This window comes from Pelobates fuscus, chromosome 3 (genome assembly GCF_036172605.1).
Source record: "Pelobates fuscus isolate aPelFus1 chromosome 3, aPelFus1.pri, whole genome shotgun sequence".
NCBI classification, from domain to species: Eukaryota; Metazoa; Chordata; class Amphibia; order Anura; family Pelobatidae; genus Pelobates; species Pelobates fuscus.
The window spans coordinates 132,891,821-132,963,909 of NC_086319.1; positions in this window are offsets into that span (position 1 = coordinate 132,891,821).

Genomic DNA, 72,089 nt, shown 5'->3' on the forward strand with positions numbered 1-72,089 from the left:
TTGTATAGTTTCGCCAAAAGGTGCAGTAATAGTTATTTAGTGACTGGTGTAACAGCTGTGTGTGTACAGGAATTCCCTGTATGTTTTGTTGTGTGCGTTTGGCCTAGTAACTGTACCACGTGGTGCTGTTGCCAAGGGAACGGGTGTGATCGTTGTAAGTGTGTTTGTTTGCTTCTATTGGAGACAACGCTCCGTTGTTAAGTATGGGTGCGTTGGATTCAAAGATTAAGGATCCCTTAGAATGTATGCTAAAAAACTTTAAGAAGGGATACAATGTGTATGATTTTGGGGTAAAGATGTCTCCAACACGCCTGACTTCTTTATGTAGTAGGGAATGGCCTGCTTTGGTGGCTGCATGGCCACCACGTGGTAGCTTTGATCCTAATCTGGTGCAGCGCGTACACGTGGCTGTATCGGGTAGGCCTGAACTTTACGGCCAGTTTCCGTATATTGATTGTTGGAAGCGGGCCGTAAATGACTTGCCAAAATGGATCCGGGTATGCCACTTGGATCAATGTCGCCTCATGGTGGCCAGAACTCATTTGTCCACTAAGGCCGTGACTACGCCCATTCTGGACATGCCCCCTGAGTCAGAGATCCCCATGCCGCCCCCTTACTCCTCCTCTAGAGGAAGAGGAGGTGCTGTTGGTAACACTACTCCTCTTGCCCCGTTGTCTCCACCTACCCCCTCCTCTAGCTCAGAGCCTAGCCCTCTTGTTTTAAATCCTCCCCTTCCGGTACCTACCCCTATTAACTCCACCTATACGGATTTGACGTAATTCCTAGTTCCTGGTCAGGCTCCTCCCAGCCCGGCCCGGAATATTCTACTTACTGAACTTCCCTTCAGTAAAGAGAAAGTGTCCCCTTCCCCTCGTCTTACTACCCCTCGACCGGAACCCCTAACTGACATTCCTCAACGAAGCCCCATACTAACCCGACAACTGACCGGTACCCTCCAACCCCGACATTATCAAATGCCACTCCGACTGACACCAGGCCCGACACATATTAACGGTGAAGGCCAGTTACAACACGCTGATCCCGTATTTGTTTATGTTCCCTTCACTACAACTGATCTATTTAACTGGAAGACCCATAATTCCTCCTACACTGATAAACCTCAAGCCATGACAGATTTAATTACCTCCATAATCCAGACACATAATCCCACTTGGGCTGATTGCCAGCAATTGCTTATGACATTGTTTAATAACGAGGAAAGAACACGGATAAATCAGGCGGCAATTAAAGCGCTGGAAGAAGTGGCCCGCACTCAGAATCAGGCCAACCCGGCAGCATGGGCCGCAGCCCACTACCCAAATACTGATCCGAATTGGAATGTCAATGGCGTAGACATGGCCCATTTAAAAGCTTACAGGGACGCTATTATTGCTGGCATGAAAGCCGGAGGGAAAAAGGCGATTAATATGTCGAAGACGGCTGAGGTATTACAGAAATGTGATGAGTCGCTCAGTGCCTTTTATGATCGATTATTGGAGGCATACTGGTTGTATACCCCCTTTAATCCAGAGGCTCCTGAGAATTCCCGGATGGTTAACTCTGCCTTTGTCAGCCAGGCCTACAGAGATATACAAAGAAAGTTGCAAAAGTTAGAAGGGTTTGTAGGGATGTCTATAACTCAATTAATGGAGATAGCGAATAAGGTATATATGAATAGGGAGACAGAGACGAAAAAGGAAGAAGAGCGAAAGATGAGAAGGAAAGCAGATATGCTAGCAGTAGCTATCGCAGGCGTAGATAGAAGGGAAAAGGAAGTGTACAGGGGAACCGAGAAAGGCGAGAATAAGTGGAATAGGGAGCCTTTAAGTAGGAACCAATGCGCGTATTGTAGGGAAGAAGGGCATTGGAGAAGTGAGTGTCCACAGAGGGAACAACATGAGAGAGAGAGAGAGATAGAACAAGGGCAGGGTATAGCAATAATTATAGAGGCAGAGCGAGAGGAAGAGGAGGCCCTGGAGGAAATGGTGAGAATAACAGAGGTAGCGTTAGTGGAGATAGGTACTACCCAGCAGCGCAGAGACCCAGAGAGAGAGAAGATAGGGACTTTGTGGGTTTGGCTGACACTGTCATGGAGGACTATTGATACCGACCGGGCTCCATCCCCCTTGGCCGAGCGGAGCCTATGGTCGATGTAGCAATAGGGGGAAAAAGGAGTTATTTCATGATCGACACTGGTGCTGAACATTCTGTGGTGACTGACCTAGTCACTCCTCCTTCAGGAAGAACTATCACCGTAATAGGAGAAACTGGAAGGAGTGCCGCTAAACCGGTTCTTAAAAGTCGACTCTGTACACTGGGAGGCCACGTAGTAAAACATCAGTTCCTTTACATGCCTGAATGTCCAGTCCAACTGCTAGGGCGAGATTTGTTGTCGAAATTACAAGCACAGATAACATTTCTGCCTAACGGAACGACGTCCTTGAAGTTTAATGGACCCTCAGGTATAATGACAATATCAGTACCAAAGGAAGAAGAGTGGCGACTTTATACAGTGTTGACCAGCCAAAACCCTAAGAGTGATGAATCCTTGTTTAATGTACCAGGAGTATGGGCAGAGAATAACCCACCAGGACTTGCTCGCAATATCCCACCTATTCGTATTGAACTAAAACTTGGGGTTTATACAGTGAGCTTAAGACAATATCATATTCCACAAAAGGCCAAGAAGAACATACAATCTTATTTGGATAAGTTCATAAGGTATGGTATCCTAAAATTCTGTACTTCCCCCTGGAACATCCCATTGTTGCCTGTTCAAAAGCCCGGGACAGATGAGTATCGCCCTGTGCAGGACTTGAGAGCAGTCAATGATGCGGTAGTAAGTATACATCCAGTTGTGCCCTATAACCTGCTTGCTTTAATTCCGGGCGGGGCTACTTACTTCACAGTTTTGGATCTCAAAAATGCCTTCTTTTGCCTTCGAATTGCTACAGAAAGCCAGTGTATCTTTGCATTCCAATGGGAACATGCTGTAACGGGCTCGAAACGCCAGATGACTTGGACAAGATTGCCCCAAGGGTTTAAGAATTCACCTACCCTATTTGGCTCAGCATTAAGTCAGGACTTACTAGATTTCAAGTCCATCCCAGGAGAATGTGTACTATTACAATACGTAGATGATTTGTTGATAGCGGCAGTTACAAGAGAGATATGTCAGCAAGCAACATATGATTTACTGCACATTCTTTGGAAGGCAGGATACAAGGTGTCTAGGAAGAAAGCCCAGTTGTGTCAGCCAACTGTCAAGTATCTGGGATTCCATATCTCTGAAGGTCAAAGGATAATGGGGCCAGAGCGAAAAGAAGCTGTATGCCAAATACCAACACCCAAGAATAGAAGACATGTGCGAGAGTTCTTGGGGGCAGCAGGCTTCTGTAGGATATGGATTCCCAGTTATGCGATATTGGCGAAACCCCTTTATGCAGCTATAAAAGGCACAGAACACGATCCCTTCCTGTGGACTATCGAACAGCAGAAAGCATTTGAGGATGTTAAGAAGGCATTGATGAGCGCCCCAGCATTAGGTCTACCTGATCATACACGTCCATTCTACTTATATGTACATGAGCAAAGAAAGATGGCTGTGGGAGTACTGACACAGTACTTAGGATCATGGCAACGACCTGTTGCATATATGTCCAAACAACTGGATGCAGTGGCCAGTGGCCTTCCACCTTGTCTAAGAGCCGTAACTGCCTCTGCCCTGCTGGTAGCTGAAGCTGATAAGCTCACTCTGGGTCAGGAACTCTATGTGCGAGTCCCGCACGCGGTACAGACGTTGCTAGACTATAAAGGCAATCACTGGTTTAGCAATGGCCGCATGACTAAGTATCAAGCTATGTTATGTGAGAACCCGAGAGTGCATCTTGAGACTGTCAATACTTTGAATCCAGCTACCCTTTTGCCACAACCTACTGAGAGTCAACATGATTGCCTGGAGGGGATGGATGAAGTGTTCTCAAGTAGACCGGACCTTCGTGATTTTCCCATCCAGAACCCCGATGTCCAGTACTATACGGACAGCAGTAGTTACGTGAAAGAAGGGATTCGCTACGCAGGATATGCAGTGACAACCATAGACAAGGTGATAGAAGCTCGGCCATTGTCAAAAGGAACATCGGTACAGAAGGCAGAATTAACTCACGCGAGCGTTACAATTGGCTGAAGGATTGAGGGTGAACATCTATACGGACTCAGAGTATGCGTTTTTAACCACTCATGCCCATGGAGCCTTGAATAAAGAAAGAGGACTACTGAATTCAGAGGGTAAAGAAATCAAGTACGCAGCTGAGATATTACAACTCTTAGAAGCCGTGTGGGAACCGAAAGAAGTTGGTATCATGCATTGTTGAGCACATTTGAAAGGTGATGGTGATGTGGTGAAAGGAAATCGGATGGCAGATAATGCAGCTAAACGTGCCGCTGAATCGGGACAACAGGAATATGTGGAGTGTATAGCTGCTCTCATACCGACCCCTCTGTCCCAATAGACTCCAATTTATACAGCTCAAGAAGAAGAGTGGTTAAAGACTGAAGCGGGAAAATACTTGGAGAATAAATGGTATCAGTTAGAAGATGGAAGGATAGTTATTCCAGCATCTCTAGCCATAGAAATTGTCCAGAATTATCACAATGGGACACATTCCGGGAGAGATAGTATGGAAGAATCTCTTAGGAAGCATTTCTACATACCAAGATTGTCCAATTTGACTCAAGCCATTGTACGAAGATGTGTGTTATGTGCCAAGAACAACGCAAGGCAAGGTCCAGTGAAACCACCGGGAGTCCAGTATATGGGAGGACTCCCTATGTCCGATCTCCAAATAGACTACACGGTAATGCCTAAATCCGGTGGACATCGTTACCTACTAGTAGTTGTGTGTACCTACTCAGGATGGGTAGAAGCATGTCCTACTCGTAAAGATAAAGCAGGAGAAGTTGTGCTATTTTTGTTGTGGGAAATAATACCCCGATATGGACTACCATGTTCTATAGGATCGGATAATGGTCCAGCCTTTGTTCACCAGTGCCTACAACAACTGACTCATATGCTCGGTATTAAGTGGAAACTTCATACGGCATATAGGCCGCAGAGTTCTGGGAAAGTGGAAAGGATGAACAGAACTATTAAGAACCAATTGGCAAAGATGTGTCAAGAAACTCAACTTAAATGGAATGTTCTTTTACCAATAGCTCTGTTGCTCATTCGTAGTACACCTACCAGAAGGATGGGTTTCTCACCTTTTGAAATTATGTATGGGCGTCCACCTCCCGTACTTGGTAACTTAAGGGGGATTTAAGTCAGTTGGGAGAAGGAATTACCCGGCAGCAGGTTGTAGAGTTGAGTAAAACTATGGAGGAGGTACAGAAATGGGTACAAGATAGGTTACCTGTGAATATTTATCCACCTGTCCATTCTTATCATCCAGGAGATCAAGTTTGGATAAAGGAGTGGAACAGTGTACCGTTGGGGCCAAAGTGGAGGGGTCCTTATGTTGTTCTTTTGTCTACCCCAACAGCTATAAAGGTGGCCGAAGGGACTCCGTGGATTCATCACTCCAGGGTTAAACCAGCAGCAGTAGATTCTTGGCAAGTTACACCAGATCCTGAGAATCCCTGCAAGATCCGGTTGAAGCGTGCAACTCAGTCGGAGTGACGAGGAACTATTGGGACTTCTAGAGCAATCATAGAGATCAGCAAGTAGGTGTTTTGACAGCCATAATAAAGCCTGACCACCTACCTACGTTACATAGTCAGAGTGTCCTGAAGGGATCTCTGTGAAGAAAAGTGAGGATCAGGAAGGACTCCATTCCCTGCAGCCCTCACATCCTGGAAGCTGAGGTGCCATCGCACGGTCGAAGAGTCAGGACAAATAGGTCAGGAGTGATGTGTTTGATAGTGTATATATGTGTGTTTTTAATTATTCAGGAAGGTAGAGGTACCGACACACCAGGCTGTGAGGTTTGCATTAAGACTACGAAAACAGGCAATCACATTTCCCAGACCCTTATTTGGCATTCACAATATGAGTGTAAGGGACATGTATCTAAGTGTAGATACTTGGGTATAGATTATAGTGTATGCCATCTAGGAGCAGGAGAACCTAAGTGTTTCAGTCCAGAGTATCAACCCCGTACAATTTGGTTGACTATTCGGAATGGAGACTCACAGGGGACCCTGATAAATAAGACCATACTAGAAACCGTACATTCTTCAGGTGTTCTGCTATTTGATGCATGTAAGGCGATATCAGGTGGTAGAAAACCGTGGAATGTATATGGTGATCTTAAATGGGAAAGAACGTATGGGTCTAATGATAAATATATTTGCCCCAGTAGTAAGAACATATATATGGATCCAAAGTGCCCAAATAAAGATTATAATTATTGTCCGTATTGGTCCTGTGTAGGGTGGGCAACCTGGGGAGAGACAGTAGATAAGGATATGATTGTTACTAAGTTGCCTACCAAACCATATTGTAAGTCTATGGAGTGCAACCCAGTCCATATACTTATCAATGACCCAGAACTATTTATAGAAAGGTTTGGGAACTTATTTGGGTTCCAGATATATGGAACAGGTTTGGATTCTGGGACAATATTATTTATAGGGATAGAGACCGATACTGTGGCAACCCAGACTTCCATTCCTTCTATGAGGAGATGAGTGTGGAAAATAAGATCCCCCATAATGCTAAGAACTTATTTATTGATTTAGCCGAGAGTATTGCTGGTAGTCTTAATGTAACCAACTGCTATGTGTGTGGAGGTACTAATATGGGAGACCAATGGCCTTGGGAAGCAAAGGAGGTAATGTATTCCGGCTCTGAGACAGTTGAACAGTTAATATCTTCTCAAACTGATTATCAAATGAGTGTTAGAGGTAAATCTGAGTGGCGATTAAAGACCTCCATTATAGGTTATGTTTGCATAGCAAGGAAAGGAATAATGTTTAATACATCTGTAGGAGAATTGACTTGTCTAGGGCAAAAAGCTTATGATGATGATACAAAAGATACAACTTGGTGGTCAGCTTCAAATGTCTCAGAACCACCTAATCCGTTTGCAATTTATACCAATTTAAAGGATGTGTGGTTTGACTTATCTGCTACATCTAGTTGGAAAGCTCCAGCAAATTTGTACTGGATCTGTGGTAAGAAAGCCTATTCGGAGTTACCACAGGACTGGGAAGGGGCATGTGTATTAGGTATGCTCAAACCATCCTTCTTCTTGTTGCCAATTGAAACAGGAGAGACTTTGGGAGTTAAAGTATATGATGTGAATCATAGAAAGAAAAGAGGACCCCTAGAGATAGGTACCTGGGAAGATAATGAATGGCCTCCCCAGCGTATTATAGATTATTATGGGCCAGCTACGTGGGCAGAAGATGGTACTTTTGGATATAGAACCCCAATATATATGCTCAACTGTATCATAAGGTTACAGGCGGTGGTTGAGATAATTACCAATGAAACATTGCAAGCGCTCAATCTCCTAGCAAAGCATAACACTAGGATGAGGACAGCCGTTTACCAAAATAGATTAGCTTTGGATTACCTATTGGCAGTAGAGGAAGGTGTATGTGGGAAGTTTAACCTAAGCAATTGTTGTCTTCAAATAGATGATGAAGGGCAAGCAATAGCTGAGCTTACTAGCCATATGGTTAAACTAGCACATGTGCCTACTCAAGTATGGAAAGGGTATAATCCGAGTAGTTGGTTTGGTAATTGGTATGAGCAGCTTGGAGGACTCAAGGCATTGGTAGGTGGAGTCATGCTAATCTTGATGCTGTGCCTTCTACTGCCATGTCTGATTCCTTTGGTAGTTAGGTCTGTGCAGAGCATTATAGAAAGTATAGCAGAGAGAAAGGCCGCTGCACAGATAATGGCTGTTTATAGGTATGAGGCTCTAAATCAAGGAGAACAGGTACAGGAAGAGGAATGCTGAGGGATTCGTATCTTTAGAGAGTCGCAAAGTCTAGTCGGGTTTATGGCAACTTGAGGTGTAAGCAAACTCTGATTAAGTGATGCATCTGGAATTATGAAATATCAGAAGCATCAAAGGGGGGAATGTGGTGGAATCTCGGTAAAAATAAATTTAGTAGGCCGCGATTGCCATGTGGTATGTGTACGTGCATATACTGATGTATCGGTCGGTTGGTTGCACGTGGCAACGATACAATCAGTAGTGTACGGAGCACGTGCAGGAATACAGGATATAGAGAATTCCCCTCCTCCATTGTGCTGGGCAAGCCATGTGGTCAAACAGGAAGTTAGTCTTTGTTCGGTTGATTGGGTAAGAGTATGTGTGGGTGGAGCTGATTATGGGAGGAGTTATATGCCTATATAAGGGACCTACAGTGTATGTTCGGGGCTCAGACTTTGCTGTTTTTTGGTGACATTAGTCCCTCTGAGTCCCTGTCGGTGAATCGAATAAAGATCTCTTCCTTCCTGAAGAAACATGTGTCCATCTCTCTGTGCTTGGCTTCCGTCAGTTTCTCCGGTATCACAATGAATGTCTTTGGCACTATTTTCTGAAGCTACAGTGCCATATTGGAGACCAGGCCATATCAGTTTTTACAGAACTTTGAATTTTGACGCTGGGCCTATGTGCAATTTCCAAGCATCTTCGCAGATTTTAAATTCAAACTACCCCACCAAGGCCTACCATTTCTTAAAGTAGACACCCCAGGGTATTTCAAAAGGCATATTTTGAACCTTAGCGTGGGATAATTTTTCCGCTAGCTTGTACCAGGTGTAGTGGTAATAAGCGTTTTTTCTGCCTTTTTGACACACAAAGTGAGTTTGCACAGTATATTTTGCAAACCTTATGTGTGCCACGACTGTATAATACTTCATATGTTGCTCAGCTATGTCAGCTGAGTACACTAATACCCCCGTATGTACCTTTGCCAGGTATATGTGGACATCGGAGGGGCACATTTGGGACATAGTCCTTCCAGTTTTTTTCAAACTTTAAATTTTTACGCTGTGCCCATGTCCCATTTTAGAGTATTTTACCAGGCTATATAATTCAAACTACCCCACAAAGGCATACCATTTCTTAAAGAAGACATCCCAGGGTATTTCAAAAGGCATATTTTGAACCTTAGCGTGGGATCATGTTTCCGCTAGTTTGTACCAGGTGTAGTGCTACTAAGCGTTTTTTCTGCCTTTTTGACACACAAAGTGAGTTTGCACAGTATATTTTGCAAACCTTATGTGTGCTACGACTGTATAATACTTCATATGTTGCTCAGCTATGTGGTCTGAGTACAGCAATACCCCCGTATGTACCTTTGCCGGGTATATGTGGATGTTGAAGGGGCACATTTGAGACGCAGCCATTCAGTTTTTTTCTAACTTTGAAGTTTTACGCTGTGTCCATGTTCCAATTTGGAGTAGTTTAGATGGTTGGTTATTGAAACTTCCCCACAAACACATACTATTTATTAAAGAATACACCCTGGGGTAATTCAAAAGGCATATTTTGAACCTTAGCGTGGGATAATTTTTTCTCTAGTTTGTTCTAGGTGTAGTGGTAATGAGCGTTTTTAAATGTATTTTTTAACTTTTTTAACTTTTTTAATTTTTACAACTATTTTTTAAACTTTTGTTTTGCTTATTAATTTTTTTAAACTTTTCTAAACTTTCTTAAAACTTTTTTTTTACAGATTTAAAATTTTTCTAAGCTTTTTGTTTACCGTTAACCCCTAACTAGCAGTAAGCAGCACTAACCGTAAATTCCCCATTTTCCCATAACTCTCACCCACCCCACCTAGAAAAAAATATTTAATTATACAATATTTAAATTAGTTAATTAAATAAATTGAACCCCTGAGGATTAAAAAATAAATAAAAGTTAATCGTCAGGGGATAAAAAAAAATTAGATCACAGTATAATACTGTGATCTGTGTTTTGATCACTGTAGGCAGTGATCGACTGGCAGGGAAGGGGCTAATTTTTATTTGGACTGGGTAAAGGGGGGTGTTTTTTTTTTACTTAAACGTTATTAAAACTTTTTTTAACTTAATTTTTAACTTTTTAAAGCTTATTTTAAAACTTTTTTTAACGTTAACCCCTAGTTAGCCTAACACCAAATCCCCCAATTCCTCACTAACTTACACCCTCCCCAGCTAGCTAAATATATAATTTTAAAATACTTAAATTAATTAATAAAATAAATGTAACCCCTGAGGGTTAAAAAAAAAAAATAACCCTCAGGGGTTAAAAAAAAATAATCAGATCATAGTAAAATATAATCCCTGCCAATTGATCACTGTAGTCAGTGATCAATTGGCAGGGAAGGGGTTCATTTTTTATTAAAATGGTAAAGGGGGGTGGGATTTTAAATAAACTTTATTTTTTTTTTCACCAGGGGGCAGGATCAGCACTGATCCGTCTCCCTGCACTTCACACTGAACCCGGAAGTGCAGGGAGGCGGAAGGCGAGTATACACAGCACATGTGCTCGCTCTGACATGCTGTCAGAGTGGGCACATGTGCGGGGACAGCCCGATCCGGTGCTCCCGGTCTGCCTCTAATACAGAGGCAGACCGGAGCACCAATAACCCCACGATCGCCGCGATTGCGGCGATCTGGGGTTAATTTTACCGCGTGACGGATGAGGTCCGTCACTCGGCGTTAAGGCAATCCCCTGAGTGACTTCGTCCGTCACTCGTCCTTAAGGGGTTAAACCATTTGTAGTTATGTAAATATACATGGCATTTACATGTGTCTTCTCTACTTTTCTACTTCTCTGAGGCAAACAAGCCATCATTGACCCGGGGTCATGTGAGCAACCTCTCCCTGGTTGCCAAAAAACGCAGAGGTGTCCACCCAGTGATAAACTTGAGACAGCTCAACGCTTATGTAACCTACCACCATTTCAAGATCTTCTCCAACCATCAGATTGGATGGAAAAGTTGGATCTACAGGATGCCTATAGCATGATTTCCAGTTTTGGCAAGGAAAGACATGGAGTAATAGAATCCAACGCAAGCTTACACGATTGGGGTGCTCACTGTGGAGATGTCCCGATTACAAGTCGACTCTCCATATCAACTGTCTGGTTCTTTCGCTATCCACAGTTTTTCCTCAACTAAAGCCCAGTGCTCTATCATCTTGAAGATGGACAATATATCAGCTGTCCGTTACATCAATCACCTAGGTATGAAATTGAAGGTCTTCGTGAACATGGCACAGGATTTTTGGCAGTTCTGCCTGGCACAGGGCATATCTGTTACCGTGGAATATATCCCCTGTCTCTCCAACACCACAGCGGATTGGTATTCCTGACACCTCAGTGATTTCAGCGATTGGACATCCAACATCACAGTTCTCACTGTGACATCCAGTTGTGGTCACCTAAGTAGTGCCCAACAGGGGATTTGAACTCTGGACTATTTCTGCCTTAGTCCTGCTGTCTTGCCTCTGGGTCATGCTTCAGTTTTTGTTTCTGCCTATGTTTATCCTCACCTTGTCTCTGGCACTGGGGGCTGGACTTTTCCTGTGGCTGCTCCTTTCTATCTAAGCCCACCTGAAGCAGATCATATTAGCTGGGTATATAAGCATTACCTCTCCCTGGGAACTTTGTCAGTTTGTTGTTTCCTGTTTCCTGTTCCTTATAGAATGACTTGGCTTGTGACCCCTGCTTCTGGATCTTCATTATTTGCGAATTGGAACACTTTTCATGCACAGCCCCATGCACAGATTGACAGTCCTGGTGGTCTCTAACCTTATCACCTTGGACTGTGTATATCTGCAAGGGTGAGCACAAATCTCTTCCTACCAGACTCCCAACTAAGGTAAGCCCTGACACCTTTTCGCTTCCCGCTTGAATACACAGCTTCCCAGGTTCTTCAGTTGCAGACCAGACCCAACAGCAATAGCAACGGATGCTTTCACCCAAGATTGGTCATCTGCAAGGAACTATGCATTTCCACTAGTGATGTACCGAACGGTTCACTGGCGAATAGTTCCTGGCGAACATAGCGTGTTCGCGTTCGCCACGGCGGGCGAACATATGCGCGGTTCGATCCGCCCCCTATTCGTCATCATTGAGTAAACTTTGACCCTGTGCCTCACAGTCAGCAGACACATTCCAGCCAATCAGCAGCAGACCCTCCCTTCCAGATCCTCCCACCTCCTGTACAGCATCCATTTTAGATTCATTCTGAAGCTGCATTCTTAGTGAGAGGAGGGAAAGTGTAGCTGCTGCTGATTTGATAGGGAAATGGATAGCTAGGCTAGTGTATTCAGTGTCCACTACAGTCCTGAAGGACTCATCTGATCTCTGCTGTAAGGACAGCACCCCAAAAAGCCATTTTTAGGGCTAGAACATCAGTCTGCTTTTTTTTCCTGTGTCATCTAATTGCAGTTGCCTGCCTGCCAGCTTCTGTGTCAGGCTCACAGTGGATACTGTGCCCACTTGCCCAGTGCCACCACTCATATCTGGTGTCACAATAGCTTGCATTTAAAAACTATTTTTTTTCACTGTTATAGATTGAATAGCAGTTAGTTGTCTGCAAGCGTCTGTGTGTCAGGCCTACGGCGTGTACTCTGCCAACCTCTGCCAGTGCACAGTGCCACTCATATCTGGTGTCACAATAGCTTGCATTTAAAAACAAAAAAATGTTTTCACTGTTATAGATTGAATAGCAGTTAGTTATCTTCAAGCGTGTGTGTCAGGCCTACAGCGTCTACTCTGCCAACCTCTGCCAGTGCACAGTGCCACTCATATCTGGTGTCACAATAGCGTGCATTTAAAAACAAAACATTTTTTTCACTGTAATAGATTGAATAGCAGTTAGTTGTCTGCAAGTGTCTGTGTGTCAGGCCTACAGTGTGTACTCTGCCAACTTCTGCCAGTGCACAGTGCCACTCATATCTGGTGTCACAATAGCTTGCATTTAAAAACAAAAAAGTTTTTTCACTGTTATAGATTGAATAGCAGTTAGTTGTCTTCAAGCGGGTGTGTCAGGCCTACAGCGTCTACTCTGCCAACCTCTGCCAGTGCACAGTGCCACTCATATATGGTGTCACAATAGTGTGCATTTAAAAACAAAAACATTTTTTCACTGTAATAGATAGAATAGCAGTTAGTTGTCTGCAAGTGTCTGTGTGTCAGGCCTACAGCGTGTACTCTGCCAACCTCTGCCAGTGCACAGTGCTACTCATATCTGGTGTCACAATAGCTTGCATTTAAAAACAAAAAAGTTTTTGACTATAATATAATAGCAGTCAGTGTCCTTCATAAGTGTGTGTCAGGCCTACAGCGTGTACTCTGCCAACCTCTGCCAGTGCACAGTGCCACTCATATCTGGTGTCACAACAGCGTACATTTAAAAACAAAAAACTTTTTTGACTGTAATCTAATTGCAGTCAGTGTCCTTCAAGCGGGTGTCAGGCCTACAGCGTGTACTCTGTCAACCTCTGCCAGTGCACAGTGCCACTCTTATCTGGTGTCGCAATAGATTGCATTTAAATACCCAAAAACGTTTTTCACTGTTATAGATTGAATAGCAGTTAGTTGTCTGCAAGCGGGTGTCAGTCCTACAGCGTGTACTCTGCCAACCTCTGCCAGTGCACAGTGCCACTCATATCTGGTGTCACAATAGCGTGCATTTAAAAACCCAAAAACTTTTTTCACTGTTATAGATTGAATAGCAGTTGTCTTCAAGCGGGTGTCAGGCCTACAGCGTGTACTCTGCCAACCTCTGCCACTGCACAGTGCCACTCATATCTGCTGTCACAATAGCTTGCATTTAAAAACAAAAAAAGTTTTTTCACTGTTATAGATTGAATAGCAGTTAGTTGTCTTCAAGCGTGTGTGTCAGGCCTACAGCGTCTACTCTGCCAACCTCTGCCAGTGCACAGTGCCACTCATATCTGGTGTCACAATAGCGTGCATTTAAAAACAAAAAAATGTTTTCACTGTAATAGATAGAATAGCAGTTAGTTGTCTGCAGGCGTCTGTGTGTCAGGCCTCCAGCGTGTACTCTGCCAACCTCTGCCAGTGCACAGTGCCACTCATATCTGGTGTCACAATAGCTTGCATTTAAAAACAAAAAACATTTTTTCACTGTTATAGATTGAATAGCAGTTAGTTGTCTTCAAGCGGGTGTGTCAGGCCTACAGCGTCTACTCTGCCAACCTCTGCCAGTGCACAGTGCCACTCATATCTGGTGTCACAATAGCGTGCATTTAAAAACATTTTTTTTTCACTGTCATAGATTGAATAGCAGTTAGTTGTCTGCAAGCGGGTGTGTCAGGCCTACAGTGTGTACTCTGCCAACCTCTGCCAGTGCACAGTGCCACTCATATCTGGTGTCACAATAGCTTGCATTTAAAAACAAAAAAGTTTTCGACTATAATATAATAGCAGTCAGTGTCCTTCATAAGTGTGTGTCAGGCCTACAGCGTGTACTCTGCCAACCTCTGCCAGTGCACAGTGCCACTCATATCTGGTGTCACAATAGCGTGCATTTAAAAACAAAAAAATGTTTTCACTGTAATAGGTTGAATAGCAGTTAGTTGTCTGCAGGCATCTGTGTGTCAGGCCTCCAGCGTGTACTCTGCCAACCTCTGCCAGTGCACAGTGCCACTCATATCTGGTGTCACAATAGCTTGCATTTAAAAACAAAAAACATTTTTTCACTGTTATAGATTGAATAGCAGTTAGTTGTCTTCAAGCGGGTGTGTCAGGCCTACAGCGTCTACTCTGCCAACCTCTGCCAGTGCACAGTGCCACTCATATCTGGTGTCACAATAGCGTGCATTTAAAAACATTTTTTTTTTCACTGTCATAGATTGAATAGCAGTTAGTTGTCTGCAAGTGTCTGCGTGTCAGGCCTACAGTGTGTACTCTGCCAACTTCTGCCAGTGCACAGTGCCACTCATATCTGGTGTCACAATAGCTTGCATTTAAAAACAAAAACGTTTTTTCACTGTTATAGATTGAATAGCAGTTAGTTGTCTTCAAGCGGGTGTGTCAGGCCTACAGCGTCTACTCTGCCAACCTCTGCCAGTGCACAGTGCCACTCATATATGGTGTCACAATAGTGTGCATTTAAAAACAAAAACATTTTTTCACTGTAATAGATAGAATAGCAGTTAGTTGTCTGCAAGTGTCTGTGTGTCAGGCCTACAGCGTGTACTCTGCCAACCTCTGCCAGTGCACAGTGCTACTCATATCTGGTGTCACAATAGCTTGCATTTAAAAACAAAAAAGTTTTTGACTATAATATAATAGCAGTCAGTGTCCTTCATAAGTGTGTGTCAGGCCTACAGCGTGTACTCTGCCAACCTCTGCCAGTGCACAGTGCCACTCATATCTGGTGTCACAACAGCGTGCATTTAGAAACAAAAAACGTTTTTGACTGTAATCTAATTGCAGTCAGTGTCCTTCAAGCGGGTGTCAGGCCTACAGCGTGTACTCTGTCAACCTCTGCCAGTGCACAGTGCCACTCTTATCTGGTGTCGCAATAGATTGCATTTAAATACCCAAAAACGTTTTTCACTGTTATAGATTGAATAGCAGTTAGTTGTCTGCAAGCGGGGGTCAGTCCTACAGCGTGTACTCTGCCAACCTCTGCCAGTGCACAGTGCCACTCATATCTGGTGTCACAATAGCGTGCATTTAAAAACCCAAAAACTTTTTTCACTGTTATAGATTGAATAGCAGTTGTCTTCAAGCGGGTGTCAGGCCTACAGCGTCTACTCTGCCAACCTCTGCCAGTGCACAGTGCCACTCATATCTGGTGTCACAATAGCGTGCATTTAAAAACAAAAAAATGTTTTCACTGTAATAGGTTGAATAGCAGTTAGTTGTCTGCAGGCGTCTGTGTGTCAGGCCTCCAGCGTGTACTCTGCCAACCTCTGCCAGTGCACAGTGCCACTCATATCTGGTGTCACAATAGCTTGCATTTAAAAACAAAAAACATTTTTTCACTGTTATAGATTGAATAGCAGTTAGTTGTCTTCAAGCGGGTGTGTCAGGCCTACAGCGTCTACTCTGCCAACCTCTGCCAGTGCACAGTGCCACTCATATCTGGTGTCACAATAGCGTGCATTTAAAAACAATTTTTTTTTCACTGTCATAGATTGAATAGCAGTTAGTTGTCTGCAAGCGGGTGTGTCAGGCCTACAGTGTGTACTCTGCCAACCTCTGCCAGTGCACAGTGCCACTCATATCTGGTGTCACAATAGCTTGCATTTAAAAACAAAAAAGTTTTCGACTATAATATAATAGCAGTCAGTGTCCTTCATAAGTGTGTGTCAGGCCTACAGCGTGTACTCTGCCAACCTCTGCCAGTGCACAGTGCCACTCATATCTGGTGTCACAATAGCTTGCATTTAAAAACAAAAAAGTTTTCGACTATAATATAATAGCAGTCAGTGTCCTTCATAAGTGTGTGTCAGGCCTACAGCGTGTACTCTGCCAACCTCTGCCAGTGCACAGTGCCACTCATATCTGGTGTCACAATAACGTGCATTTAAAAACAAAAAAGTTTTTGACTGTAATATAATAGCAGTCAGTGTCCTTCATAAATGTGTGTCAGGCCTACAGCGTGTACTCTGCCAACCTCTGCCAGTGCACAGTGCCACTCTTATCTGGTGTCGCAATAGATTGCATTTAAATACCCAAAAACGTTTTTCACTGTTATAGATTGAATAGCAGTTAGTTGTCTGCAAGCGGGGGTCAGTCCTACAGCGTGTACTCTGCCAACCTCTGCCAGTGCACAGTGCCACTCATATCTGGTGTCACAATAGCGTGCATTTAAAAACCCAAAAACTTTTTTCACTGTTATAGATTGAATAGCAGTTGTCTTCAAGCGGGTGTCAGGCCTACAGCGTCTACTCTGCCAACCTCTGCCAGTGCACAGTGCCACTCATATCTGGTGTCACAATAGCGTGCATTTAAAAACAAAAAAATGTTTTCACTGTAATAGGTTGAATAGCAGTTAGTTGTCTGCAGGCGTCTGTGTGTCAGGCCTCCAGCGTGTACTCTGCCAACCTCTGCCAGTGCACAGTGCCACTCATATCTGGTGTCACAATAGCTTGCATTTAAAAACAAAAAACATTTTTTCACTGTTATAGATTGAATAGCAGTTAGTTGTCTTCAAGCGGGTGTGTCAGGCCTACAGCGTCTACTCTGCCAACCTCTGCCAGTGCACAGTGCCACTCATATCTGGTGTCACAATAGCGTGCATTTAAAAACAATTTTTTTTTCACTGTCATAGATTGAATAGCAGTTAGTTGTCTGCAAGCGGGTGTGTCAGGCCTACAGTGTGTACTCTGCCAACCTCTGCCAGTGCACAGTGCCACTCATATCTGGTGTCACAATAGCTTGCATTTAAAAACAAAAAAGTTTTCGACTATAATATAATAGCAGTCAGTGTCCTTCATAAGTGTGTGTCAGGCCTACAGCGTGTACTCTGCCAACCTCTGCCAGTGCACAGTGGCACTCATATCTGGTGTCACAATAGCTTGCATTTAAAAACAAAAAAGTTTTCGACTATAATATAATAGCAGTCAGTGTCCTTCATAAGTGTGTGTCAGGCCTACAGCGTGTACTCTGCCAACCTCTGCCAGTGCACAGTGCCACTCATATCTGGTGTCACAATAACGTGCATTTAAAAACAAAAAAGTTTTTGACTGTAATATAATAGCAGTCAGTGTCCTTCATAAATGTGTGTCAGGCCTACAGCGTGTACTCTGCCAACCTCTGCCAGTGCACAGTTCCACTCATATCTGGTGTCACAATAGCGTGCATTTAAAAACAAAAAAAGTTTTTGACTATAATCTTATAGCAGTCAGTGTCCTTCATAAGTGTGTGTCAGGCCTACAGCGTGTACTCTGCCAACCTCTGCCAGTGCACAGTGCCACTCATATCTGGTGTCACAATAACGTGCATTTAAAAACAAAAAAGTTTTTGACTGTAATATAATAGCTGTCAGTGTCCTTCATAAGTGTGTGTCAGGCCTACAGCGTGTACTCTGCCAACCTCTGCCAGTGCACAATGCCACTCTTATCTGGTGTCGCAATAGATTGCATTTAAAAACCAAAAAACTTTTTTCACTTTTATAGATTGAATAGCAGTTGTCTTCAAGCGGGTGTGAGGCCTACAGCGTGTACTCTGCCAACCTCTGCCAGTGCACAGTGCCACTCATATCTAGTGTCACAATAGCGTGCATTTAAAAACAAAAAAATGTTTTCACTGTTATAGATTGAATAGCAGTTAGTTGTCTTCAAGCGTGTGTGTCAGGCCTACAGTGTGTACTCTGCCAACCTCTGCCAGTGCACAGTGCCACTCATATCTGGTCTCACAATAGCGTGCATTTAAAAACAAAAAAACTTTTTTCACTGTTATAGATTGAATAGCAGTTAGTGTCTTCAAGTGAGTGTGTCAGGCCTACAGCATCTACTCTGCCAACCTCTGCCAGTGCACATTGCCACTCATATCTGGTGTCACAATAGCGTGCATTTAAAAACAAAAAACTTTTTTCACTGTTATAGATTGAATAGCAGTTAGTTGTCTTCAAGCGGGTGTGTCAGGCCTACAGCGTGTACTCTGCCAACCTCTGCCACTGCACAGTGCCACTCATATCTGGTCTCACAGTAGCTTGGCATAGTACCACTAATCCAAAAACAAATGACAGGCAGAGGCACGCCACCCCGCAGGGGCCGTCGTGGTCGTGGTGCTGTGATTCCCTTTTGCCCTAGGGAAGCATTACACACATGGACGTACGGTGTGATGATGATGATGTTGTACCCGCTGCTGCTTCCTTTGCTGAGTTGTCAGATACAAGTGAAGCGGTTGATGATGACGATGCGTCCATGGATGTCACGTGGGCTCCTGCTCGGCAAGAAGAAGAACCGGGGCGAAAGTTCAGATGGGGAGACAGAGAAGAAGAGGAGGAGACGAGTTGGAAGCAGGGGGAGGTCGTCGCAAGGAGCTAGTGGCACAGTCAGACAGCATGCATCGACACCCGGGGTCAGCCCGACAGCACGCCAATCAACGCATGCTGTGTCCACCACCAGAATGCTGTCATTGCAGAGCTCAGCAGTGTGGACTTTTTTTTGTGTGTCTGCCTCTGACAACAGCGATGCCATTTGCAACCTGTGCCAAAAGAAACTGAGTCGTGGGAAGTCCAACACTCACCTAGGTACAGCTGCTTTGCATAGGCACATGATCGCACATCACAAACGCCTATGGGATCAACACATGAGTACAAGCAGCACACAAACTCAAAGCCGCCATCCTCCTCCTGGTCCAGCATCTTCAGCCACATCAACCACTGCTGTCCTCCTTGCCCCCTCTCAACCATCCGCCACTCCGTCTCTCGCCTTGAGCAGTTCCCGCTCATCTGCCCACAGTCAGGTGTCTGTCAAGGACATGTTTGAGCGTAAGAAGCCAATGTCAGAAAGTCACCCCCTTGCCTGGCGTCTGACAGCTGGCTTGTCTGAACTATTAGCCCTCCAGCTTTTACCATACAAGCTGGTGGAGTTTGAGGCGTTCAAAAAATTTGTAGCTATTGGGACACCGCAGTGGAAGGTACCCGGACGAAATTTATTTTCACAAAAGGCAATCCCCAACCTGTACTCGATTGTGCAAAAGGAAGTAATGGCATGACTGGCACACAGTGTTGGGGCAAGGGTCCATCTGACCACTGATACCTGGTCTGCAAAGCATGGTCAGGGCAGGTATATCATCTACACCTCGCATTGGGTAAACCTGCTGACGGCTGCCAAGCATGGAATGCGTGGCTCTGCAGAGGAGTTGGTGACACCGCCATGACTTGCAGGCAGGCCTGCTGCCACCTCCTCTACTCCTCCTACTCCATCCTCTTCCATAACCTCCTCGGCTGAGTCCTCTTCTGCTGCTGCGTCTTGCTCCACATCAACGGCCCTCCCCAGCTTCCCAGGTACTATTCCACATCCCGGATACAGCAGTGTCACGCCGTCTTGGGTTTGACTTGCTTGAAAGCATAGTCACACCGGACAAGCACTCCTGTCCGCCCTGAACGCACAGGTGGAAAAGTGGCTGACTCCGCAGCAACTGGAGATCGGCAAAGTGGTTTGTGACAACGGAACAAATTTGTTGGCGGCATTGAAGTTGGGCAAGTTGACACATGTGCCGTGCATGGCACATGTGTGTAATCTGATCGTACAACGCTTTGTGCACAGGCTTACAGGACATCCTGAAGCATGCCAGGAAGGTGTGTGGCCATTTCAGGCGTTCCTACACGGCCATGGCGCACTTTGCAGATATCCAGCGGCGAAACAACATGCCAGTGAGGCGCTTGATTTGCGACAGTCCGAATTCAACTGTCGCAAATCAACTGTCGTTGGAATTCAACACTCCTAATGTTCAACCGACTGCTCCAACAAGAAAAAGCCGTTGAATGAATATTTGTATGACCGGGGTGCTAGGACAGCCTCTGGGGAGCTGGGAATTTTTTGCTACATTACTGGACGCTCATGCGCAATGCCTGTAGGCACATGCGTCCTTTTGAGGAGGTGACAAACCTAATCAGGCGCACCGAAGGCACCATCAGCGACATCATACCATTTGTTTTCTTCCTTGAGCGTGCCCTGCGAGTGCTGGATCAGGCCGTAGATGAGTGTGAAGAGGAAGAGGAAGAGTTGTGGTCACCATCATCACCTTATCAGCATCGCTTGCTGGACCTGTGGCAACGCTGGAAGAGGATTGTGAGGAAGAGGAGTCAGATGAGGAATGAGGCTTTGAGGAGGAGGAGGAAGACCAACCACGACAGGCAACCCAGGGTGCTCGTTGTCACCTATCTGGTACCCGTGGTGTACGTGGCTGGGGGGAAGAACATACCTTCATTGAGATCACTGAGGAGGAGGAACGGGAAATGAGTAGCTCGGCATCCAACCTTGTGCAAATAGGGTCTTTCATGCTGTCGTGCCTGTTGTTAATCATCTTCCTGCAGTACTCATGGCTATCAGAGCTACACCCTCTAGCGCTACTAGATGTTCTCCATATGAGCTTATGACAGGGAGACAGATGGCATTAGGCCACACAGGTGAACCACAACTGTCAACTCCACTGAGAGAATCTGTGTCTAGAGACCAATACCTCTCCCAAATTCAGGAGCAATTAAACTCCTTACTACTTTTTGCTGCCTCAAATATGGCCCCAACCGAAGGTAAAATTTTATCTATACCTCAAACTCTGTTTGAGAAGCGGGGATTAGTAATGATTAAAAATTTTCGCAAAAATTCTCCATGGGATGCAAATTGGGAAGGGCCCTATGTAATCCTTGACACATTGGGCACAACTGTTTTAAAAGTGCAAAGCTCTAACCCCAAAAAGGCTAGAAGGCAGCCGGGATATAAGTGGGTACATGCAGACCAATGTAAAATATATAAAGGGGCTTGTTCCCCATATGCAGAGTTATCTGCTAAGAACTGATACGCCTTCTTGATCTCTTACAGATTTTTCCAAAAGTACCGAGACATGAATGTCACTCAACATGCTAACTCACCTGGAAATTGATGGAACAACTTGTCACAGGCCAAAGCAACAACAGCTGTATCTATTCAAATGCAGCTCTAGGACAGCAGTGACAATCTACACATTCCATATGTAGATGTGACATTTAATTTTGGGTGGGTGGTCAAGATTGTTTGGCTAAAGCAACGTGATTCTTTCAAGGGATTTTGGAAAAGACAATAAGGGAAATTAAGAACATTGGGAATGTATATTGACTGGTTGAGGAAAATGGGAATGTATATGGACTGGATGGGGAAAATGGGTTGTAGATCTGGAGGGAGGAAATATTCCTATCAAATTAAATGTTACTTACTATCAATGAAATTTTACTAACCCTATTTATAATGTTAACAGCAATCTTAGAGTATCATATAACACAAAATATACTGGATACATTAATCGTAAAGGGAATACATTGGGGAACAGTAGGACACAATAGGGGTGTGGAAGTGAAGGTCTTGTTGAATGTAGAGGAAGAGATAGAGCCTACAATCCTGACTCCTCCTTTCACCTATATTCATACAACTCCTTCTAATGGATAATGGGAGCAGACCTGAGTGTCAGGAGATTAGTGTGGTCTCTAGTGGTCATTTCCAAATATGTTCACTAAGACCTACCCCTATAGTCAGGAATGTTACTTTCTAATCAATTAGACTAACAGATTGGCTAGATTCATCCCACTTTCAGAACTGTTCTAGGGTCACATGCTCTATTAATAAGGCTTTAGTCAGATGGGTGACAAGAAGCAGGACTAGGAATATGAGGGTTGTCTTGGGTACGGTTCTGGGAGGTGTGGGCATTGGGTTGGGTTTTGTAAATGTAATTGAAATATATAGTATGACTGCAACACTCCAGTCTGAGGGTGTTAAATTCCAAAGGGATACAAACTCAGAGAACTATCAATACTTTAATGGAGGATTTGACACAGAAGGATCAACATAACCCTGGGTCCCCCATTAATAGAGCGTGGTATAACTGAGGATACCCTTTGGCAAGAATAGGTTGTTCATTAAAACTAGAAGAACATTTACAAACCTGTTCTGAATGTATTCATAATGAGTTCTTTCACCAACAACAAGAACTTTAACTAACTGAACATTTATTTACTGACATGGCTAGTACTACATGGTGGAAGAAATAAAAAAAATACAAAAACTCATTTCTGAACCAATAATCATGGGGTACTGCCGTGGAAAATGTATTAATTCACCTATTTCTTATTGTATTGTGTGTTTTCTGTAGTATGCATTGTTAATCAGGTTGGTATGTGTTGTTACTTGAAGTCATTGATTGCCAGAGTATATCATCTCCAATATGATATGTAAATGGAAAGAGCTCTATTGAGACAATGGGCTGTGCATTCACATAATTAGATACACTGCAGGATACATTCTCTCTCTCTCTCTCTCCCTCTCTCTCTCTCTCTCTCTCTCTCTCTGATGGGTTTTACAGAGTCTAAGTGTCTCATCCACTGCATTGCCAATATGAGGGATGTAATAAGTGGGGATGTGATTAACAGCCAAACTGCATGCCAATTAATTGTTATTGTGTTCTAATACAGGGATTCAAGACCCCATTCTACCCTTAGGCAATAATGGAGTCCTCTGTGAAGCACATGGCCTTTCACCAGGCAAAATCAGTTGGGTTGTTGATAAACTCCTCCTCCATTCCCTTCCAATGCAATCCCCCTTCCCCCAGGAGGCACTCTGGTTCTGTTACATCCTAAGGGATTGACTAAGGGAGGTGTGTCCAGCAGAAGGAGGGGCTAACCTGTTTAAAGCCCTGTGAATAGCACATTTTCTGTCTCTTTTGAATTACCTCTCTTTGAATTCACCCTCCTCACCTTCTCTCTCTCTCCCCTCTCCCCACTATACACACCCTCTCTCTTTTACTCTCAGCTGACGATCAATGGAGTGGTAACTGTATCATGTGTCTATGCCTGTTTTACTATGTTAATTTAGCCTACTTTCCATTCAGTCAATGATTAGTTTTAGTAGCAACATATACTAGCCTATTTCAAATGTATATGTATTGTTTATTTGTTTAATTAGCCTCTCTTAATAAATATTATTGAATTGCCGAAAGCAAGGAGTGCGGACTCTGACTTTACACTCAGTTTTTAAGTTATTATTTTTAGTTATTAATGTTATTATTAATTCCAAGTTTATACCAACTTGAGAGTTAAACGTTTATTACAAACTGAGAATCCATGCCTTAAGTACAATGTGAGAGAAAAATAACACAAAAAAATGACTACCCAAAAGTTTGACAAAGACTGGTGGTAGAATTAGTGCATGGCAAGTGTTAAAATACCACCATTTGAAATACCCTAGGGTGTCTACCTTTCAAAAATATATGGTTTGATGGGGGGAAATTACATTAGCCGGCTTCAAATATGCCTAAAATAGGACATGGGTGCACAATGACCTGCTGTGCAAATTCCAAGTTGGAAAACTGGAATGAACACCCTCCAAATAAGGTATTTTAGCCCCCAGAGAACCCGACACACCTATAAATTGGTGGTATCACTGTACTCAGGAGATGTTGACAGGGGCATACCTAGAGTACTTGGCACCCGGGGCGGGTCCTATTTTTGGCACCCTGCCCCCCTACTTTAAAATGTAAAAAACAATCACAAGTGTTTTCATGTATTTAGCACTGAGCAATGTTTGTGTGTTTGAATGTTAGCATGTTTTTGTAGGGGTGTGTTTGTATGTAGTGCTGACGTTTGAATGCAAGCATTCATTTGTGTGCAGTGTGGTTTTTGAATGCAGTGGTGTGGTTATATATAATGGTGGGGTTTTGTCAGGATTACAGTATGATCCAGCATGTAGAATTGTGTAACACAGAGGACTGATAGATAACGTATACCGGACCTTAGATTGGCTGGAATAACGTACCAAAGAATGGTCAGAAATAGCCGAGGTCAAGAGATACAGAAAGAGACACAACGATAAGGAAAAGCCAGGGGTCAGGGATATCAACGTGCTCTTGGAAAACCACAAGGGAAACCACGACAGGGCACAGAGCAAGAGGAGAACTATGCCTAAATACCCCGCCTGTGGATCTGATTGGTTGTAACCGGCCTTTGACCCCAAAGGCAGTTACCAGGTTCCTATTTGCATGATTGCTGCTCAGCACAAACCCTCCTATGGATTGATTGCTGCTCAGCACAAACCCTCCTGTGGATTGATTGCTGCTCGGCACAACTTTTCCTGTCAGGACCGTAAATGCCATTAATCACATTTTTATGTGCAGATGAATACGTGACGTGTTTGTATGTAGTTTTGACATTGAAATGCAGGGGTGTATTTGTGTGTAGTGTTGGCGGGATTCTGAGATGTATGTACATATACACACTGACACTCATGCAGATACATAGACACACAGATACACAGACACACATGCCGACACAGTGGCGACTCTAGGAACAATAAATGAGAGGGCCGGCTGGCACAAAAATACCACAGTCAAAACTGGTGGAGTACTAAAACTTTTCACTAGGGGATGGGGTAATATGCTTCCATTGGCTGTCTGATGCCAGCACTTTTGAAGGAGTCTGGGTGAAAGTCTAATGCAGAAGGGAAGGGAGTTCCACAGAAAAGGTGCAGCCCTGGAGAAGTCTTGGAGGTGAGCATCGGACATGGAATAGAGGATAGACGTAGGTCTTCGGCAGAGCACAGGGGCCTCGATGGGACATACTTGTGTATTAGGGAGGATAGGTAGGTTGGAGCAGCATTATGTAGGGACTTGTAAGCATGCACCAGAATCTTAAATTTAGCCCTGTATCTAACTGGAAGCCAATGTAGGGACTGACAGAGGGGGAGGCGTGGGAGGTGCGAGCGGACAGGAGCCTTGCCACCCCATTCATAATAGATTACATGTTAGACCACTGAGAAATGGATTGCAGTAGTCAAGATGAGAAAGAACAATGGCATGGACCAGCATCTTAGCCGCGTCTGGTGTTAAATAGGGGCAGATGCGAGCTATGTTTTTGAGATGGAAGTGGCAGGATTTGGCAATCGACTGGACATAGGGTGAAGGAGAGGTCGGCATCAAAGAGAACACCTAAGTAGCGAGCCTGCGAGGTAGAGGTGATGGTGGCGCCGTTGACTTGGAGGGAGACAGACACAGGAGTAGCAACACTTGAGGGAGGAAAGACCAGAAGTTCTCTTTTGGACAGGTTGAGTTGAAAGAAGTGAGCAGCCATCCAATTGGAAATCGTGGAGAGGCAGTCAGAGACACGAGTCAAGATGGGCGGAGAGAGATCAGGAGAGGACAGGTAAATTTGTGTGTCATCTGCATATAAATGATAATGGAAGCCAAAGGAGCTGATGAGTTTACCAAGGGAAGCAGTATAGATGGAGAACAGTAGGGGACCAAGGACTGAACCTTGGGTGACACCAACAGAGAGGGGTTGGGGAGAAGAGGCAGAGCCAGAGAAAGAAACACAGAAAAAGCGCTGGGAGAGGTAGCAGGAGCACCAGGAGAGAGCAGTATCTCGTAGATCAAGATGAGATACCAGGTACAAGTGCTGACGCCACACCTTCAGTAGCGAAAGATGTGGAACAGCAGACTGAATGCATGCGCAGTTGTTTGAATTTTGGAAAGGAACAAACTAGAGACAGGCCTTTACAAGAGTTGTAGAGGTTAATGGTGTACTTATAGAATGAAAGTCGAAAGATGTACTTCCTTATTTCATTTTACTGGATGATCTCTCATACAGAGTGATTAAAGAGGACGGGTATGAAATAGAACAGCTTGTGGTACGACACCCCTTTAGGAGACAGGTCTTGGATTTAGCCCACTCTCACCTGTTTGGGGAACATTTAGGAGTAGACTAAACCCTGGTAAGCATCTTGAGAAGTTTTTCTTGGCCCGGGGTTTATGGGGAAGTCAAAAGGTTCTGTGCTTCAGGCCCAGAATGTCAGTTGACCTCTCCTAAAACTCACTTAAAAGCTCCCCTTATACCCTTACCAGTAACTGAACACCTTTTGAGATAACAGCCAAATCAGTACATTCTGGTTGTAGTGGATTATGCCATACGCTATCCAGAGGTGATACCCCTCCGCAATACTGCTTCCAAAACAATAGCTAAAGAGATATTACAAATATTTTTTTTTTTTTTTTTTTTATTAATCACGTTTTATTCAAGTATGTTAATAGGCAAATTTGGGCTCGCAGGCCCGCATTAAGAGCAAAATATATAAAGAATAAAGTTTACGTAGTAGAAGCACAACATAATATAGTACATATCTTAGAATATAATCAGTGACTGTTGCAGTCTCAGGTAACAGAAGAGTGCTAGTGTCAAGTAATACTTTGTTCCTCCCTAGGAAGCGCATCACCATAACTCGTGTTAGTCACGTTTTTTAACAGGATCATTCAACCAGGGGCTAGGGCTGTGTGGGAAAATCAATAGGCATCAGAGCCTTGGGTTTGTGTGAGATTCAGTGGTTGGTGTCAAAGGTCCTCAGTGGGGGGTATGAGAGGACAGTGTGATGTAGTGTGTTAGTGTATGGCATGACCCGGGTGGGTCCGATGTTGTCGATGGTGTTAAAGAGGCATGGCACTGGGCGGTCATGGTAAATGTAGGAGATGGTGCGGATTTAGCGAGGTTGCACGATAGTGTAAAGGAATCCCTCCAGTGATATGAGCTTCCAATCAAGGCGTCTACGGACGCGCCCCGACTGCCCTCATGTGTCATGGGGGGTCCAGTTTGAGAGGGCCTCGTCTCCCCGCTTAGTCCCCAAGTATCCTACTGGTCTGTCTAACGGTCTTCTTAGGTCCCGTGTCGGGTTATGTATTGTCTGGTTGCGCATACCGCAGTTGGGATGCGATAGGAATAGTGTAGCAGGAGGTGTGTGAAGATGGGGGTGTGAGAACCAAGCTGTTGCGGGTTCCATGCGGTTGGGTTAAAGTCCTATTGTAGTGGCTTAAGAGTGTGGGGCTGTAAAATTCCCGTTTGTGGTCATCAGTGATTCTTGCGTCTCCCCTAATGTCAAGATGCGTGGTGTGTCCGATTAGGTCCCGTCCAGCCACTACTGTCTCGCATTGCGTAGTCTGACTGTCCATAAATATCAGATCAGTGTGTCAGGTTTCTAGTAACTGGTCGGGTGTGGAGGTCGTGTGGTGTCAGGTCTGTGCCAGGCCGCCCCTCCTTCCCCGTGGGGGCAGGGGGAGTTTGAGATCCGTCCCCCTTATCCCAGGGGGACTCGTGGTTCATGTTTTTATCACTTAATCCAAGTATGGGCAGCATGTGAGTGTGGACCCGCTAGATAGTCTTGTGCGTGTATATATGGTCCCTAGGGGCGTTCCTTTCGTTATGAGCTATTTGTGATAGTACTTTGTCCAGTCAGGAAGGCGTAGTCGGTCCGCAAGGTGTAGTGTCAACAGTGGCTAGCGGCATTGAGTCGCTGTAAGTCATAGGGTATAGTACTGGTATTTCACGAGGGCTGCGCCATCCCCCGGGACCAAGCCCCCCCCGCCGACACCCCCCTACGGTCGCGCTCGAAAGACGAACCACGACGCCCAGACATCCGCGTACTTTGCTTCCCTGCCCGTCAATTCCGCCTGGAGCAACTCCGCTGCCCTGATATCTTCAACCCTATGTATCCACTCTTCCCTGGTGGGGGTATCCGTTGTCCTCCAGTGTACTGGGATGAGTGACTTGGCCGCATTCAAAAGATGACGTAGGACAGACCTTTTGTAGACAGACAACGGTTGTGAGGAGATGTGCAGTAGGGCTAATTCTACCGTCCATTCAGTATCGTCTCCGAGAATTAGGTGAGTATCTGATTCAATTTGATCCCAAAATGGTGTGATGAGTCTGCATTCCCACCAGATGTGTGGTAGGGTCCTGTTGCCTTCCTGACATCTCCAGCACGTCGGTGGAGTAGAAGGGAAGATCCTATGAAGTAGTGCTGGTGTTCTATACGACATGGATATCAGTTTGTAATTTACCTCTTGATAACGAGAACTAGAGGAACTCTTGTGTTGCCATATCAGTGCTCTTTCCCATTGCGTCTGGGTGAAAGTCTTGTCCATGGCCCATTCCCACCGTCGTTGGAAGACATTGGTGTCCGATGTGGTTTCGGCCAGTAGATATTGATAGAGATTCGAGATAGTCTTCTCAAGTGACGCGCCACGGGTGCAGAGGTCCTCGTACCGCATCAGTTCCCTCCGTAGTTTATCCTTGTGGGGTAGAGAGTCAAAGTAATGCTTTAGCTGAATATACCGGAGAGTCACCATCGGGGATCGTTGTCGGCCTTCCAGCAGCGAGTCCAGTGTCCTTAGGGCACCGTCTCGGGTGACCTTATGTATCGGGATGTATTCCGTTTCCCCCAAGAATGTCCAAGCCTCCACAGTTAACCCCCCCCCTATACCGAGGTTGTGTGCAATAGGCATCAGGGGGCTCGGAGTCGGGGAGATCCCGGGTGTCTCTCTAAGGCTCTCCCACGTGAGTAATGTGTGTGCCACCGGGCCCTCGTCTCGTCTCCACTGCTGGTTCCATGCTGGTGCTTTCAGGGTCGCTGTACTGAGACATGCGTTGCCCTCAAATTGTAAAATCCAGAGCAGTGGTGTCTCCTGTAGCTGTCCTTCTGGCTGTAGGAACGATCCCGCCGCTTGCCACCAATTGTAACGGACCGTTTCAGCAGAAAAGGGGTAAAAATCCGTTTAGGCGATAATCCCCTTTTCACAGACAGGCACAGCTACTGTAAAAGCACCAAAACTCACGAATTGGATATAAGTGAATGCACCAAACTCCCTAACTGCATACAAGGGAATAAGTTAGCACTCCAAACTCCCGAACTGGAACCTCACGAATAGCTGCTAGCAGACGAACAGGAAAAGCAGACATCAGCTTACACTCCTAGCAATCAATCTCCAGCAGCATACAGTGAATCCCCCCAAGAACGAGACAAGGCTCCGTGTTGAGGGTCAAGCAGTGGTCTGTTTATTGAGGGCTACCTGCCCCTGTATTTATGCAGGTCTCCCACCTGGTGGACACTCCCCTAGGGGACCAAATGGAAGACTGTAACACAGACAGACATGTATCACATTACAGACTCACAGAAGTAAAACATCCCCACAATGCATCCTGGCTTCCTCCCTTCTGCCCTGGAGATAATTGGAGAAGTAATTCAATTATCTCCCAGCACAAAGGCAAAACTCCATTACACATGTGGGGACACAAATACAGTAATATGCTATAAAATATATAAAGTTACTTTTTATACATAAAACACAGACATGTAACATATCCCCAGATAGCTCAGGTCTGAGTGCACATTATTAGGTGAATGGCACGCAGACCACACAAATACAGTTTAATTGCCATGGAGCCAGAGTCTTTAATTACACTAATATGCTCCATGGCATGGCTATCTGGGTTAAAACATTCACATAAACCAAACTACCGAATTTCCCTGCATTCACCAAATCCATACGAATTAGAACCAGGGACTGGAGGTTCAGCGGTGCCTGCACGTACAAGTGTCCGATTTTGGTGCATGAAAGCCGGGCAGAAAAACGCTGGCTGCCCGGGGAGCTCCAGAACACCGCCACCTAGCGGCCGCTAAGTGTAACAGCGGCCACCCAGTAACAAGCAATTAAGCTGCGGTTAACCGCAGCTTCAGGGAGGTAAATTGGCAGCACACTCCAGCTTCTGGGTGGCCAATTAACAGCGCCGGACGGCTTCCCACGGCTCTGGGGAGGTTGTAAACAGGCTGTTTGTTCAGTAGATAGAATCTACCGAACGGCTGTGCAGAAAGGGAGAAATAAATCCTTCTGCACAGTAAAATGAACCCTTTAGCTGCCGGTCCATAATCCAAAGGCAGCAGGCCGGCAACCAGGCTCCTCCAATGCAATGTGGCGAGATTGGTCTCGTCACACCTGTCAAATGTATACTAGCATGTCTGGAAGTTAAGTACTTGGGGTATACTATAGGATGAGGCATTGTCAAACCTCAAATAAACCTCAATAAAATAGCTGCCATTGAAAAATGGCCCCATCTTTTGAGAAAAAAACAGGTTAGGGCTTTTATTGGTAATGTCGGATACTACAGGAGGTTTATACCCCATTTTGCCACCCTAGCTTCCCCCTTAACTGAGTTGACAAGAGCGAGGGGACCGGAAATCGAAGTCACAAAGCTGAAATGGGATTTACAAATTTGTGGACGGCCTTATGCTGTCATCCAGTCTTCATGGCCCCAAACTTTAATGAGCAATTCTTTCTACAGAGTGATGCTTCAGAGCTGGGTCTTGAAGGAGTATTGTCACAGTATGTAGGGGGTGAGGAGCATCCTGTGCTCTACCTTAGTCATAAACTGCTGCCTAGGGAACGGAATTACGCTGTGGTAGAGAAAGAATGCCTGGCCATCAAGTGGACTGTGGAGTCCTTGAAGTATTATTTGTTGGGTTGTTCATTTACTCTACTGACAGACCATGCTCCTTTACAATGGATGCAGAGGAACAAGGAAAAAAATGCAAGGGTCACCTGATGGTTCCTATTCCTTCAGTCCTATAAATTTGTAGTGAAACATAGAATTGGCCTCCTGCATGCTAATGCAGATGCATTGTCTAGAGTGCATAGTCTCTATGTCACGGCCGTTCCACCCTGTTGTGTTGCGTTGGGGGCTTGGGCAGGGGTGGACTGACTGGTCGGGCACTTCGGGGATGGTCCGAGGGCCCAGCCGGGAGGGGGGCCCGCCATCAGCACACTCTGAGGGGGCCGGCCGCGTTCAGGGCTGGCCCTTTAAATGCTGCAGCCACCTGAGCGCTCTGTTAAGAGTGCTCAGGCGGCTGCAGTTGCTTCTCACCTCCCCTGTAGCGTGGCCGAGCTGCTCTGCTGTCCGCGGTGCCCGGCCGGAGTGATAGGAAGGTGCACACTGAGTGTGCACTTCCTGTGAGTCCGGCCGGGTACAGGAAACAGAAACTCCTGTTCCGCACGGAGTTTCTGTTTCCTATACCCGGCCGGACTCACAGGAAGTGCACACTCAGTGTGCACCTTCCTATCACTCCGGCCGGGCACCGCGGACAGCAGAGCAGCTCGGCCACACTACAGTGGAGGGGGGAGTAAGAAGAGAGCGGGGGTAAGAAGAGAGGGAGGGGGGTAAGAAGAGAGGGGGGGTATGAAGAGAGGGAGGGGGGTAAGAAGAGAGGGGGGTTAGAAGATAGGGGGGTAAGAAGAGAGGGAGGGGGAGTAAGAAGAGAGGGAGGGGGGAGTAAGAAGAGGGTAAGAAGAGGGGGAGGGGGGAGTAAGAAGAGGGTAAGAAGAGGGGGAGGGGGAGTAAGAAGAGGGGGAGTGGGGAGTAAGAAGAGGGGGAGGGGGGAGTAAGAAGAGGGGGAGTGGGGAGTAAGAAGAGGGGGAGGGGGGAGTAAGAAGAGAGGAAGGGGGGAGTAAGAAGAGGGGGGAGTAAAAAGAGAGGGGGGAGTAAGAAGGGGGTAAGAAGAGAGGGGGGGGAGTAAGAAGAGAGGAAGGGGGAGTAAGAAGGGGGTAAGAAGAGGGGGAGAGGGGAGTAGGAAGAGGGGGGAGGGGGGTAAGAATAAGAGGGGGGAGTAAGAAGAGAGGGAGGGGGGAGTAAGAAGAGAGGGAGTAGGAAGGGGGTAAGAAGAAGGGGGAGTAAGAAGAGAGGGAGGGGGGAGTAAGAAGAGGGGGAGGGGGGTAAGAAGAAGAGGGAGGAGTAAGAAGAGAGGGAGGGGAGGACACCCTCAGGGAACTGTTTAACAAGATCCTGGGCCGCCCAGCGACCGCTGCCATCGAGTTTGTCAGAGCCCACGTGCACTGAGACTAAGGGGCCCACCGGAGGCTCCCCCAAGGGACACTATTTGTTGCCTGGCCAGCTTCCGACTAAAGGAAGATATCCTCCAGAAAGCCCGAAGCACGGAAAGGGTGATGCTGAACGGAGTGGAAATACAACTGTATCCTGATCTTTCACCAGCTACCCTGGCGTACCGACGGGCGATGAGGCCCCTCACGAGAATCCTTCAAACCAACAGGATCAGGTACCAGTGGACATTCTCGACCGGGCTACTGGCCATCACAACGAAGGGGCCTCTCACAGTCCGACACCTGGTCACGGAACTACAACTGCCACCCATTACCATGACATGGCCGGACCCCCTTGCCTTCTACACGACACCTCCGTTGAATCAGGGGATACCGCCACAGCAGCGCAGAAGGGACCCGAAATAACAAGCCACCCGGCCCTCGGGGACGGCGGCATAAAGGACTAATGCCAGCAGCTGCAGCACATAACCGCAAGTACCGACAACCAGGACTCACTCTCCTATAGGGGTACCAGACCCCTCATGGACATTTGGGAGGTAAAGACTGCTACCATATACTATAACAGGCTAAGAGAAGGGGAGGAGGGTGGGAACGGGAGGGGGTCCACCTGGCTACCACATTCATAGGGGAAACTGGGGAAGCACACAAGAAATAATGATAGGGGTAGATGTCATGGGAAGACGGCAGGGGAAACCAACTGCCCAGCCAAACAATACCATGAGGCACCTCAGTGTACTGATACTAGATAGAAATGAGCCTTCCCCAAAGGGGCTGCCGCATCTCCCTGAGCACGACAGTGAATCTATATACCTGTAAAATAGGAGGGACAAACACCGTAAAAATCAACAGGATAGCGACACAGAGGGGAAGGGGGCCTGATAGAACATGCCTTCACTCAGTGTTAAGACCTGCCTAACAGGGCGCAATCCCAGGAAGCACTCCACCCCTGGCACACATAACGCAACAGACACCGATGAGTGGAGGGTCCGAAGGGCATGGGAGGGGAGTGCACCGGCACATACTCAGGACTGGGCCCTGCTGCTGGGACCCTGGCTTCCCTGTGATGACCCAGCCGAGCAGGGAGTGGGCCCCACCGGCGGGACTCACTCACACACAGGAAACGAGTGGGAGGGGGAAGAGAAGAGGGAGACGCCCCAGAAGGGAGTCCAGGGCCACCGACCTGCTGGCCGGAGGTCCACCGGGTGAGATGGGGCCCCCCAGGCTTACTCGCACTCGGCCGCTGGAAGTGGAAGGTGTTGAGACCCCCTGAAGGGGAGGAGGGACCCATATTTCGGCTAGGGGGGGGGGGGGGGGAAGCAGGAATAATGGCTAGGCGCACATACACGAATATAACCGAGTTATGATGCATACAGCTGCACAATACGAGCAAGATTGCAGTTTAATGTTCAGAAAGATTTGTTTTGTTTTATCGCATAATTGATCTGTTATCCAATTCCTCTATACATATGCACATGACAGGCACACGAGACGTCAGCGTGACCTACGACCCGGAGCCCAACTATCACAAGCTCCACTGATGAGGATCTTAAAAATGACCCGAAACTAACAGACAGAGCCAACAGGGGAACTACTCGGACCAGACAGACTGAGACACGCAACACAGGTACACATCCACCACCGACACACACGTGGGCGCGGGAAGGGCTGGTTCCACCCGGAGTCCCTTGGCTTCCTTCTACAGCCCCAAAGGGCACAGCGACCTAAGCAAGGTGAGCGGAACCTGTGGACAACAGGTGGCCGCGGGTTTAATCGCTCCCCGTCGCTGGAACCTCACCGTCACTCCATAGTGACGAGGACACACAAACACACATCCCATAACCCACTACCCCACCACCCTACAACCCCCACACGACCTATAACGAACTGACCCATACAGCCATGAACCCCGGACCAGACTGTGACTTGAAGACTGAATGACGCGGCCACCCCCGCACATGGACACGAGGGCATTAGTACCGGACTGCCTCACTGTCCTCCTCATAAACGCCAGAGGCCTCAACAAACCGGAGAAGCGCTCAGGAGCGCTGAGAGACTTCCATGCCAAGCGAGCATCAATAGTCTTAATACAAGAGACACACTTTAAGGAAGGGTCCAGGCCCAAAATGACTAAACCATCACTACCCTATGGGATACTACAGTATACGCAGGGAGGTCAAGAGGCATGGCCATCCTAGTTAACAAAAAGATACCCTTTGTAGAAACGGGACAGATGACGGACAGGAAGGGTAGATTCCTTTTCCTCAAAGGCACAATAGCAGGACAGGTCTATACATTCGCGAACATCTACACCCGACAATACAGATTCCTGGCACACAGACTTAAGAAACTACAGCCCTTCACGGAGGGAATCCTCATTGTGGGGGGAGACCTTAACGTAGCACTCAATCCGCAGTGGGACACCTCCTCCGGACACTCGGGGATCCCGACACAAAACCTTAACTCAATCAAAACCCTTCTGACTTGCCACAAACTGATAGACTGCTGGAGGGCCTACCACCCGGACGAGAAGGACTACACCTTCTACTCACACAACACGTACACCAGACTAGACTACCTCTTTACCTCATACTATCATCTACCGATAACACGCGATGCAGAGCACGGGGTGGCGACATGGTCAGACCATGCGCCGGTACTCCTGACACTCTCGTGCCCCCTATACAAACCCCGGCTCAACAAATGGAGACTTCATCCGCCAGGGTACCATCCTTAAAAAGCAGACCGACAGTCGCCTGACAGAACTAGTGACGGAAATACAAAGGGTAGAAGCACTCAACAAGAACACACAACACGCGATGCACCAGGCGACACTACTACATCTAAGACGGGAGCTGACGAGCCTTCTACACAGGAAACACCATAGAGAAGCAATCAGGCATAAGGCCTTTTTTCAACTCCACAGCAACAAGAGTGGTAAACTGCTGGCCAGAATGCAGGTCAAACAAAGACAAAGGACATACATTGATAAAATGAGAGACACAAAGGGCACCCTACATCACTTACCCTCTAAAATCCTATACATAACACGGGATTACTACTCAAACCTGTATGCCATCCCCCGACCCCAACTAGAAAAGGCGAAAGAAGGCCTACGAGAGAAAATACAAACCTATCTAACAACCCACCCTTTCCCATCCATAGACGGGGAAACCGCAGACAGTCTAGACGAACCATATCTCAATCTCAATAAATTGACCAATCTCAATAGAGGAATTAGCTCAGGCCATTAAAGTGATGAAACAGGGTAAAAGCCCAGGCCCGGACGGGCTACCACTAAAGTACTACAAAACGTTTGCAGAACACTTTTACCCACCTCTCCTTGACTCACTGAACGCACTGAGGGAAGGGCATCACCTACCTAAACAATCACAAACAGCACACATCGCACTCATCCCGAAAGAAGGAAAGGACAGGGAACACTGTGGGAACTATAGGCCCATCTCGCTCATCAACTGCGATGTCAAACTGTTGGCAAAAATATTGTCCACCCGCCTCCTAACACACATTCCAGGTGGGATTCGTCATGGGACACGAGACTAGAGACAACACGATCAGAGCGCTGACACTCATGCACAGACATAATTGCGGGGACGAAGGCGTTCTGCTGCTGTCCACGGACACAGAGAAGGCCTTCGACAGAGTCGACTGGCAATACATGTTTCACACACTGACATACATTGGGCTGGGACTGCATTTCCGGAGCTGAGTAGAGGCACTGTACGACAGGCCCACCGCCCATGTCATTGTAAACGGCGCCCTGACAAGCGAATTCCTCATTAACAACGGCACGAGGCAGGGATGCCCCCTATCCCCCCTGCTTTTTGTGCTGACACTTGAGCCCTTTCTGACACATATACTACATGACGCAGCCATTAGGGGTATTGGAGAAGGAGACATGCAACACAAGGTCGCGGCATACGCCGACGACCTCCTTTTCTTCATCACCAATACGGAGATCTCACTCCCGAATATCCTGAAGGCCTTCAGGACCTTCGGGGAGATATCCAACTCAAAATCAACTTCACAAAATCCTATATCTTGAACGTTAGTATACCCAAACACAGAGCCACCCCCTTGAAGCGAAACACAATGGGCGCAACACAAGATACAGTACTTGAAGAGGGAAAATTACCTATTCTGAGACAATTTTATCACCCTACTAGACAGGTTCCGGAAAGACCTGTCGGCTTGGGCATACCCACACATATCATGGCTAGGCAGGATCCAGGTAATAAAAATGAACCTGCTCCCCTGCCCATAACCATCCCCAGATAATTTTTTTAGACCCTGAGACAGGCAACGGGGAAATACATATGGGACCACAAGAGACCGAGAGTTAAGATGACCGCACTGACGCTACCCAAAGACAGGGGAGGACTGGCCATACCAGACTTCACCCTGTACTATGAATCTTGCCACCTCCAACAAATTATGGAGTGGACAAAAGAGAGGGTGCTCAAGAGAGGAAACGGAAGCAAGGAAACTGCTGTCCACCCTCCCATGACAGGGGAACGGAGGGACCGAGGACAGGGCTCACCCTACACAACTGCAACATTGCAGGCGTGGGGGAGAGTTTCCCACCAGGAACGACAGTTTCCCACCGGGACTAGATCCCAACGCATTCAGAGACCTACTTTGACACAAGATACCTAGACTACACCACCTCTTGGACATAACAAATTGCAAAACACTCCTGACCCTATTAGAGGGATTAACCCCCACCCTCCTGCACCACCTAAAACACAGACAGCTACAGAGCTATGTCCATACTCTCCCAGGGGGCATAGCACGGAAACAGGACCCCACCACATTCGAAAGACTGTGTATGGACCCAGGCCCACAACCACACGGGATCTCACTCATTTACTCCATGCTTCAGAGGGAAACTCCAACGGAGAAACCCAAATTCATGGGGAGATGGGAACAAACACTGGGGAAAACGTTCACTGATGGAGACTGGGAGAAGATATGCTATTTAACACATCACTGCTCAGTCTTTAGCAGGACGCAGGAAATGGCGTTTAAACTGCTGACGAACTGGTACCACACCCCAATCATACTCCATGCCATAGACCCGGAACACACGGACCTCTGCTGGAGGTGCAACAAGGAGGCCGGCACCGCGCTCCACCTCTGGTTGGAGTGCGAGGCCATACAGCCCTTCTGGCGGGGCATTCACGGCTTTCTCAAAACCTTCTCAGACACGCCACACCCCTTCCTCGCTGAAAACATGCTCCTAAACCATACAAAGTCGCCTAGATCCCGATACAAACACTCACTAACCATTTGAATCTTAAATGTTGCCAAACAAGTGATCCCTCAATTCTGGAAGCAAACAATAACGCCCCCACTAACAACCTGGTTCACCCAAATGGAGGAACTCAGAGTCATAGAGGAACTCATCATGACAGGTATATGGAAATATGGACCCACTGGATACTTACTACTACAAAGGCAGAATTTACAAATAGACTCAAATACGACACGTAGATGATGAAGAGGCGAGGCCGCATAGACTGACAAACTGAGAGACGAACTGGACAGATGTGACCCAGAAAGAGACAGACGCACCTCCTCCCCCCCCCTTCCCAGACACCACAACCCTGATACCCCCCCTACACTACACACACGCTGACAAGAACAACGCATACGCCAGTGCCACTGTAGGAGGGGACCTACAAGGCCATCTCATAACCGCTTACTTTCCTGCGAGGGGCGGTTACGAGAACATATGAACATATGTCACACAAGTACACGTTCAACACACCGAGCTGATGTCCTTAATACGAAGTACAAAAGGACCTGACTGTTGCACTGTTAAACCTACTAGGGGGTACTACCCGACTGCCTAATTGCTACGGGACCTGCGAGTCCGACATGTGTGTAAGTGCTATACAGTTACCTGCGCGTCACCACTGTATGATTGACTGAAAGTCACTCCATTCATATGACTGTTTCTGTTTTATTCTGAAGGGACCTGCGCGTCCAAAATGAAGTTTACTTAAAGTTACTTGGCAAATTGAACATTTGAAAATATCAATAAAAATAAATGTACAAAAAAAAAAATCCAGCAATTATATGTGGAGACTTCAATCACGTGTTTGATCCTGCAATAGACACGACTCTGGTTTTCGGCCAGAGCACGTACTACCCCACTTAGAGAACAAGGCCGGGCACTGAGAAAGCATGTCCGCAGCTACCACTTATGTGATGTGTGGAGAGCCACCCATGTGGGGGAGAGGGGATATACCTCCTCAGTACACTACACCTACTCCCGTATTGATGGTTTCCTCATATCAGGACCTAGCATGAACCAAGTAACCCAATGTCCGACCATGCCCCAGTCGAACCGACGCTTAAAAACCTATATGACCCAACCCATAGGAGCCCGTCGCGACTAAACACAACGCTTCTGCGAGATAGCAGCTTCACCACCAAACTGAGAGCAGAAATAGCGCAATACTTCCAGGACAGTGACAGCGTGGACGTTACCCGCAAAAACCTATGGCAGGCCCACAAGTCCGTGATACGAGGACTGTTAATAAGATGGTCATTGTTAAGACCCCCCTGGCACAAGGGAGTGAAACCGCCGTTTAGTTAAGCTTCCCTTTTCGCAATAATGCAAGCTCCATTCGTATATACTCCAACCGTACGAACTGAAACCAGGGGAATGCACCAATCTCCCGACCGGGACCCGTACGAATACTGCAAACTCCCGAACAATAAATCTACGAATCGCGGCTAAAAGCCGAGCAAATATATCATCCAAGCGGCTTATGGTTCCAGCAATCAGTCACTAACCGTGTGTAGTAAATTCCCCCTCCAATAACGAGACCAAGCTCCGCATTGAGGTTAAAACAAGAACTGGCTTTACTGTGGGCTACTCGCCCGTATTTATGCCGGTCTCCCACTTGGTGGACACTCCCCTAGGGGACCAAATGGGAGACTGTAATGACAGACAGACATATGGCACTTTCAGACATACAGGCACAAAATATTCCCATAATGCATCCTGGTTTCCTCCCCTCTGCCCTGGAGACAATTGAGAAGTAATTCAATTATCTCCAGGACAGAGGCAAATTGCCATTTTAAATCAAACACAAAAAACACATAAAAATAAATAATTATACAACTACCGAACATATTACATTCGTGCAACGTATCCCCAGATAGCCTGGATCTGAGTGCATATTCTTAGCAAATAGCGCTCAGATCCCATACGCACAGTTCAATCGCCATGGAGTCAAAGTCTTTTACAGTCTTTCGGTATGCGATTGACTCCAGAAAAAGTGTCAGTTTTTAGTTCCATAGGATCTGCGCCGAACACAGCTGGTCTTTCGCATGGTTTAAAATGTCGGCCGCCTCGTGGTCGACATCCGAATGACGACCACCCTGCATTCGGTTATAATTAAGAGGTGTCTGCAGTTAACCACAACGTTCTAATTGGGATCAAGAGGTTAACCAGCAGCACACTTCTCTTCTGGGTGGCCGTCCGTTCGGCAAGTTCATTTGGTAAAAAGTCAAACATACGAATAGGGGTATACAAACAGGCAATTCCACAAAAGGAAGGCAAACTAGATGAACCAGCAATAATAGTTATACAGATGGGTCTGTCACACGGCTCCCTCCTTGTGGGACACTCCGGCAGACCAGGCTTGACCCTTTGGCGGATCAACTTGGGGATGACCGGACTAGGAGGTGGTAGGGATGTCAGTTTGCCGGGACAATCCATCTGCATTCCCGTTCTGCTTACCGGATCGGTAGCTGATGGTGAAGTTATAAAGTTGGAGGGCTAAACTCCACCGCAGCAGTCTACCATTGTCTCCTGAGACCCGGTTGAGCCAGACAAGAGGATTGTGGTCCGTCACAAGGGAAAATTCCTGTTCGTATAAATAGGGGCTTAACTTCTTTAATGCACAAACCAGGGCCAAACATTCTTTCTCCACTGCCGCATAATGCACTTCCCAGGGTAGTAACTTTCTGCTGAGATATGCGACAAGGTGCTCTCCTCCATCTTCCCTGACTTGGCTTTGCACAGCCCCCAGTCCATACATGGAAGCATCTGTATGGACGAGAAAGTGTTTGTTAGGGACTGGGGCAGCCAAGACAGGGGCATTCACAAGAGCCTGCTTCAGTGCCTGAAACGCGGCTTCACAAGCTGGAGACCACAGGACCTGCTTAGGCAAATTATTTTTCGTCAGGTCAGTCAGGGGCTTGGCGATAGTACTGTAGTCAGGGACAAAACGTCTGTAGTACCCTGTCGTCCCCAAGAAGGCTAACACTTGGGTCTTAGTGATAGGTGTAGGCCAGTTAGCCACTGCCTCTACCTTGGCTGGCTCTGGTCTCTGGCTCCCACACCCCACTCTGTGACCCTCAGCCATACCTAGATGGCACTTCTCTGGCTTTAATGTCAGGCCAGCGGCCCGAATCTTATCCAGCACTAGCTCTACATGAACCAGGTGTTCCTCCCAGGACCCACTGTAGAATGCAATGTCATCCAGGTATGCACAGGCAAATTCCTGGAAGCCATCAAGGAGCCTATCCACCATCCGCTGGAAGGTAGCCGGGGCATTCTTCATCCCGAAGGGCATGACCTTAAATTGGTACAGACCAAACGGGTGATGAATGCCGACTAGGGGATAGCATCCTCGGCCAGGGGTATCTGCCAGTAGCCCTTACATAGGTCTATGGTGGTCAGATAGCGCCCCCTGGCAATACGATCTAATAATTTGTCTACCCGGGGCATCGGGTAGGCGGCAGTGGTGGTCCGCTCGTTGAGTCGCCTGTAGTCCACACAGAACCGGGTGGTCCTGTCTTTCTTGGGTACCAGAACTACAGACGAGGCCCAAGGGCTATCAGAGTGTTCGATGACCCCAAGCTGGGTCATCTCCTGTATCTCCTTCCGCATTCCTTCTCGGACTGCTTCAGGGATACGATAGGGGGTTTGTCGCAGGCGAGTCTGTCCAGGGGTCTCTACCTTATGTACAGCTAGGGTAGTGTAACCTGGCTCCTAGGAGAACGTCGCCTGCTTCTCCCACAGTAGCTGCTTCGCCTGTAACTTTTCTGTGGGGTTTAACCTGTCCCCTAGCTGTACAAGGTTAGTAAGGTCAGTCTGGGGGTCCCTTTCTAGCAAATTGGGAAGGGGTAGATTCTCAGGGTCATCTGCAGCAGGAGCACACACTGCAGCGACATCCTCGGGTCTCTCCTGATACTCCTTCAGCATGTTCACATGAAAGGATCTCTGAATCCCTTCATCTGCACAGCTGGCTATAAGGTAAGTAGTATCACAGACGCTTGCATCTTGTTTGCCTTCACAGGCTTGAGCACCAATACTTTCTGCCCAACCTGGAAGACTTACTGTCAGGCACCCCGATCGTACCATCTCTTCTGTCTCCCCTGGGCCGCCTGGAGATTCTCTCTTACCATCAGAGACAGTTTCTCCATGCGGTCCTGGAGTTCCAGGACATACGGTACTATGGGGATTCCCTCCTGCTCTGTCTCCCCCTCCCAGTGGCCTCTAATGAGATCCAGGGGTCCACGGACCCTTCTCCCATAAAGCAACTCAAAGGGGGAGAACCCAGTAGATTCCTGGGGCAACTCTCTATAGGAAAATAACAGATGAGGCAGGAACCTCTCCCAGTCTCTGCAAGTATCTGTAAAGGTCCTCAGCATCTGCTTGAGGGTGCCGTTAAAGCGCTCGCAGAGACCGTTAGTCTGTGGATGATAAGGTGAGCTAAGCAGCGGTTTGATGCCGCACACCTTCCACAGCTGCTGGGTGAGCACAGCGGTAAATTGGGTTCCCTGGTCGGAGAGGATCTCCTTAGGGAACCCGACCCTAGTAAAAATCCTAACCAGGGCATCAGCAACCGTCTCTGCCTCTATGTTAGATAGCGCTACTGCCTCTGGATAGCGAGTGGCATAGTCCACCACAGTGAGAATATATTTCTTACCGGATGGACTAGCCCTGGCCAGTGGAACCACAATGTCAACGGGTATGTGGGAAAAGGGTTCCCCTATAATAGGCATCAACAATAGCCTAGCCTTAGGGTGGTCCCCCCGCTTTTCTACCCGTTGACATGTGTCACACGTACTACAGTATACCCGCACAGCCTGATTAAAATTGGGCCAAAATAAATTCTGGGTGATCCTATAGGCTGTGCGGCGAGACCCTAGATGTCCAGCTAATGGAACATCATGCCCTATCCGCAGAATCTCCTGCCGGTATTTCGCAGGTACCACCAGCTGTTGATTCGGCGGAGGGGCAACACTTTTCTGGGAAGGCTTAGGGATTCTATACAGCCTGCCCCCCACCCACTCATACCGTTCCCCATCTACTCCTTCCTCTCCAGCATCTGCTCTATCCCTGCACTTCTGGAGAGTCGGGTCCGCCCGGTTTTCCCTCCCAAACTCCTCTGGGGAATCCCAGCTAACAGGGGCCTGATCTAGGGTACCAATCGGGAAAGCGAGTCTTACCTGGGTCTCAGCAGCAGGCGCGCTGGTTCCAGTAGCACGGGTCTGAGCATGGGTAGTCACAGGGTTAACGTCAGCGGGGCCCATCGAGGCATAGGCAGAAACCAAAGGGGCCAAATCGTTCCCAAGTAGGACATCAGCGGGAAAGTCTTTCATAACCCCCACATCAACATGTCTAGCGCCCACTCCCCAATCCAAATAAACCCGGGCAACAGGTAGACGGAACACAGCGCCTCCTGCTACCCTCACCGCCACAGTGTCTCCGGTATGCTGGTGTTCTGAGCAGGGCTGCCATCAGAAATTTTGGGGCCCCTGACAAAGGACAAAGTCTGGGCCCCCCCCGCCCGCTCCCTCCCGGGCCCGCCCACGCCCTACCTAGTCCGCTGACAATGATGCAGGACTGAATGTGGTGTGTATAGTGGAAGTGAATTAGAATGTGTGTAATGGATGTAGTGTTTGTGTGTATTAGATACTGTTTGTGCAGTGAATGCAGAGTGTGTGTTTGTGTAGCGGATGCAATGTGTATAGTGAACGCAGAGTGTGTTTGAGTAGTGGATGTAGTGTGTGTACAGTGATGTAGTGGATGTAGTGTTTGTATGTACTAGATGAAATGTGTTTAGTGGATGCAGTGTCTGTAGTGTGTGTATTTGATGCAGTGTCTGTGTATAGTGAATGCAGAGTGTTTCAATTTGTGGTAGATGTAGTGTGTGTACTGTGAATACAGGATGTTTGTGTAGTGGATGCTGTGTGTACAGTTAATGCAGAGTGTGTGTCAGTATAGTGAATCCAGAGTGTGTGCATAGTTTAGTGAATGAAGAGTGTGTGTTAGTGTGTAATGAATGCAGAGTGTGTGTTAGTGTGTAGTGAATGCAGAGTGTGTCAGTGTAATGAATGTAGTGTGTGTTAGTGCAGTGAATGCAGAGTGTGTGTAAATGTGTAGTGAATGCAGAGTGTGTGTAAATGTGTAGTGAATGCAGAGAGTGTGTTAGTGTGTAGCGGATGCAGAGTGTGTGTTAGTGTAGTGAATGCAGAGTGTTATTGTGTAGTGAATGCTTGAGTAGTGGATGTAGTGTGTGTACAGTGATGTAGTGTGTGTATTAGACGCAGTGTCTGTGTATAGTGAATGCAGAGTGTTTCAATTTGTGGTGGATGTAGTGTGTGTACTGTGAATACAGGATGTTTGTGTAGTGGATGCTGTGTGTATACTTAATGCAGAGTGTATGTTAGTGTAGTAAATGCAGAGTGTGTGTGTCAGTATAGTGAATCCAGAGTGTGTGCATAGTTTAGTGAATGCAGAGTGTGTGTTAGTGTGTAATAAATGCAGAATGTGTGTTAGGGTGTAGTGAATGCAGAGTGTGTCAGTGTAATGAATGTAGTGTGTGTGTAAATGTAGTGAATGCAGGGTGTGTGTTAATGTGTAGTGAATGCAGAGAGTGTGTTAGTGTAGTGAATGCAGAGTGTGTTAATGTGTAGTGAATGCAGAGAGTGTGTTAGTGTGTAGTGGATGCAGAGTGGGTGTTAGTGTAGTGAATGCAGAGTGTTAATGTGTAGTGAATGCAGAGAGTGTCTTAGTGTGTAGCGGATGCAGAGTGTGTGTTAGTGTAGTGAATGCAGAGTGTGTTAATGTGTAGCAAATGTCAGTTTAGTGGATGCAGTGAGTGTGTTAGTGTGTAGTGTATGCAGAGTGCATGTTGTATTAGTGAATGCAGTGTGTGTATTGTATTAGTGTATTTGTGTATGCAGTGTGTGTGTTAGTGGATGCAGTGTGTGTTGTGTTGGTGTATGCAGAGTGTATTGTGTTAGTATGTGGAGAGTGTGTGTTGTGTTAGTGTATGCAGTGTGTGTTGTGTTAGTATATGGAGAGTGTGTGTGTTGTGTTAATGTATGCAGCGTGTGTTGTGCTGGTGTATGCAGAGTGTGTTGTGTTAGTATGTGGAGAGTGTGTGTTGTGTTAGTGTATGCAGAGTGTGTTGTGTTAGTATATGGAGAGTGTGTGTGTTGTGTTAATGTATGCAGCGTGTGTTGTGTTGGTGTATGCAGTGTGTGTTGTGTCAGTGTATGCAGTGTGTGTTGGGTTAGTGTATGCAGTGTGTGTTGTGTCAGTGTATGCAAAGTGTGGGTTGTGTTAGTGTATGCAGTGTGTGTGTTGTGTCAGTGTATGCAGTGTGTGTTGTGTTAGTGTATGCAGTGTGTGTTGTGTCAGTGTATGCAGTGTGTGTTGTGTTAGTATGTGGAGAGTGTGTGTTGTGTTAGTGTATGCAGTGTGTGTTGTGTTAGTGTATGCAGAGTGTGTTGTGTTAGTGTATGCAGTGTGTGTTGTGTTGGTGTATGCAGTCTGTGTGTTGTGTTAGTGTATGCAGTGTGTGTTGTGTCAGTGTATGCAGTGTGTGTTGTGTCAGTGTATGCAGTGTGTGTTGTGTCAGTGTATGTAGTGTGTGTGTTGTGTCAGTGTATGCAGAGTGTGTTGTGTTAGTATATGGAGAGTGTGTGTGTTGTGTTAATGTATGCAGCGTGTGTTGTGTTGGTGTATGCAGAGTGTGTTGTGTTAGTATATGGATAGTGTGTGTTGTGTTAGTGTATGCAGTGTGTGTTGTGTTAGTATATGGAGAGTGTGTGTGTTGTGTTAATGTATGCAGCGTGTGTTGTGTTGGTGTATGCAGAGTGTGTTGTGTTAGTATATGGATAGTGTGTGTTGTGTTAGTGTATGCAGTGTGTGTTGTGTTGGTGTATGCATAGTGTGTTGTGTTAGTGTATGCAGAGTGTGTGTTGTGTTAGTGTATGCAGTGTGTGTTGTGTCAGTGTATGCAGTGTGTGTTGTGTCAGTGTATGCAGTGTGTGTTGTGTCAGTGTATGTAGTGTGTGTGTGTTGTGTCAGTGTATGCAGAGTGTGTTGTGTTAGTATATGGAGAGTGTGTGTTGTGTTAATGTATGCAGCGTGTGTTGTGTTGGTGTATGCAGAGTGTGTTGTGTTAGTATGTGGAGAGTGTGTGTTGTGTTAGTGTATGCAGAGTGTGTTGTGTTAGTATATGGAGAGTGTGTGTGTTGTGTTAATGTATGCAGCGTGTGTTGTGTTGGTGTATGCAGAGTGGTATATGGATAGTGTGTGTTGTGTTAGTGTATGCAGAGTGTGTTGTGTTAGTGTATGCATAGTGTGTTGTGTTAGTGTATGCAGAGTGTGTGTTGTGTTAGTGTATGCAGTGTGTGTTGTGTTAGTGTATGCAGAGTGTGTTGTGTTAGTGTATGCAGTCTGTGTTGTGTTGGTGTATGCAGTCTGTGTGTTGTGTTAGTGTATGCAGTGTGTGTTGTGTTAGTGTATGCAGAGTGTGTTGTGTTAGTGTATGCAGTGTGTGTTGTGTCAGTGTATGCAGTCTGTGTGTTGTGTTAGTGTATGCAGTGTGTGTTGTGTCAGTGTATGCAGTGTGTGTTGTGTCAGTGTATGCAGTGTGTGTTGTGTCAGTGTATGTAGTGTGTGTGTTGTGTCAGTGTATGCAGAGTGTGTGTTGCGTCAGTGTATGCAGTGTGTGTTGTGTTAGTGTATGCAGTGTGTGTTGTGTCAGTGTATGCAGTGTGTGTGTTGTGTTAGTGTATGCAGTGTGTGTTGTGTCAGTGTATGCAGTGTGTGTTGTGTTAGTGTATGCAGTGTGTGTTGTGTCAGTGTATGCAGTGTGTGTTGTGTTAGTATGTGGAGAGTGTGTGTTGTGTTAGTGTATGCAGTGTGTGTTGTGTTAGTGTATGCAGAGTGTGTTGTGTTAGTGTATGTAGTGTGTGTTGTGTTGGTGTATGCAGTCTGTGTGTTGTGTTAGTGTATGCAGTGTGTGTTGTGTCAGTGTATGCAGTGTGTGTTGTGTCAGTGTATTCAGTGTGTGTTGTGTCAGTGTATGTAGTGTGTGTGTTGTGTCAGTGTATGCAGAGTGTGTTGTGTTAGTATATGGAGAGTGTGTGTGTTGTGTTAATGTATGCAGCGTGTGTTGTGTTGGTGTATGCAGAGTGTGTTGTGTTAGTATATGGATAGTGTGTGTTGTGTTAGTGTATGCAGTGTGTGTTGTGTTAAGTTTATGTATGCAGCGTGTGTTGTGTTGGTGTATGCAGAGTGTGTTGTGTTAGTATATGGATAGTGTGTGTTGTGTTAGTGTATGCAGTGTGTGTTGTGTTGGTGTATGCATAGTGTGTTGTGTTAGTGTATGCAGAGTGTGTGTTGTGTTAGTGTATGCAGTGTGTGTTGTGTTAGTGTATGCAGTGTGTGTTGTGTCAGTGTATGCAGTGTGTGTTGTGTCAGTGTATGCAGTGTGTGTTGTGTCAGTGTATGTAGTGTGTGTGTGTTGTGTCAGTGTATGCAGAGTGTGTTGTGTTAGTATATGGAGAGTGTGTGTGTTGTGTTAATGTATGCAGCGTGTGTTGTGTTGGTGTATGCAGAGTGTGTTGTGTTAGTATGTGGAGAGTGTGTGTTGTGTTAGTGTATGCAGAGTGTGTTGTGTTAGTATATGGAGAGTGTGTGTTGTGTTAATGTATGCAGCGTGTGTTCTGTTGGTGTATGCAGAGTGGTATATGGATAGTGTGTGTTGTGTTAGTGTATGCAGTGTGTGTTGTGTTGGTGTATGCATAGTGTGTTGTGTTAGTGTATGCAGAGTGTGTGTTGTGTTAGTGTATGCAGTGTGTGTTGTGTTAGTGTATGCAGAGTGTGTTGTGTTAGTGTATGCAGTCTGTGTTGTGTTGGTGTATGCAGTCTGTGTGTTGTGTTAGTGTATGCAGTGTGTGTTGTGTCAGTGTATGCAGTGTGTGTTGTGTCAGTGTATGCAGTGTGTGTTGTGTCAGTGTATGTAGTGTGTGTGTTGTGTCAGTGTATGCAGAGTGTGTGTTGCGTCAGTGTATGCAGTGTGTGTTGTGTTAGTGTATGCAGTGTGTGTTGTGTCAGTGTATGCAGTGTGTGTGTTGTGTTAGTGTATGCAGTGTGTGTGTTGTGTTAGTGTATGCAGTGTGTGTTGTGTTAGTGTATGCAGTGTGTGTTGTGTCAGTGTATGCAAAGTGTGGGTTGTGTTAGTGTATGCAGTGTGTGTGTTGTGTCAGTGTATGCAGTGTGTGTTGTGTTAGTGTATGCAGTGTGTGTTGTGTCAGTGTATGCAGTGTGTGTTGTGTTAGTATATGGAGAGTGTGTGTGTTGTGTTAATGTATGCAGCGTGTGTTGTGTTGGTGTATGCAGAGTGTGTTGTGTTAGTATGTGGAGAGTGTGTGTTGTGTTAGTGTATGCAGAGTGTGTTGTGTTAGTATATGGAGAGTGTGTGTGTTGTGTTAATGTATGCAGCGTGTGTTGTGTTGGTGTATGCAGAGTGTGTTGTGTTAGTATATGGATAGTGTGTGTTGTGTTAGTGTATGCAGCGTGTGTTGTGTTGGTGTATGCATAGTGTGTTGTGTTAGTGTATGCAGAGTGTGTGTTGTGTTAGTGTATGCAGTGTGTATTGTGTTAGTGTATGCAGTGTGTGTTGTGTTAGTGTATGCAGAGTGTGTTGTGTTAGTGTATGCAGTGTGTGTTGTGTTGGTGTATGCAGTCTGTGTGTTGTGTCAGTGTATGCAGTGTGTGTTGTGTCAGTGTATGCAGTGTGTGTTGTGTCAGTGTTTGCAGTGTGTGTTGTGTCAGTGTATGGAGTTTGTGTGTTGTGTCAGTGTATGCAGAGTGTGTGTTGCGTCAGTGTATGCAGTGTGTGTTGTGTCAGTGTATGCAGTGTGTGTTGTGTTAGTATGTGGAGAGTGTGTGTTGTGTTAGTGTATGCAGTCTGTGTTGTGTTAGTATATGGAGAGTGTGTGTGTTGTGTTAATGTATGCAGCGTGTGTTGTGTTGGTGTATGCAGAGTGTGTTGTGTTAGTATGTGGAGAGTGTGTGTTGTGTTAGTGTATGCAGAGTGTGTTGTGTTAGTATATGGAGAGTGTGTGTGTTGTGTTAATGTATGCAGCGTGTGTTGTGTTGGTGTATGCAGAGTGTGTTGTGTTAGTATATGGATAGTGTGTGTTGTGTTAGTGTATGCAGCGTGTGTTGTGTTGGTGTATGCATAGTGTGTTGTGTTAGTGTATGCAGAGTGTGTGTTGTGTTAGTGTATGCAGTGTGTATTGTGTTAGTGTATGCAGTGTGTGTTGTGTTAGTGTATGCAGAGTGTGTTGTGTTAGTGTATGCAGTGTGTGTTGTGTTGGTGTATGCAGTCTGTGTGTTGTGTCAGTGTATGCAGTGTGTGTTGTGTTAGTGTATGCAGTGTGTGTTGTGTCAGTGTATGCAGTGTGTGTTGTGTTAGTATATGGAGAGTGTGTGTGTTGTGTTAATGTATGCAGCGTGTGTTGTGTTGGTGTATGCAGAGTGTGTTGTGTTAGTATGTGGAGAGTGTGTGTTGTGTTAGTGTATGCAGTGTGTGTTGTGTTAGTATATGGAGAGTGTGTGTGTTGTGTTAATGTATGCAGCGTGTGTTGTGTTGGTGTATGCAGAGTGTGTTGTGTTAGTATGTGGAGAGTGTGTGTTGTGTTAGTGTATGCAGAGTGTGTTGTGTTAGTATATGGAGAGTGTGTGTGTTGTGTTAATGTATGCAGCGTGTGTTGTGTTGGTGTATGCAGAGTGTGTTGTGTTAGTATATGGATAGTGTGTGTTGTGCTAGTGTATGCAGTGTGTGTTGTGTTGGTGTATGCATAGTGTGTTGTGTTAGTGTATGCAGAGTGTGTGTTGTGTTAGTGTATGCAGTGTGTGTTGTGTTAGTGTATGCAGAGTGTGTTGTGTTAGTGTATGCAGTGTGTGTTGTGTTGGTGTATGCAGTCTGTGTGTTGTGTTAGTGTATGCAGTGTGTGTTGTGTCAGTGTATGCAGTGTGTGTTGTGTCAGTGTATGCAGTGTGTGTTGTGTCAGTGTATGCAGTGTGTGTTGTGTCAGTGTATGTAGTGTGTGTGTTGTGTCAGTGTATGCAGAGTGTGTGTTGCGTCAGTGTATGCAGTGTGTGTTGTGTTAGTGTATGCAGTGTGTGTTGTGTCAGTGTATGTAGTGTGTGTGTTGTGTTAGTGTATGCAGAGTGTGTTGTGTCAGTGTATGCAGTGTGTGTTGGGTTAGTGTATGCAGTGTGTGTTGTGTCAGTGTATGCAAAGTGTGGGTTGTGTTAGTGTATGCAGTGTGTGTGTTGTGTCAGTGTATGCAGTGTGTGTTGTGTTAGTGTATGCAGTGTGTGTTGTGTCAGTGTATGCAGTGTGTGTTGTGTTAGTATGTGGAGAGTGTGTGTTGTGTTAGTGTATGCAGTGTGTGTTGTGTTAGTGTATGCAGAGTGTGTTGTGTTAGTGTATGCAGTGTGTGTTGTGTTGGTGTATGCAGTCTGTGTGTTGTGTTAGTGTATGCAGTGTGTGTTGTGTCAGTGTATGCAGTGTGTGTTGTGTCAGTGTATGTAGTGTGTGTGTTGTGTCAGTGTATGCAGAGTGTGTTGTGTTAGTATATGGAGAGTGTGTGTGTTGTGTTAATGTATGCAGCGTGTGTTGTGTTGGTGTATGCAGAGTGTGTTGTGTTAGTAAATGGATAGTGTGTGTTGTGTTAGTGTATGCAGTGTGTGTTGTGTTAGTATATGGAGAGTGTGTGTGTTGTGTTAATGTATGCAGCGTGTGTTGTGTTGGTGTATGCAGAGTGTGTTGTGTTAGTATATGGATAGTGTGTGTTGTGTTAGTGTATGCAGTGTGTGTTGTGTTGGTGTATGCATAGTGTGTTGTGTTAGTGTATGCAGAGTGTGTGTTGTGTTAGTGTATGCAGTGTGTGTTGTGTCAGTGTATGCAGTGTGTGTTGTGTCAGTGTATGCAGTGTGTGTTGTGTCAGTGTATGTAGTGTGTGTGTGTTGTGTCAGTGTATGCAGAGTGTGTTGTGTTAGTATATGGAGAGTGTGTGTGTTGTGTTAATGTATGCAGCGTGTGTTGTGTTGGTGTATGCAGAGTGTGTTGTGTTAGTATGTGGAGAGTGTGTGTTGTGTTAGTGTATGCAGAGTGTGTTGTGTTAGTATATGGAGAGTGTGTGTGTTGTGTTAATGTATGCAGCGTGTGTTGTGTTGGTGTATGCAGAGTGTGTTGTGTTAGTATGTGGAGAGTGTGTGTTGTGTTAGTGTATGCAGTTTGTGTTGTGTTAGTATATGGAGAGTGTGTGTGTTGTGTTAATGTATGCAGCGTGTGTTGTGTTGGTGTATGCAGAGTGTGTTGTGTTAGTATGTGGAGAGTGTGTGTTGTGTTAGTGTATGCAGAGTGTGTTGTGTTAGTATATGGAGAGTGTGTGTGTTGTGTTAATGTATGCAGCGTGTGTTGTGTTGGTGTATGCAGAGTGTGTTGTGTTAGTATATGGATAGTGTGTGTTGTGTTAGTGTATGCAGCGTGTGTTGTGTTGGTGTATGCATAGTGTGTTGTGTTAGTGTATGCAGAGTGTGTGTTGTGTTAGTGTATGCAGTGTGTATTGTGTTAGTGTATGCAGTGTGTGTTGTGTTAGTGTATGCAGAGTGTGTTGTGTTAGTGTATGCAGTGTGTGTTGTGTTGGTGTATGCAGTCTGTGTGTTGTGTCAGTGTATGCAGTGTGTGTTGTGTCAGTGTTTGCAGTGTGTGTTGTGTCAGTGTATGGAGTTTGTGTGTTGTGTCAGTGTATGCAGAGTGTGTGTTGCGTCAGTGTATGCAGTGTGTGTTGTGTTAGTGTATGCAGTGTGTGTGTTGTGTTAGTGTATGCAGTGTGTGTGTTGTGTTAGTGTATGCAGTGTGTGTTGTGTTAGTGTATGCAGTGTGTGTTGTGTCAGTGTATGCAAAGTGTGGGTTGTGTTAGTGTATGCAGTGTGTGTGTTGTGTCAGTGTATGCAGTGTGTGTTGTGTTAGTGTATGCAGTGTGTGTTGTGTCAGTGTATGCAGTGTGTGTTGTGTTAGTATGTGGAGAGTGTGTGTTGTGTTAGTGTATGCAGTCTGTGTTGTGTTAGTATATGGAGAGTGTGTGTGTTGTGTTAATGTATGCAGCGTGTGTTGTGTTGGTGTATGCAGAGTGTGTTGTGTTAGTATGTGGAGAGTGTGTGTTGTGTTAGTGTATGCAGAGTGTGTTGTGTTAGTATATGGAGAGTGTGTGTGTTGTGTTAATGTATGCAGCGTGTGTTGTGTTGGTGTATGCAGAGTGTGTTGTGTTAGTATATGGATAGTGTGTGTTGTGTTAGTGTATGCAGCATGTGTTGTGTTGGTGTATGCATAGTGTGTTGTGTTAGTGTATGCAGAGTGTGTGTTGTGTTAGTGTATGCAGTGTGTATTGTGTTAGTGTATGCAGTGTGTGTTGTGTTAGTGTATGCAGAGTGTGTTGTGTTAGTGTATGCAGTGTGTGTTGTGTTGGTGTATGCAGTCTGTGTGTTGTGTCAGTGTATGCAGTGTGTGTTGTGTTAGTGTATGCAGTGTGTGTTGTGTCAGTGTATGCAGTGTGTGTTGTGTTAGTATATGGAGAGTGTGTGTGTTGTGTTAATGTATGCAGCGTGTGTTGTGTTGGTGTATGCAGAGTGTGTTGTGTTAGTATGTGGAGAGTGTGTGTTGTGTTAGTGTATGCAGAGTGTGTTGTGTTAGTATATGGAGAGTGTGTGTGTTGTGTTAATGTATGCAGCGTGTGTTGTGTTGGTGTATGCAGAGTGTGTTGTGTTAGTATATGGATAGTGTGTTGTGTTAGTGTATGCAGTGTGTGTTGTGTTGGTGTATGCATAGTGTGTTGTGTTAGTGTATGCAGAGTGTGTGTTGTGTTAGTGTATGCAATGTGTATTGTGTTAGTGTATGCAGTGTGTGTTGTGTTAGTGTATGCAGAGTGTGTTGTGTTAGTGTATGCAGTGTGTGTCGTGTTGGTGTATGCAGTCTGTGTGTTGTGTCAGTGTATGCAGTGTGTGTTGTGTCAGTGTATGCAGTGTGTGTTGTGTCAGTGTATGCAGTGTGTGTTGTGTCAGTGTATGTAGTGTGTGTGTTGTGTCAGTATATGCAGAGTGTGTGTTGCGTCAGTTTATGCAGTGTGTGTTGTGTTAGTGTATGCAGTGTGTGTTGTGTCAGTGTATGCAGTATGCGTTGTGTTAGTGTATGCAGTGTGTGTGTTGTGTTAGTGTATGCAGTGTGTGTGTTGTGTTAGTGTATGCAGTGTGTGTTGTGTCAGTGTATGCAAAGTGTGTGTTGTGTTAGTGTATGCAGTGTGTGTTGTGTCAGTGTATGCAGTGTGTGTTGTGTTAGTGTATGCAGTGTGTGTTGTGTCAGTGTATGCAGAGTGTGTGTTGTTAGTGTATGCAGTGTGTGTTGTGTTGGTGTATGCAGTGTGTGTTGTGTTAGTGTATGCAGTGTGTGTGTTGTGTCAGTGTATGCAGTGTGTGTTGAGTCAGTGTATGCAGTGTGTGTTCTGTTAGTGTATGCAGAGTGTGTGTTGTGTCAGTGTAAGCAGTGTGTGTTGTGTTGTGTTAGTGTATGCAGTGTGTGTTGTGTCAGTGTATGCAGAGTGTGTGTTGTTAGTGTATGCAGTGTGTGTTGTGTTGGTGTATGCAGTGTGTGTGTGTTGTGTCAGTGTATGTAGTGTGTGTGTGTGTTGTGTCAGTGTATGTAGTGTGTGTGTGTAAATGTGCAATCTGGGGGGGGGCGTAAAATGTACATGTTCTGTAGCATAACAAAATACAAGAGTCTGTGATGTACAAGCAAAATTAATTTTTGACTGTTTCATCACAAGACACATAATTTAACCCTTTGAGTGTCCTCCTACAGTTGGGAAGGCTATTTATATCAGAAAATGTTCTCTTCTTCAGTGATGGCTTAACACTCTGGCACTCCTGATGTTGTAGTCTGTACACCCTTTAATGGCTGGCAGAGCATTATGTGAAGTGTAGTTCAAATGATCAGAAATTCTGGAGGTTAAGCCATCACTTCCCTGCAGAGTATTATTGATTTGTATGCAGTCCATATGGCAACCCTGGCCAAATAATGCATTGCAGGTTGTTCTGCTGTCGTGTAAGGTAGGATAGCCTGGAGCTATTGCTTAAGGTTACTCTCATTATTTGGATTCTCTATATGTTTTGCTCAGCACAGCACTCAGATAAAATACCATACCACAACAGCTATTACATTTACATCTTCACATTGAGGTCATCAAGTTATGTATGGCTTAGCATAATGAGAGTATTAGTCCAAAGCAGACAGAAGGGGAGGAAGGGGCATTTTCGCATAAATAAAAAAAATAAAAATTAATTTAATTAGATGTTATTCCCCCTCCCTGCTTACCTGGTCCAGGGAGGGGGAGATTCCATCCCTGGTGGTCCGGTGCCCCCCCCCCCCCCCCGGCTCCCTGTTACCACAGAGGGGGCTCAGCACACTGCCTGTTCTCCTCTCTTCTCTCTTCCAATAACTCTCGCGAGACCCGCGGAGCATTGCCATGGCAACCGGGTCTTGCGGGAGTTATTAGAAGAGAGAAGAGAGGAGAACAGGCAGTGTGCTGGGCCCCCTCTGTGGTAACAGGGAGCAGGGGGCCCGCGGCTGCACACATAGATAGCGATATTCGCTATCTATGTGTGCAGAAAGGGAAAGTGGGGCCCAGGACTGCCAGAGCAGTCCGGGCCCCCCAGGGCCGCTGGGCCCGTGACAACCGTCATGGTTGTCACCCCCTGATGGCGGCCCTGGTTCTGAGACCAAGTTCTTTTAGAGCAGAGTCATAGTGGCTCCGGTGTCCCTTAATCCGTTTACCACTCTGCCATTCAGCTTAACAGTCTGTCGGTGTTGCTGACGGTTGTCCTGATGGACTGCTTGTACAGGGTCGGCCTTGTGTAATATGCCCCAAAATTCCTCCTGCTCGATACAGTGAGCAGCAGGCTGAGGTGGACGCTGATTCCCGCCGGCCGGTCTTCTCCACGACTGTGCCTGGTTGGCGTTGTTCAGTGGGCACTCTGGTCTCTTGTGCCCCAACTGTTTACACCCAAAACACCTAATGGGCTGAGAGTAATCCCGGGCGTTGAACCGGGATGGCTGGATATAATAGGTAGCAGGCAGTAGTGTTGGGGTGCGGTGCGCCGGGGGTTGGTAAACGGTAGTGGTTAGAGGTGCTGCTGGTCTGTACTCCACTCTGGTAGGGAATTTAGTTACTGCATTGTCCAATTTACGTGCGTCTGTATATTCATCTGCCAGACGGGCAGCTTCGGGCAAGGTAGAGGGCTTTCGGTCCCTGACCCACTCTCTGACTCCTGCAGGTAATCGGTCAAAGCAGCGCTCCAGCAAAAACACTTGCAGCACCTCTTCCCCAGTTACAGCTTTGCACCCCGCCATCCAGTGGGTGTACTCTGCATGCCCACTCCACGTAGGAGTCGCCAGCTTGTTTGTTGGTTTCCCAGAATCGCCGCCGGTACGCCTCTGGGGTCACTGCGTACCTGGCCAAGAGGGCATCTTTCACTGCCCGGTAGCTGGTGATTTCTTCCTTTGGGATTGCCCGAAACACTTCGCTGGCCCGGCCGGATAACTTCCCAGAGAGGATAGTGACCCATTCGTCTGCGAGTACCTGGTGTAGGGCACACTGTCTTTCAAAGTCAGCCAGGAACCCGTCAATCTCTCCCTCTGCTTCAATAACATTTTTAAATGCAGCAAAGGGTACCTTTTTTCTTCCAATATTATTATTGGGTTCCTCTGCTGCTGCAGCTCCTCTTTCCTGGAGCGCTTGGTGTGCCATCACTGCTGCTTGCACACGTTCCACAATGTCTGCTGTAGGGTCGGGGCCAAAGTGTGCCAGCCTTATCTGGACTGCCCGGTTGCATTGTATTTCCTCGGGTGTTCGATCCAGAATGCTGGGCACATTAGCTCTCTCCAGTCCTTGTGCTGCATCCATTTCCAGTAGCAAAGCAATAATCTCTTGTTTCTTTAGATTACTTGTTGACCGTCCTCGGCGTTCTAGTATGTCTTTAAGGGTAGCACACCTTAATTCCTCATACTGCCTTTCCTTCACCAAACTGGGATGTGTAGCTGACCTTCTGGGCAGTGGGACTTATCCCGTCGCTTGCCACCAATTGTTAAGACCCCCTGGCACAAGGGAGTGAAACCGCCATTTAGTTAAGCTTCCCTTTTCGCAATAATGCAAGCTCCATTCGTATATACTCCAACCGTATGAACTGCAACCAGGGGAATGCACCAATCTCCCGACCGGGACCCGTACAGATACTCCAAACTCCCGAACAATAAATCCACGAATCGCGGCTAACAGCCGAGCAAATATATCCTCCAAGCGGCTTACGGTTCCAGCAATCAGTCACTAACCGTGTGTAGTAATTCCCCCTCCAATAACGAGACCAAGCTCCGCATTGAGGGTAAAACAAGAACTGGCTTTACTGTGGGCTACCCGCCCGTATTTATGCCGGTCTCCCACTTGGTGGACACTCCCCGAGGGGACCAAATGGGAGACTGTAATGACAGACAGACATATGGCACTTTCAGACATACAGGCACAAAATATTCCCATAATGCATCCCGGTTTCCTCCCCTCTGCCCTGGAGACAATTGAGAAGTAATTCAATTATCTCCAGGACAGAGACAAATCGCCATTTTAAATCAAACACAAAAACCACATAAAAATAAATAATTATACAACTACCGAACATATTACATTCGTGCAACGTATCCCCAGATAGCCTGGATCTGAGTGCATATTCTTAGCGAATAGCGCTAAGATCCATACGCACAGTTCAATCGCCATGGAGTCAAAGTCTTTTACAGTCTTTCAGTATGCGATTGACTCCATGGGATGGCTATCTGGGTTAAGTCCATTCGTGTAATCCCAACTCCCGAACGCCCGGTGTCCGCATGCCTTGTCGACTGAGAAGGGCGGTCTGTGGTTTCAGCGGTGTTCGGCAGAAAAAGTGTCAGTTTTTAGTTCCATAGGATCTGCGCCGAACACCGCTGGTCTTTCGCATGGATTAAAATGTCCGCCGCCTCGTGGTCGACATACGAACGACGACCACCCTGCATTCGGTTATAATTAAGAGGTGTCTGCGGTTAAGCACAACGTTCTAATTGGGATCAAGAGGTTAACCAGCAGCACACTTCTCTTCTGGGTGGCCGTCCGTTCGGCAAGTTCATTCGGTAAAAAGTCAAACACACGAATAGGGGTATACGAACAGACAATTCCACGAAAGGAACACAAACTAGACGAACCAGCAATAATAGTTATACAGATGGGTCTGTCACAGTCATCCTTTCTAAAATGGAAATCCCAATCACAACTGCTAAAATACCAAACTGACCTCCAGCAAGTCACAGCACAAATCCAAATCACACCTACAAAAGAGCTGAGAGAGCAAATCACACACAAGATACACACAAGATACACACACCAACTGTCCCTAGACCAGGTGGGCTTCCCTCTGCAAAACCTCACAGCACTGAACTGCAAAAAGGGCAATAAAGCATGCAAATTGCTAGCACAGAGACTTCGAACACAACAAGCCGCTCAAAAAAAAACATATGTGATATCTCCCGCTGGACATAAGATAGTAGCACCCAAAGACATTACACCCTGTTCCAAATTATTATGCAAATTATATTTTTCTCATTTACCTAAATAATTATTGTAAATAACAGTTAGCATAATTCTCATGTTATCAACTATTAAGAGTACAATTCAAATTTTATTGAACAAACCTACTAATGATAACAGTATTTTTTTTAAAACATAAAAAACTTATAATGCACTGTTCCAAATTATTATGCACAGTAAGTTTCAAAACACTTTATATGTTGTAAAGAACTGAAAATTGTCATTTGTTGTGTTTGCAGCATAGTTACTGAAATCAAAAGCTATTTCAATCAAACTTATACAACATTTTAACTTTTTAAACATTTTAACAGGTCACGTTACATTTTAACATATGACCCCTTATTTGATAGCAGCTTCACAAGTCTTGCATCCATTGAACTTGTGAGTTTTTGGACAGTTTCTGCTTGAATTTGTTTGCAAGATGTCAGAATAGCCTCCCAGAGCTGCTGTTTGGATGTAAACGGCCTCCCACCCTCATAGATGTTTTGCTTAAGGATGCTCCAAAGGTTCTCAATAGGATTGAGGTCAGGGAAGGATGGAGGCCACACCATGACTTTCTCTACTTTTATCCCCATAGCAGCCACTGATGCAGAGGTATTCTTTGCAGCATGAGATGGTGCATTGTCATGCATGAAGATGATTTTATTATAGAAAGCATATTATGGAAGAACGTAGTCAGTCAGAAACTCCACATACTTTGCAGAGGTCATCTTTATACCTTTGGGACCCTAGAGGGGCCGACCAGCTCTCTTCCCATGATTCTGGCCCAAAACATGACTCCACCACCGCCTTGCTGACGTCGCAGCCTTGTTGAAACAGGGTGGCTGTCCACCAACCATCCACTACTCCATCCATCTGGACCATCCAGGGTTGCACGGCACTCATCAGTGAACAGGACTGTTTGAAAATTTTTCTGCCCAATGCTTGTGAGCATTGGTTAGTGATGGCCGAATATAAGATTTATGCACAGTTGCAAAACTTTGGCGGACTCTACACCTTGATGTCCGTGGGACTCCAGTGGCACCAGCAGCTTCAAATATCTATTTGCTGCTATGTAATGGTATTTTAGCAGCTGCTCTCTTGATCCGATGCATGGATCTGGCAGCAATCTTCCTCAATGTGCCTTTATCTGAATGAACCCGTCTGTGGTGCTCTGAATCAGCCACAAATCTCTTAATAGTGCGATGATCATGAGTTTTCGTGAAATATCTAATGTTTCCAAGGCATTGAACTATTTCACTCTTTTCGGCAGCAGAGAGATCCTTTTTCTTCCACATATTGCATGAAAATGGTGCTCTGCTTAATACTGTGGAACATCCTCCTTTAGTAGTTGTTCTTTAAATTGGGCTCACCTGGCAATCTAATTATCACAGGTGTCCGAGATTGTTTTCAGTGATCAAAAGAGCCCTGAGACACAATGCCATCCATGAGTTAAACTGAAAAACAAAATATTTAATCTTTGTGACACTTAAATAGAATTTGCATAATAATTTGGAACAGGGTGTTGTAACGCATTCTCTAAATACTACGAGTCGCTCTACAATCTCCCCATCCACCAACTAAACAAGCCCTAATAAACCAAATCTCCCAAAACTGGGATTATGAAAGTATGGCTAGCAAATACCTCAAACCAAACCACACGGTTGTGGTGGCAAAAAAGAAATGGATGGCATACGTAGAGGGGCACACACATCTACGTTAACCCTCACAGCCTAAGCAGTGTCCTCGAGGTCGAACAAGGTCAACTGAAAAACAACCAACACAGCATAAAAGCGCAAAGGCGGTCGTAAACCTAAAGCACCCTGTGGCGAAACCGACCTCGCCACGTGTCCTTTGAGGGGGCTGATTGCCCGCCTCTTGCCTTTGGACTATGGACCAGACTTTATGGGAATGTGATACCCCAGATAGCTATACCATGGAGCCTATTCATATAATGAAAGACTATGGGAAAGACTTTAGCTCCATGGCAATTGTACTGTGTGAATAGGATCTGCGCGCTATTCTGTAGTTTTGTGCGCTCAGATCCCAGCTATCTGGGGATATGTGAAATGTCTGTGTGTTATGGATAAAAAGTAACTTTCTGTATTTTAAAGTGGTTTATGTCTTTCTGTAACCATGTGGTTAATGGAGTCTGCTTCTAGCCCTGGATAATTGGATTACTTTCCTCTTTGTCTCCAGGATAGAGGCCTATGTAAAACCTTTCTAAACTGGTTTTCCATGCGGCTAGTAAGGGACAAAAGATACTTTTAGTAACTTTTGAACCCCTGGTCGGATTCATGCCATTTTTTAATATGTTGTTCCCCTGAATGGATTGATTGTGGATATGTATTTTTTTATGTGAATGTGATGTATGGTTTTAAAGTTATGAAAGTTGTGTAAAAGTATATTTTACACTGTATGCATAATGGGATTATGTGTCACACTAAGGGGAGGGGATGTGTGGGAGGTAACATCTATGTCATTGGTTATTTTATGCCTCCCCCTGGGTGTGGCCTGTATGTGTGAGATGGAAATAAAAGCCGGGCTGGATGAGCCAGTCCAGAGTTCCTGTTTAACCCTCAAAATGAAGTGTTGTCTCGTTCTTGGGGGGAATTGGATTGTAAGCTGACTGCCAGGAGTGTAAGCGGATTGTATGCTTTTCTTGTTCAGCTGTTCCAGTTCGGAGTGATATCTTGTATCCAGTTCGGGAGTTTGGTGTTCTGCAGTAGCTGTGCCTGTCTCTCAAAAAGGGGATTATCGCCTAAACTAGGTTTTATCCTCTTGTAAGTGAAACGGTCCGTTACACACCCCCACACGAAGGCAAGGTTTTTGGCAACACATAGGAAAAGCTGAACACAGCAGAGCTTGGCTCAAGATACCATACAGGGCAGTTCATTTGTAACTTCTTAAGTCTAAGTTTAATTTTACTTTGTTTCCTTTCCTTTGACACATTAAGGGTCGCTTGCCCCACAAGCTCAGGTTTAGCTCCAAAACCCAGCGAGTGACGTATAAAGCCCAGGCAAAACAGCCAACAAAATGGAGAAGCAAAAACCTTTCCCGCCTCCCTCCCCCTAGACAGACTAGCTGCAAATCCCCACAGCAAGGGGTGCGAGGCCGCTCAAGACGAAACATCAGGGAGGTGGTGGAAGAAATGTACATCTTGCAATGCATGTTTCAAATGTATGAAATTTATGAAAACTTGCTGTATAGACCTAACAGACCCAATGATATCTATGTACAAGCTATGTAAAACCTGAACCCCCATAATCCCCCTTTTTTCCTTCTGTACCCTTCTTGTTGCGACAAAATAAATATTGTCCAATTGAAAAAGAAAGGCTGCTGGATCTAGGTCTTTATTGAGGCCCCAATTCCAGAGTGTACACCAGTAGTGTATGGATAGGTACACCATGATGGATACATTTGTTCTTTTTTTTTTTTTTCAATGTATTTTATTTTTGGTCACACGAAAGTGTGTATACAGAGGGAAGGGGTACAGAAGAGAAAGGGGGAAAACAGGAGGGGGGGACAATAGTACATAATACACCATACATCACATATCACATAGGTTACATAGGTCCCAACAGCCATGTACATAACCAAACACTTGTACGTAAATCAGTTGTTAACAGGCAGTTGCGGTCTCTTGTCCGTCTGGGTTTGAAGCAGGGACCAACAAATTTGTGTACCCTGGTACTATTTAGTGACACTATCCCTCTGGCATTAAAACAAAGTGAATTTTTGGGGTAATGGAAAGTGTAGGGAGGGGGGGCAGCAGTTGGTGTAACTTGGGCAAGGTAGCTGTAGGCCTCCTATATTATCTTAGAAGAGTCGAGGTTTCCTTTTTTTTTTTTTTTTTTTTATCATGCTAATATTCCTCCGTCTTATATTCCACCCATCTGTGCCATCTTATCTCATGTTTGTGTTGGTTGCCGTTTAGTCGGCTTGCCATAGTTTCATAGGTGTGCGCTGACTCTATTCTATCAAGGATTTCATTCATTGTGGGCGCTGGCTCGGCCTTCCATCTATGGGCTATAGCGGTTTTGGTCGCCATAAGGCAATGGATCAATATGTAAATCTCGTCTGCAGGAAGGGGGTACGGGAAAATATGTAGTAAAAAACATTCTGGTCTCATTGGGACCGAGATCCCCATTTTGTTATTCAGGAATTGCGCTAAGGTCTGCCATAATACAACGATCTTGGGGCACGTCCAAAAGATATGGTAAAGGGTCCCTATTTGCGTGAGACATCTCCAGCATAAGTTGTTCGACCCCGGATAGATGTGGGCTAGCCTGGACGGGACCAAATACCAACGCATAGTTAGTTTACAGAATGCTTCCCACTGGGAAAGACTGTGGGATGCCTGTTTCGTCTTTTTTTGAGCCTGATACCAAGCGGTTACTGGGAACTGCATCCCCATGTCCAATTCCCATTTTAGCATATATGAGAGTTTAGACGCTATATCTTGGAGTGAGAGTGTGGTATAGCATAGAGACAGTGCTTTTACTTTTGGTAGTTTCCCCATACACTTGTGAAGAAATGGAGGTAAGAGGTTAATATCTTGGAATCTGAGCTTGCGTTCTTGTACAATGTTCCTAATTCTCAAGTAGGGGAACAGCTCCCCTGTCGGTAGCTGGTACTCCCTAGCTATATCCGGGAATGGTTTGATACCTGTAGTGGTCAGTAATGAACGTACATGGTGAATTCCCTGACGTAGCCAGGGTTCAATCTGCAGGTTGGTCGTTCGGGCAGTTAATGCCTGAAGCGGTGCTGCAAGGAGCATATCATTACCTTGCAAAAATAGCGGGGCAGTCTGCTTCCACATCTGGAGCAGTGTTTCAGTGGTTGGTAGCACTGAGCCGCGTGGGGGGAGAGTCGCCCCCGTCCATAAAGCCAATGGAAGGGAGCCTGAGGTCATGCACGCATCTTCCATTGCGAGCCACACCGGAGGAGATGATCGTTCAAGAATCGTAAGTCCCTGAGCCATTAATGAGGCTTTGTAATATAATTTGATATTTGGTACTCCCAACCCGCCTTTTGTGAAGGGTCGCCATAGTGATCTCTGTTCTATCCTTGGGGGTTTACGCTTCCATATGTGTGCGTTAATTATGGCCTGAAATTTCTTTAAAATAGGGTTCGGGATGGAGATTGGTAGGGTGCGAAAAAGATATAGTATGTGTGGCAGCGTCATCATTTTAACGGTGTGGATCCGTCCCAGCCAGGATATTTCTTTCCCTTCCCACTCCTTAGTTTGTTTTTCTAGTTTGTGCATAAGCGGGGTGTGGTTTTCTCTTATTATCGCCGAGTGCGATACTGGCAGCTTAATGCCCAGATATGAGAGGGAGGTTTTCCTCCAGTCGAAGGGGTATTGCAATTTTATGCGGGCAAGTATGGGGGAAGCGAGCCCTATCGCTAGTGCTTGTGTTTTTTTGGCATTATTTTTATAGTATGACATCCTCCCGTATTTCTCCAGTAGTGCTAGTAGTTTTGGAATGGTGGTTTCTGGTTGTGTTAAAAATAAAAGAACATCGTCCGCAAAGAGGGCTATCTTTTGGATCCCTATCGGGGTGTTCAGGCCAATGATCTTCTGGTCTAATTTAATGTGTCTAATCAGGGGTTCCATGCATAGGATAAATATTAGAGGAGACAGCGGGCACCCCTGCCTGGTACCATTCGTGATTTGAAAGGGTCGTGACAGAAACCCTGAGTTGAATATTTTGGCTGCAGGTTTGGAGTATAGGACCATAATGCTCTTTAAAAATGATAGCGGGATACCCATATTTACCAACACCGCCCTCATGTATGTCCAATTTATGCGATCAAACGCTTTTTCTGCGTCTAAGGCCCCTGCGTCTAAGCCTCTGGTGAGTAGATTGGGCCCATGAGATTAGGTTTAAGAAGTGGCGGGTATTATCCCCTGGCTGTCTAGTGGGGACGAATCCTGCCTGTTCTTTGGAAACTAAATCTAACAAAACAGGTTGTAATCGCATAGCTAAGAGTTTGGCATATAGTTTTGTATCTGCATTTAATAGCGAGATGGGCCTCAGATTAGCGCATTCGGTGGGTGGCTTGCCCGGTTTGGGGAGCGTAACAATGTGGGCTAGCAACATCTCCTCCGGTATGGACCCTGTTTCTGCAAAGAAGTTAAAGAGTTCTGTCAAGTGCGGTGTTAGTTGTGTCTCGAATGTGGTGTAAAAGTAGTTGGAGAACCCATCTGGGCCTGGTGCTTTGTGTTTGGGGAGTTTGCGTATTGCGTTTCGCACTTCCTCCTCTGTAAACTTAGCCGTCAACAGGGAGCATTGATGGGCATTGAGACGTGGTAAGTCCGCTTCCTGTAGGAAGGTTTTTACGTCTGACTCATTTGGGTGGTGTAAACTGGTGTCCTGTTGGAGATTATATAGCCTATCATAAAAGGATGCCAATTCATTTACTATTTCCTGCGGGTTAAATATTTTTGTCCCTGCGGTCGATGTCATGTAAGGGAGTTTGGATTGCGTGTATTGGGTTTTAAGGCGTCGTGCAAGTAGTTTGCCTGCCTTGTTCCCTTGCATATAGTAGGTGAGTTTCAGCTTACGGAGCTGTCGTTCCATATTTAGTAACGAGACTGCATGTAGCTCTTTTCTTATGTTCGTGATTTTTTGGGATAAGATTTTGGTAGGCCTTATTTTATTTTCGCTATCTAAAGATTGAAGTTGTGCCGTTAGGTCCTCTACTTTGTTGCGCACCTTCCTTTTGTTTATCGACCCTATCTGGATTAGGAGACCACGCAGTACGGCTTTGAGGGCCACCCATTTAGTGGCGATATGTGAGGGGTCGTGCCGATGGTCGTCATAGAATGCCTCAATAGTTGCGCCCAATTTGGTAGCCGTGTCTACATTGTCTAAAAGGGATTCGTTCAGACGCCACGCACTCCGGCCTCGTGCCGGGTACATGGCCCTGAATGTGGTGATTACTGGAGCATGGTCAGACCAGGTCCTGTCTCCTATCTCCACTTCTACAATATTTACTATGGAGCTTTTGTCCACCAGACACATGTCTATTCGGGAGTAGGTGTGGTGTACCTGCGAGAAATAAGTATAATTCCTATCTGTTGGGTATAGGGTGCGCCACGTATCGTAAAGATCGTTCGTATGGAGAAGTGAACTAAAGGTGTGGCTCAATGTGGTAGCTTGCTGTAGTGGAAGCTTCCCTTCGGTACGTTTTATGTCTAAGTCGGGGTTCATCGTACAGTTGAAGTCACCTCCAATAATGATATGCCCCTCACGGAGTTTGGTTATTTTAGTCAGTGCTCGTTTAATAAAAAAGAGGTTTGAGAGTTATTGGGCGCATATATGGATGCGATTGTGAGTTGCATACCATTCAGTGAACCAACCACAATTAGTAATCTCCCTAACTCGTCTTTGTACATCTTAGTAAGTTGGAAAACCCAATCCGCATGGAACAGGATGGCTACCCCTCTCGTTTTAGTAGGTGAGAGGGCATGGAAGACTTGGGGGTATTTTGAGGATATTAGGCTAGGGGGGTTTTTCTGGCACATATGAGTCTCCTGTAGACATACTATGGCTGCGTTGGATTTGTGAATTTCTCTAATTGCAGAACTGCGTTTAAAAGGGCTATTCAGGCCATTCACATTCATAGATAAGCATTTAAAGTGGCACGACATTGAGTAGTAGAGTTATGCGTGCTGTAGAGCCCACTGGAGATGGTCTGGGAGTGTTAATTTTCAGGGCCCTTGAGAAAAATAGTGTTAATACGGATACCATAATGTGACTTTGTTTCGTGCGGTGTTTTAGATGAATATAGGGGATTGCTGCCGGCAAGGGGTGGGGTAGGAAGATAACAGGGGTAAACCAAAATACAGGTAAAGTAAGTATGTACAACGTCTCTCGAACTTGAGAGTAGAATATGGGGTACAATGGGGAGCCTATACGCTCCAGGTCCATTGAGCACCCGTGGGGGTTCGTGCGGAGCGGGTCCGCGTCCGGGCCAAAATAATATTTCTTTGTATTTAAAGAATCGCATCCCAATGTTTAGTTCCATCTATTGGAAGGGATTTTGAGTCTGGACACTAGCCTCCCAACAATTACAGGCTGCCAATATGATATCCAAAAATTGCTTGGATTGCGCCGAGCTACAGAGCCGCCGTTTAGGCGCCCCGCCAGTTTTTGGGCTCCACAGCTTCCCTCCCTAACTGTATTCCCCCATGGCATGGGAGGAGGGGCGACGCCATTCCTCCCTGGTCAGCGCCAGCACCCCCCCCCAAAACCCAAGGGAGTCAGTGACGGTCACGGTCAACGTTTCACATTAATTACCACGGTGGAAATATATACATCAGTCATCCCCCCCCACAACAAATAAACATCAATAAATTCAGGAGAGATAGATACCACTCCTACCGGAAATTTAAGCTATGTGCTGGGTAAGGTCATCCCTTTACCAGGTAATATTAACAGATAATAACATAAATTGGGGTCCTCTATCAACGCGTGGAGGGTATTCTGGGGGATGGTAAGAGATACATTTGTTCTTGATTCCTCTTAGGTGTTCCCCTATTCTTGTTGTAATTTTCCTACATGTGCATCCAACATATTGTTTGCCGCAAGGGCATTCGAGAAGATATATCACATATGATGTATTGCAATTAATAAATTGTTCAATCGCATATGTTTTTTCTTTGTCTAGATGGTTTGACGAAAAATGTTTGTTGTTGTCTTTGTTTGGGATCAACCCACATGTGGAGCAAGCTTTCCTGTTACATCTGTATATTCCTTTCAGGGTAAGTATTGGTGCAAAGGTTGTGTTTGCTTTGAAAAGGTGGCATGCTTGGGGCTACAAGGTTTTTGATGGTTGTATTTTGTTTGAACACCACTCTTGGTTTATTTGTTTGCTCAATTTGCATAATATTATCACAAGTAATAATTGGCCAGTGTGTTAAAATGATCTTTTTAATTTCAGTGGCAGCTTTATTGTAATTAGTCACAAATGTTGGTAATGATTCTATACTGTCATGATATTTTTTATATTCCCATACTTTTTGGTATATTAGATTCTCCTGGTTCATTTGTATTACTTTATCTCTAGTGGAACGGAGATGTTTATAGTCATAGTGTTTGTCTATGTACCGAGAGGTAAGGATCTGAAATTCCTCATTTAGTTCCTGTGGTCTGCTACAGTTTCTTTTGATCCTCATGTATTGGCTTTTAGGTATGTTCCTAATCCATTTAGGATGGTGTGCGCTCCTGGCATCAAGGAATCCATTCGAATCCGCCGATGATTTTTATTCTGAAGATGACCTTCTTCATCCTGGAAGATATTTAAATCAAGGAAGGTGATGTTCTCTCTACTTGCTTCATGTGTGAAGCTAAGGTTCATGTCATTAGAATTCGCATGAGTTACAAAACTTGCCAAATCTTCCTCATTTTCACGCCATACCAAAAAAAGTAATCAATAAATAATTTATAAAAAATTACATTCTTTTGGAAAGGATTATTGTTCCAAATGTATCTGCTTTCCCACCACCCCAAAGTGAGGTTAGCATTTGATGGGGCTAGTTTCATGCCCATCGCTGTTCCTGTGAGTTGCAGATAAAAAATGTTTATCAAATAAAAAATAATTGTGGACTAGCACAAAATTGATGCAATCTAATGGTTAATTTCATTAAACACACTTAGAAAATACAGGACCTCACCTATACATATTGGGTGAGGAATATTGGTGTATAAGGTTGTTACATTCAAACTAACCAGGATGCAGTCTTTAGTCCAATTAATTTCTGGGATGAGTTGCAACAGAGATACGAGTCGAGATGTGTCACCATATGTTGTAAATAGTGATCCACATATGCCTATAGATTGCTGGTGAGAGAATCAATTCCCGATATGATATTGCATCCAGGCGGGTTTTGAATATCCTTGTGGATTTTAGGCAGACAGTAAAAAATTGCCTTAATTGTTTTCTCTTGATAAGGGAAATTAAATTAATTCTTGTTTAGGATTTATTTCGCCCTTGTTTCCATCAGAAGTTGACAGAGTTCCAGATGATACCCCTGGTTAGGAACAGTAGTTAGCTTCATATATTGTAACAAACCACCTCTTTTACAGGTAGGGTTGTCACAGATCTTGCAGTAACCACCGCCTTCTAGGGTATATAAAGTCCAGGACACAGTCAGCTCGGTTTTCCTTTTTTTTATTCAATAAGAAAACAGGTGCTTTAAATAATAACAAAAACAAACAAAATCCCTTGCTCTTGCTTGAGCTCTTACTAGACAGGAAATTGCTATCTGCAATTGGGTGGCTTTCCCACTTACCAATTTTCCAAACAAAAGAAATGTCTTTGCAATGAACACAGTTGTCATTCACTCTCCTAGCGGTCTTTTCCTCCCTCACTCTGCAGCAGGCTGCCCTCTTCATTTAAAGGCCTGTCTACTAATTGACTAGCTACAGGTGAGTGTCAAATTAGGTAACTCTTAAGTCAGATCTAAATTGTGGTCTGTTACACAGCAACTAGTGCTGTTGGAGCATTGGCCCACCCTACTCTCCAAATACTCCGCCCCAGGGACCCATACCATGTTTTGCAGAACCTCAGCAATGTAGATTGCAAACACTAACATCTTCCCTGGGGCATTTAACTGAAAATTCTCAGGTTGCAGTTTAGCAAATCAGGCCTGATGTATCTTCCATCAACCACAATGCCACTTTTACGCTCACAATATGTATTGGTAACCCCTAAGCAATCTCATTGCTTCTTGGATATATTTATCTTTATCTTGTATTACTTTTGCACCACTTTCATCTGCCTCTCTGATTTGTATATGTTATTCTGTAGAGTTTTCAGGGCAGTTTTTTCTTTGAATGTCAAATTTGACTAATGTTTCCTATGTTTCTCACACATATATTTTATATATTTCAACACCCGGTCACTGTAGACCTGTATGAGCTCTTCTTGATCATGGCTAGGATAGAAGGAGGATATCGGTTTGAAGTCAGAGTGAATAATTTGATTTATTAGACTGTCTTCCTTTCCATCATGTTGTAGAGATTCCAAAATTTATATTCCCTCCAAGTCTCTAGTAGATAAATTGTCATTTTTTTTCACAAATATTGTGAAATAATTAGGTGGTTGTGTGGGTGCAAATTTCAATCCATATTCGAGAATCTTTTCTTCCTCTGTAGTAAGTTTATAGAGATGTTTATAACAGAGTCTCGTTGTCCAATCTGGCAATCATGGACTCTACATCCTGCTCTGTTTTCTCTTTGTCTAAATTTCCTTTTGTGCGGCTGGTTAATTTAATTGGATAGCATGAATCTCCTGTTTTCCCCGGATCTTTCCACATAGGTGGATACTTGCGAGTGTTATGTGAGTGTTTGTATTCACCACTTCTAAAAAAATAATTTTTGCATTGCACTTGATTTGTTTTCATGTATCTATGTTCTGTTCTGCTTTAATCAGCCCCCAACTAAACACACATTACCCCCACTGCCCCCACTGTACCCCCATACACACACTGCCCCAACTGTACCCCCATACACACAGTGGTGTATCCTGGTTTTGTGCTGCCCTAGGCAGGACAAAACTCAGGTGCCCCCCCTGCCTCCGCGCCACCCCCACCCAACCTTTCCCCCCACTCCGCATTCTAAATACACACACACACATTCACTGACAGATACGCACACACTCGCTAACAGAAACACACACACACTAACAGACACACTCACACTCAGTAACAGACAAACACTCACTAACAGTCACACACTAACAGACACACACTCACTCACTAGCAGACACAAACTAGCAGACACACACACTCACTAACATACACACACACTCACAGGCAAGCACACACTAACAGACACACACAGTCAGACACACACACACACTAACAGACACACACACACTAACAGACATACACACTAACAGACACAGACACACACACTAACAGACACAGACAGAAACACACACTGACACACACACTAACAGACACAAGCACTAACAGACACACACACACACACACACACTAACAGACACAAACACTGACACACACACTAACAGACACACACACTGACACACACACACACACACCCACCCACATTAACACATTTTTTTACATTTATTTTTCACACATTTTTTTAAATTTATTTTTCACACATTTTTTTTAAATTTATTTTTCACACATTTTTTTACATTTATTTTTCACACATTTTTTTTTTATTTATTTTTCACACTTTTTTTAAATTTATTTTTCACACATTTTTTTTAATTTAACACCCCCCCCCCCCAGCCTCCTTACCTTTGGGAATGCTGGGGAGGGGGGGTGTCTCTTCCTCCCTGGTGGTCCAGTGGCTGCTGGGTGATCGGGCGGCACTGCCTGGCGGGCGGCACTGCCTGGCGGGCGGGCGGGCGGGCGGGCGGCGAGGGAGCACTTCCCCTGAGCTGTCTGTTCAGCTCCCTCGCGCGCCTCAGAGTGAGGCTGGGAGCCGGAATAAGACGTCATATTCCGGCTCCGCCTCCCAGCCTCACTCTGCGGCTGGCGAGGGAGCTGAACAGACAGCTCAGGGGAAGTGCTCCCTCGCCGGCCGCCCGCCCGCCCACCAGGCAGTGCCGCCCGATCGCCCAGCAGCCCGCCGGCATGTCTGTTAGCCGCAAGGCTAACAAGACATTTGCCTTGGGCATTTGGGGGCGGCTTTTTTTGCCGCCCCCTGGAAAATGCCGCCCAAGGCAAATGCCTTGTTTGCCTCGCGGCTAATACGCCCCTGCATACACACACTTCTCCCCCATACACGCATACTGCATTAGATATAACCAAAGTATATAATGCATTGTGCCTGTGTGTCTTAAGTGCAATATATATTTGTTTTTGTACTTATAATTATTTATGTTTAAAACATAATAAAGATAATTTAAAAAAAAAAAATTAAAAAATGGTGGGTGGACAGATCACTGTCCACCCGCCTGACCCCACACTATTTATCCACCTTATATTATAATAGCCCACATCAGCTGATCACAGGTGGTGGCAGGGGGAACATTAGGATGTACCCCCTTTCTTTTATTAAATAGCTCCAACCCGCTGGCCATGGGTGGGGGCCAGGGCCGGACTGGCCTACCGGGATACCAGGAAATTTTCCGGTGGGCTGTGGAACCTGGGGCCTGGCAGACAGCCCTAATCATCATGCTCCTGTAATTTAAATGATTTTCCCCTCGGACTGTGCAAGCCTGAGTCAGTCCGAGGGGAGTAAAGGGCTGGGAGCTGGTGTGGCTGCAATTAGGCGGCTGGAGAGAGACCTGTCAGTCTCCATTCAAAATTTACATAAATTCCGGGCACATGCCCCGCCTTTGCACGTAAACACCGCCTCCTGAATAAGCACCGCCTCCCACACAAAGCCCCACCCCTACACACGTTGCTGACCTTGCTGGAAGCAAGAGGCCACAAAATATAAACTTCCCCTACCAGTGCAAGGTAAGCTTCAGCCATAACAGTGAATGTGTGTGCCTGCTAGTGAGTGAGCTTGTGTGTGTGTGTGTCTTCTAGTGAGTGAGCTTTAGTGTGTGTGTGTGTGTGTGTGAGAGAGTATGTGTGTCTGCATGTGAGTGAGCTTTTGTGTGTGTGTGTGCATGTGCCTGCTAGTGAGTGAGTTTGTGTGTGTTACTGCTAGTGAGTGAGCATGTGTTTGTGTGTGTGTGTCTGCTAGTGAGTGAGCTTGTGTGTGTGTCTGCTAGTGAGTGAGCTTGTGTGTGTGTCTGCTAGTGAGTGAGCTTGTGTGTGTGTCTGCTGGTGGGTGAGCTTGTGTGGCTGCTAGTAAGTGAGCTTGTATGTGTGTGTCAGAGAGCTTGTCAGTTGTGAGCATGTGTGTGTCAGTAAGTTTGTCTGTTGGAAGCATCTGTGTGTGTCAGTGAACTTTTCTGTAGGAAGCATGTGTGTCAATTAGCTTTTCTGTATGGAGCATGTGTGTGTTAGTGAACTTGTCAGTAGTAAACATTTGTGTGTTAGTGATCCTGTCTGTAGTGCTCTTGTGTGTCAGTGAGCTTGACTGTAGGAAGCATGTGTTTATCAGTGAGCTTTTCTGTAGTGAGCATGTGTGTGAGCTTGTCTGTAGTGAGCAGGTGTGTGTCAGTGAGCATGTGTGTGAGACAGTGAGCTTGTCTGTAGTAAGCTTGTGCGTGTCTGTACTACGTTTGTGTGGGAATACCAATAAGCATGTCTGCGTGTGTCAGTGAGATTGTCTGTCAGCCAGCCTATTTATTTTCATCTGTGAGCTTCTGTTTAGGTCAATGAGCTTATGTATATCAGTGAGATTGTTTGTCTATGAGGCTGTGTACCAATAAGCATATGTGTCAGTGAGATTGTCTGTATATGCATGTGAGTATGCTTACTGTATAATAAGATGTTTTACCCTGAAAGGACCACTATTTTATACAACATATGTGTGTGTGTGTGACTGCTAGTGAGTGAACGTGTGAGTGTTACTGCTAGTGAGTGAGCTTTTGTGTGTGTGTGTCTGCTAGTGAGTGAACTTGTGTGTGTGTGCCTGTTAGTAAGTGAGCTTGTGTGTATGTATGTGACTGCTAGTGAGTGAGCTTGTGTGGCAAACATATATACTAACCAATAATATGTCTAGCCACCCTAGATGATTGAGTAATATTTAAACACATAATATACGTATATATTATGTGTTTATATATTACTCAATCATCTAGGGTGGCAAGACATAGCCTTTCATATTACATGTGACAATACATGGCGCAATGACTTATGGGGCTGGC